This window comes from Elaeis guineensis, chromosome 1 (genome assembly GCF_000442705.2).
Source record: "Elaeis guineensis isolate ETL-2024a chromosome 1, EG11, whole genome shotgun sequence".
NCBI lineage: Eukaryota > Viridiplantae > Streptophyta > Magnoliopsida > Arecales > Arecaceae > Elaeis > Elaeis guineensis.
Genome location: NC_025993.2, coordinates 154,981,578 through 155,053,433, shown reverse-complemented (window position 1 = coordinate 155,053,433; position 71,856 = coordinate 154,981,578). Strand labels below are relative to the sequence as shown.

At 37.9% G+C, this 71,856-nt stretch overlaps 5 protein-coding genes across 9 annotated transcripts in view; 3 read left to right on the top strand and 2 right to left on the bottom strand.

The window, feature by feature from the left end:
* Positions 1-22,096: 22,096 nt before the first annotated feature.
* LOC105039161 (DEAD-box ATP-dependent RNA helicase 22) lies at positions 22,097-30,609 on the top strand. 2 transcript variants are annotated; one of them, XR_830851.3, is made up of 8 exons: positions 22,097-22,592; positions 24,922-25,209; positions 25,671-25,793; positions 26,035-26,480; positions 27,356-27,683; positions 28,807-28,921; positions 29,118-29,169; positions 30,417-30,504. XR_830851.3 is itself a non-coding variant. In XM_010915194.4 (8 exons), the coding sequence occupies exons 1-8, from the start codon at positions 22,233-22,235 to the stop codon at positions 30,455-30,457; spliced, it is 1,791 nt and encodes a 596-aa protein (XP_010913496.1). In that variant the 5' UTR covers positions 22,098-22,232; the 3' UTR covers positions 30,458-30,609. The 2 variants fall into 2 exon arrangements, 1 of the variants encoding a protein (XP_010913496.1); XM_010915194.4 differs by having other exon boundaries at positions 22,098-22,592; positions 28,769-28,921; positions 30,417-30,609.
* A 1,489-nt stretch (positions 30,610-32,098) lies between these two features.
* LOC105039160 (snakin-2) lies at positions 32,099-33,069 on the top strand. Its single transcript, XM_010915193.3, has 4 exons — positions 32,099-32,331; positions 32,421-32,453; positions 32,539-32,611; positions 32,706-33,069. Exons 1-4 carry the CDS (start codon positions 32,275-32,277, stop codon positions 32,888-32,890), a joined length of 348 nt encoding a protein of 115 aa, XP_010913495.1. The 5' UTR covers positions 32,099-32,274; the 3' UTR covers positions 32,891-33,069.
* A 1,306-nt stretch (positions 33,070-34,375) lies between these two features.
* LOC105039159 (cypmaclein) lies at positions 34,376-37,085 on the bottom strand. The gene is made up of 4 exons (XM_010915192.4): positions 36,937-37,085; positions 36,813-36,848; positions 36,679-36,715; positions 34,376-34,794 (listed from the first exon to the last, which is right to left on the bottom strand). The coding sequence occupies exons 1-4, from the start codon at positions 36,988-36,990 to the stop codon at positions 34,610-34,612; spliced, it is 312 nt and encodes a 103-aa protein (XP_010913494.1). The 5' UTR covers positions 36,991-37,085; the 3' UTR covers positions 34,376-34,609.
* A 5,822-nt stretch (positions 37,086-42,907) lies between these two features.
* LOC105039158 (putative xyloglucan endotransglucosylase/hydrolase protein 1) lies at positions 42,908-50,284 on the bottom strand. Its single transcript, XM_010915190.4, has 4 exons — positions 49,995-50,284; positions 44,035-44,135; positions 43,634-43,830; positions 42,908-43,514 (listed from the first exon to the last, which is right to left on the bottom strand). The coding sequence occupies exons 1-4, from the start codon at positions 50,230-50,232 to the stop codon at positions 43,139-43,141; spliced, it is 912 nt and encodes a 303-aa protein (XP_010913492.2). The 5' UTR covers positions 50,233-50,284; the 3' UTR covers positions 42,908-43,138.
* A 15,100-nt stretch (positions 50,285-65,384) lies between these two features.
* The window catches only part of LOC105039157 (uncharacterized), a 69,417-nt gene continuing 62,945 nt past the window's right edge, over positions 65,385-71,856 (top strand). For 2 of the 4 annotated variants that reach the window (XM_073244711.1, XM_073244707.1), the window contains exons 1-7: positions 65,385-65,806; positions 65,925-66,116; positions 66,446-66,601; positions 68,838-69,131; positions 70,079-70,296; positions 70,381-70,455; positions 70,673-70,739. In XM_073244711.1, coding sequence (XP_073100812.1) covers positions 65,539-65,806; positions 65,925-66,116; positions 66,446-66,601; positions 68,838-69,131; positions 70,079-70,296; positions 70,381-70,455; positions 70,673-70,739 — 1,270 coding nt within the window. In that variant the 5' untranslated portion in view covers positions 65,385-65,538. The remainder of the gene's footprint in view (positions 65,807-65,924; positions 66,117-66,445; positions 66,602-68,837; positions 69,132-70,078; positions 70,297-70,380; positions 70,456-70,672; positions 70,740-71,856) is intronic. The other 2 variants (XM_010915189.4, XM_073244710.1) reach the window with 2 other exon arrangements.

Sequence of the window (71,856 nt, the reverse complement as noted above, 5' to 3'; positions counted from 1 at the left end):
CCAAAAAATAAAATAAAAGTGCCATTGTGAATGGCGCTTTTAGAAGCGTCATTCCGAATGGAGGTCACTTTACAAGCGCCATGCACAATGATGCTTTAATTTTTTTTTTGTTTGGGTTCCACATAGGTTGCAAAGGGTTGGACTAATTGGACAGAAGTCACCATTTAGAATGGTATTTTCTTCCTACCATTCCAAATGGCACTTTTAGCTTTTGCATTAGTTTGGTAAATAAATTCGAACCTATATCATTTGGATAAAAAAATTTTATATTTATATCATTTGGGTAAAGTACTCAATGTTTTACTGTCCAAATAAAATATACAAGGTATATTAATTTATAAGGATATGTTTGATTTGCTCAAAAATTTTTCTTAGAAAATAATTTTTCAAAAAATAATTTTTTAAAAGAATTAATTTGTAAAAATATGATTTTAGCATGTTTAGTTGACAATAGAAAAATGACTTATTACAGAGTGCCTTATGTTTGGTTGAACATTCACTTTCCTCAAAAAAATTTATAAAATACCTATTATACCCTTAATAAATATAAGATCATATCCTTTTACTCCTAAATTTTATATAAATAATAATATTATATTTATTTTAATATAAATATATTATAATATAATATTAATTTATTATATTAATATAATATTAATATATATTAATATCATTTTAATATTTTAATATAATAAATTTATTAAAATAGATATAAATATAATATTTAATATTATATTATATTAATATAAATATTAACATATTAATATAAATATTTATATTAATATTAATAAAATATTATAATAATATTAATATATTATAAATATGATAATATTTATATTAATATAAATATAATATTATATCTATGAGAAGAATTTTTTTCATTCTCTTCTCTCTTAAAACTTCAATCAAACAAAAGGACTCCTCTCTACTTTTTAAAAATTATTTTTTCCACCTTCCACTTTCTACGAAACAAATGAGTCCTAAGTGGATATTGTTGTCCGTAGATGTCAAACTAAAGATTAGGGTTGATAAATTACTGAAGTAACTAGATCGATTGTACTCCAAACTACATTGTCAGGATAAGGGATGAAGTGCTTGTGATAATTTTGACTAAACTAGGGTTAAGATTCACTTGGTGATCTCTAACTAGCTTGAAATTAGAAAAAAAGGTTCTTTTATTGGAGTTTGTTAGGTGAAATCCTCCGAGGCTTAAATCAATCAGATTCTTTAAAAAAAATAGAAGAGAGAGAGATTCTTTAAGGAGTGAATTCTAAGGTTGTCCCTTTATATCAAATGGGGTGGATGTTCATTATCGAGATTTATGAGATATGCAATAACTACTGAATAATGGGTCTCATATTGCGTATATGGTGACAACCATTCCAATCATACAATAATGCTCGAGCTGGCGCAACCATATTGTCGAATGCTTTTAATGGGCATTGATACTTAAAGGACTTCAATAAAAGATATGTGGCTCTCCTTGTTGCTAAGTCGAACCAAAATGGCACTTTTGCTGGTACCAAGGTAAAATACTTCAGATAATATTGAGGTCAAGTATTTCAACCTATACCAAGATTGGGTGGACAAATATATGCCATATGAGGTATTGTAATCAAAGTTTGATCTATACTAAAGCATTTATCTTATAATACATTGTTGTTCTTTCTTTTTTTATTTTCATTTATCATTATTGTTATTAATGTTACAATCATAGTAAGAATTAAAAATATATTTATTTATATATTTATTATTAAAAGTAAATTTACAGGTAATGCACAAGAGGTCATGCATCTCCACACTATATATAGTATATGAGACAAGTTTTAATTGGTCTTGATCTCACATATTTTGAGCATCTTTTCTTCATGAAGCATTGAGATATATAATTAATCATTCATGTATTTAATAAAATAACATTCTATAAAGTAGATATAATTTATTTTATGTAAAATTCTGTATAATACAAAACCACAAGTGGTTCAACTTGCAAAACTTGTCTACTTATCAAGTCTCATAAACAATAAAAATGACTTTTAGCCAAATCCATTAATTGCAATCATTTATTATGTTTGTCGGATGTATTTTCACATGGCAAGCCATCATTCTATCTATAACAAAGATAGTAGAAAAAATGATAGCAAAAAAAAGAGTAAAAAATGAACCCCCAATATCCAAAGGAATGTTAGATGCTCAACCATGATAGAAACATTACTTGCCTCCTTAACAAATTTCATGAACAATAAAAATAAATTTTAACCAAATTCATGAATTATAATAATTTATTTATGTTTGTCGTATGCATTTTCACGTAACAAACCATCATTTTATCTGCGATGAATGAAGATGGCAAAAAAAATGATACCATAAGAAGGGTAGAAATGAACTCCCAATATCCAAAAGGATGTTGGATGCTCAACTATGCTCAACTACGATAATAAATTTATTTTTGGGTTATAGATCAGTCTCAAAGAAGAAGAGTTGATACAAGGGATGCAATTTGAAAGAGCACAAACGGATGCTTGACAAGCTACACCAAAATTGGGATTTGGGGTAGGCAGAGGCCAGGCAGGCATTTGTGGTTGAAGGAGTTAGATTGCTAAGTTAGCGAAGAGTACAATTTCTGCTTTGAGAAAAATAGGCACTCTCTTGCAGTTTGCTGCTGCCTTAATTTTCTCAAAGTATCATAGACATTCAGATGAAGTAATAACAAAAGGTATAATTTTAATAAATAAAAAATAGGAGGATGAATTTTTAGGCTTTATAGAGAAGCAATTGAAGTTGAATGAGAGAGAATATTTTATAAAGAAGATGGATTGGGCTGCTTCAAATTTGTAGATAGAATTTTGTGCAACTCTAATTCATACTCATATATGCCCTTTCATGACCTGAGAACTTATTTTATGTGAGATGATGTTTCTTATTATCCTCGCCAAGGTGAGATAGTCATTAAGGTGTTGGTAGGGGAGAGTAAAGGGTGTAAAAAGGGGGCAGGAGTTAGTTTGAGTGTAGAAGAGGATAGAGAAGGGAAAATGATGGAAGCCATTGGTTAAATCAGTAGAACAATTTATTGATTGTTTTACCCTTTTCAAATCTAGGGCAAATTTTTCGAAGAATCTTTAATCATCTATTTGCAAGTTCTGAAAAGATATTTGTTGGATCATTTTCAGTCCATCTACCAACGTGTTCGAATTTTAAGTACATGACAGACATCTGGCTTCGCGACGTAGCAATCCGAGACATGAGATCCGTGCCGCACTAATGTCATCGGCTAAAGGCCGATCATGAGAGGTCCGCAGTTTGACGAATCTAGCATCATCGATCCTCGATTGATGTCACCTCCTTCCCCCCAACTCCCTACGAGCCTTCATTCAGATCGGAAGGTTCTAGGGGCACTTGGCATGCTGATCCCGCTAGACTGGCACTCTACTGCGTAGGCCCACTACTCCTCTAGACATAGATAACTCTTTTGGGACAACCTACTAACATCCACTATCTTGACTCTGACAACCACTACTTCAACTCCAACGGCCACTAATCTGACTTTGACAGCCACTACTTTGACTCCGATGGGTACTAATCATTTGGCAAACTCTCTCCTATAAAAGGAGAAGTGAAGAGAAGAACAAGGGGGGATTTTTTTGATCCCTAAATGCTACTCTTTCCCCCATCTTTCTTGATTGTTCTCCCTCTTCAACTACTACTAACTTAAGTATCGGAGGGTCCCCAGTAGGAGAACCCCCACCTTCTTCTTCGATGCATGGACTTTTTTTACAGATGATTGGAGTTCCGACTCATCACCTGCCTACCCTAGCATGGCATTCATTCTATGCTGGCCGATCTAGCTACACCACATAACCCAATCGGAGAGGCACATCAATAGATTGGTGTTAAAAGAAGGGCTACCCTCACCCCATTTTCTCGAAGAAGATGGTGCGAACAAGATCTTATCGACAATTTTCTTTGCATAGCACACCTGATGCGTGAGACACCGAAGAGCAATCTTTCAAGCTACATCCCATCAATGTGCTGACAGAGTGAATCCAAGCACTCACAGCTACTATACAGTAGATGCAACAGAGTGCAACAAGGACCCAAGCTCCACTAGCGGCTCCATCTCAGCATAGCCGCTAGAACTGCATGGATGGGTTAGAACGAGGGCACTAGCACATGAATGCAGCTCAAGCCTCCCACTGATGGTTGTGATCGGCAGGACCGACTCTGTGCCGCTTGCCTCAACACCCTCGAAGCTTGAGAAGAGATGATCGACAGGATCGATCACCAGAGCTACTCAAGCCTACGTCGGCACCACTTTCGATGAGAAGATGAACTTGAGTGGAAGATTTGGGATCTGGAATGCCAAATTGATGAATTTCAGGAAGCTAACCATCAACAAAATGATGACTTCAGCTTCACAACCCAACCTCCACTCTCTCGATATATCTTGGGCGAACTGGTCTTAAATTGGTTTAAAATGCCACAAGTCGAGTAGTACGATGGCATGACCATCTGCTCGATCACTTAAAAGGTTACAAAGCCCTTATGATGCTACAGGACATATCCGATGCCCTCCTCTATCAAGCCTTCTCAATGACTCTCAAAAAAAATGCAAGAGTCTGGTTTTCCAGTCTCTCCTAAAGATCGATTTACTCCTTCAAGTAGCCGGAAGGATAGTTCGCTATGCACTTCGATAGCCAGAGGTCATAGTTGAAAAATAATGACAGCCTCTTCTCTATTGAGCAAAGAGAAGATGAGTTGTTAAGATATTATGAGGTGCATTTCAATGCAGCCACACCTAAAGTCCATGGCTTCAACAAGTCTGTCGCTATGTCGGCGATGAAACGGAGACTTAAGGATGAGCACCTAATTTTCTTCCTTAATAAGAACTTTCCAAAAGGCTATGCCAACCTCCTAGCCTAAGCCTAAAAATGCACTCGGGCCTGGGAAGGCGGGACCCATCATCAGGAAGAAGAAGGGAAGAAAAATGATGAAAAAAAGGGCTCTATGAAGCTCGAAAGGAGGGAGGAGAAAATCATCCTCGAAAGCAGAAGAGGACAAAGAGTCTCCAACAATGCTTCCACAACTACACCCCTCTATCTACCCCTCGCACTCAGATCCTGATAGATATCGAAGGCTAGGGTTACATACATCGGCCTGAAAAAATGAGAATGGGATCGGGCTAGTGAGATCAGAAGAAGTGCTACTACTTCTGTCGGGATCACAGCCATGACATCGAGGAGTGTCGCCAGCTGAAGAATGAAGTCAAGGACCTCATCTGCTAGGGATACCTTGGAAGATATATATGGAACAAGGGAAATGACCCAACGGGAGGGTCACATCAGGTGAACACTAATGTGGACAACGACCTTGACAATAATCCGATGGCTAGCCTCATAAACATGATCCTAGGACTTACTATCGGCAGGGGGGCAGAAGGCAAGGAGGATTAAGTGGCGAGCTTCGTGGTCATTGACGTTCGGTGCGAAAGGGTGTAAAAATTTTGTTCTATGAGCATGGACATCCTCGATGGCGTCAAGATGGAGATAGTTCCTAATCATGATGACCGACCACATCATCAAATTGATCGAAGCCGAACATCTGTCATGGATCATCGAGGCAAGAGCTCGAGATAGGATGGCATCGCATCGACAGCGGATGGCTAACCGCTACAACACCCATGCCAAAGCCAAGACCTCCCAACCTAAAAGCCCTATGCTTGGACGAACCGAAGTGCCTAAACCCACCTAACAAGATGGGCTAACTTCGAACCGAAAAGATCGAGTCGGCTAACGGAAGTAACCTGACTTGGAGCCTATGCATCGAAAACTTTTAATGATATCTGGTTTCCATGGACCTGAGACTCCAAAACCCTTTGGATGTGCTATCGGTACACAATATAACACCTTGTGCCTTTGTCATCAATAAAATGGAAAGTCCGATCGTAAGATTCGATCAAGCTCAGATTAGTCATCAAAACAATCTTAAAGACCACTAGAGACCTCATGCGATCATACATCACTTCTTGTCCACTAACGAGTCAAGTAGGGGTCCGAGTGTTGGGAAATGTGTCCCAAAAAGCCAATCATCAAGCTGTTGACGGTTGAGCAACCAAGTATTATAATTGATTTATTAATAAATAAAATATATTTAGCATCTTCATCATAAGCTTTCATCTTCTAATCAACTCCGTTGTTATGATGAAGTCCTTAGGACTATTTAAGTTCGATAAAGAGAGGATTTATCGATTAGTCCTTAAAACTGTTCACGACCAAATGATAAGCTGTTAATAAGGATGACAGCTTCTATCGAGCATAGATCGCTGTAGGCCATATGGGTTGGTTGTCCTCTTAACCAAGGAGTGTGGAGACACTGGTATGGCATACAGGTGAGATGTAAGGGTACATCATCATTGAACGTGACCAACTCCAGAGTATTCTGTTGTCGAGAATGTCTCTGATGGGATATAGATATAAGTGTCCCTTAGACTTGAGATCGCCTCAGTGACTTGCAAGCAACTCACTGTGCTTTGGTACTGGACTAACTGAATTTCTAATTCAGAGACGGAAGGCTTCTGGGCACAGTCAAGTACTTGCGAAGTCAGAGTGTGATCGAGATGGGATTGACCACTCCAAGAGTTGGAGAAGAATGAGTCGCTGTATTTCAATTTAGCAAAATCTTGGCCAGGGTAATCCATCAGATGGATTTGATATTTTGAAATACAATGTGGACAACCTGATCAGAGTTGACAGTTGAACTCTGGGGCGTCCTATGATCATTTTGGTCAAGGAGATGAATTATATGAAAACTATATCCGCATGGGTTCTAAGGATGTTGTTCTACACATTCGACCTATCCGATCGTCGGGTATCATTGCTAGATGGTCACTTCAATTGGTATAGAAATTTATTCCTGTGATACCGGCTTAGGTTCGGACCTATGAGGTCACACACATTAGAGTTCATGATCTGATCGGATGGTTGATCAACGATTAAGAATCATTCTAGGGTTAAATGATCAATACGATTGACATTTAACCCAGTGTAAGTGTTGCAGGAGGATCGATTAGCAATTCGATTGCTAATTGGCTTAATTTGATTAAGCCAATGGGCTGAGATTAAGTCTAATTAAATATGATTTAATTAGATTTAGTTTGAGCTTGATTGGATCAAGTCCAATTGGTTTATTGGATAAGCCAAGTGCAAGGAAAAACTAGTCCTAGTTCAACTAGGACTTGGGTCAATCTAATTTCTAATTTGATTAGAAAAATTAAATCAGATTTAAATCTAATTTAATTTTATTAAATTAGGTTCTTAATTGGGTTAAGACCTATTTTAATTAGGTTGATCTAATTTTGGTTTGATTTGGTTTGGGAAATCAAATTAAAACAAGTCATAAGATAGAATCCTAGTAAGACTAGGATTCCACCTTGCGCCACATAAGCCTTCCCCACGCCCTCTCTCTTATTCAACCCCAATCTCCACTTATTTTGTGCGACAAAAGTCCTCTCCCAGGTCTCTCCCACGTTCACAAAAGGTTTCCTCTCTTCTTTCTTACATGGAAGGTGGTTTGGATCAAATCAAAAAGGAATAAGTTTGGATTTCGAATTCTATGAGATAGAGTTTTAGAAATCCAAAACTCTTTCAATTTTGCACCGAATTTATTCAATTTTTTTTTAGAATTTTTATGGATTTTAGGGTACATATTGTGCATCCTTTTCTGGTGATCCATGCACGAAAATATGGAGGAGGTGCTCAAGAGTTGGGTGCCCCTTAACTTGCCATGTTTGGATAAGCCTGGACTAGGTATTTGACCTAGACAAGGACTCTATCATATCTCTCTGTATAAAATGAGTTTCTTCATGAAATTTTAGGAAAAGATAGAAATTTGAGAGACCTTTGTGCCATCCAAAAATCAGAGAGAAAGACCTTTGGGTCATGGAGATATAAAAGACACAAGTTAGGGTGTCTAGAGAGAAAAACGTGAAGAAGAAGAGGGTCTTCTTCTAGGTTTTTTGTTTTCATATCTTTCCTCCCTTCATCTTGAGTTTCCTGAGAGCGTCTCAGATCTGAAACTCCTTCTTTTACTTTCTATCTTTGGAAGAGTCCAAATCAAGAAGAAGGAGGCACCTGATCAACCATTAAAGAAGGATCAGCGCAGTACTAGCATACTGTGCTGATTTCCTGAAGCAGGACTTCTGATCGAGATTTGTGGGCTCGTGTGGACGACTCCTAGAGGTCGAACACGTGTGCGGCTTGCAACATCATCCTTAAGTCCGGATCAACGAGGTTAGAGCATCTAACTTGCAAGGTAATACATCTGATCTATTGTTTAATACATACATTAGATGTGGTATAGAAACATGTTAATATGATCAACATGTAGTTCATGCTATATTTATATATTTTAATTTCTGATTTAATGCTATGTAAAATCATGTAATAGGATCTTAGATCTAGAGATTCTCTGATTTTAGAAAATAAATTTTGATTTATTTTAGTCTTCCGCTGTATGATCTTGAAAAAGTTTCAAGATCTAACCCTGAAATTCTAGTTCTGGTTCCTTCACCGAGATGACTTCAGATCGGTCCTAGATGACACCTCGGAAGAGCCCTTCACAACAACATCGAGACGACCATGTAAGGCACAAATAGGAAATGAAGAAACATTTTATTGAGGAGAAAAATTTTGTTATGAGATGGCTCAACCGAATGAAGTCCATTACAATGAAAGAAGAAAACGTACAAGCTCGATCATAATCAAGGCCCTATATCGGGTTGATTTGACAAAAGTGGTAAGACTCGATGATGCCAGTCTCACGGCTCATGGAGATGCATTCCCTTCATGATAAATCTTTAAAAAGGATCAGAAGGCTACACCCATTGGAGAGGGTCGGGCCACTCTTGGAAAGATCCAAGACCCTTCCGTGGAGTGGCATCCCAGAGCAGCTCCAATGGCCGCCACTACAGCTCAGTGAGCAAAGCGATGAAAATTTTCAACACCTCCTATGCCAAATGAAGATGCTACCTGGCATGCCCTCTGAGGCAGACTTTGCTCATGTGGAGATGTAAGAAGGCTACACCGAGCGGAAGCGAGTGACGACGATGCTCTGGCACCCAAAAAGATGACATCCTCAAAAGACAACTGGGTGGTTTCGGCTTCAAGTAGCAAGAGGCTCCATTTAAAGAGGAGTCACACCCTAGTGCCTCCAACTATCCCACTAGCTACGAGACACGTGCCATCGGGGGAGAGGCCTCAAAGACCACACCATCACGAATCGGGATGCCAATTGTCCTTTTCAATGAGCCATTATTATCAGAAAGATGCCTGGCATTAAATACCCGAGGAGTAGGACCCCCAGCAAAAGATGTTCGACGTGACCCTAGATATGACAAGGAATATTTGAACACTTTTGTGAACTCCAACAATCAGATCGGTGGATCGATCCTTCGAAAACATCCTAGCTTAGGCACTGTGACTTTCAAATACGGTCAACGAAGCACCAAAGATAGGAGGTTATCCTAACCCAAGATAGGACCCTTATGATGGGAAGCTTCGGAAATAATCCAACGACAAATGGTCGAGGTCGAAATAACCAACTAAAATGGCTTGGTGGCGATATAGCCGAAAGGCTGGCTTAGGAATCGCCTTGAAAAATTTTGTTGAGTAAATTATGACTTCTGAGAAAGATCTAACTACTCTGAAGGTCTATTCAATGATGGAGGTCAGATATCTCCCGAAGCCCACAACTTGATGATTATACAATTCTATGGCACGAAAGATTCCGATGAAGACTTGAGCTCACAAAAAAAAAGGAAGAAAGAGGAAAAGGGAAGAGAAGTCGAAATGCAACCATGGAAGATGTACATGTGACAAAAGTTTATCTTTCATTTATAATTTAATTACATAAATGGTACCAAAAGGCATCGAACAAACAGCAGCAAAAAGTATAAAGGATGAAGGCCTAATTTTCATCTGAGGAGAATGCCCCCACTTCTTTGTTGCTATTCCCTAGGTGAAGGCGATGGAGGTCCAACTGCAGCATCATGTATCCTAAGCAAATCTTGCAATTCTTAAAGCTCTAAATAAAAACAGTGATGAAGGTGTCGAGGAGCTCCCTATGAAGGCCTCCAAAGTCTTGTACTATGTAATATAGCAGAGATTGACTTCGACGAAGGTCTTCATAGAGGTTCCCTGATGGATCGCTCCTCCGAAGAGGGAGGAACCCTCGCCAACTCGCCTAGACTCGCCCTTTGCCCTGGGGGAAAATAGGGCCCGGCCAACATTGGGAGGCTCAGGTGAGGCGGTCATTGCCCTCTCAGACAGAGGCTTGGTTTTTAAAAGGGCCATCTTCTTCTTCACCATCTCCTTCACCAACCACGGTGATGGCTCCATCATGGCAATGTTTGATGAGTGCATCCACCAAGAGAGGGACGATCTATCTATACAGGTCTCAAACGATGCACACCCAGCCCACCGATAATCGAATCACACCACTTGGCCAAACAATGCAGCCATTAACTGCTCCCATCTGTTCTAAATCCTGAGTAGCAATCCATGAAATGCTTCGAGACCCACTTCAATCTACCATACGGCAAGACGGGGTAGGCCTAGAATGACTCCTTAGTTTGTTTTCTTGAGAGATTCCCATGCATTGATGGCGGATGGAGTTACAAAGCATCCTATGGATGAGTACCTTAGGGGTTCGATGAATAGATCGATAAACCAATCTCCTTCAAGATCCTAATCGGGATAGCATCAATCACTTGGGTCCTCCGAATGCATCCGAAGAAAACCTCGAGTTTCCTCCAAAGATCAAGCCGAAGTTTTCGGATAGGTTAGACCCTGACTGATGCCGTGGATCCTAAAAAGCCTACGATAGTGATCCATACCAGAAGATCCTCTAGAGCCAATGACTCGAGGAGGACATTGGGATTCCAAAGAGATCCCATAGAATAATACTGACGTCCACCCAACTGCTTCTTCAGACCATCGACAGCTTAGAACTCAGAAGGACATCCACCAACCTCAGAGTCACAATCCAAAGATGAGAAAATCAAAACTCATCAAATCACACCTTGACATCAGTGAATGCCCAAGCGGTCTGAACTCCTCCTGTTGTTGATTTGACAGCAAGATCCCTTACAACGATTGGCTCGCCAGATGCCAGCTCGATATTGAGGGAGACCTAGCTGTGACAACTGACAAGCTTCACGATCGTCATCAAAACCATGATCAAGGTCTACCGAAGAAACCATCTGACCTCGTGTTGAGCTGCATCAGGCTTCGACTGCATTGACGAAGGCTCATAATGATAGAGAAGCCCACTACGGCATACGACCTCGAAATCTATTTGACAATCTACTTTTCAGTATGAAATACTTCGAACTGAAACATGGGAGGCAAGTATTTGACCACATTCAGTCCGCCTGCTAATATGTTCGAATTTCAAGTATATGGCAGACAAATGGTTTCGTGGCACAGTAGTCTGGTTGATAGGCTCACAATGTTATCATTAGGACATCGTGATTATCAAATTAATTTTGATTTCAATAAAAAAAATTAAAAATATATAAAGAGTAGCGAGTCAGATCGAATCTACAGAAAAAATAGTACTTTAATATGAAATCTTTGATTTTATAAAAAAAATAAAATTTTGAGAAAAGTAATTTAAATCAAAAAATAAAAATTAAAAGTACAAAAAATAAATTCAATATGAAAAATAAATTTGATATTTAAATCCTAGCTTCTATTTGCAATAAAAATAAAAAATAAAAATTTAAAGAGTATAAAAATAAATTAGTACTAAGATTTACTAACTAGATCTTAGCATCTACTTGTAATAAAAATAAATAATAAAAATTTAAAAATATAATAAAATAAATTTTATATTAATTAAAATTAAAATTTAATTACAAAAAAAATAAAATAAAACTATAATAAAGATCTAAGGTTGATTGGCACAGCCTCGTCGGAAAGATGGTTGACGATCTCTCCTTCTTCTTTAATACTTCATGAAGCGAACTGACTTCTTTCCTTCTTTTTCTTGGATCTCTAAATTTTTTTATTTTTTTTTATTTTTTTCTTATTTTTTCATTATTTTTCTCTATTTTTTCTCTTGTTTCTAGACTACCTTATTTATAGATGAATTTTTTACTTTTTTTTTGTAACAAACGGAGTCCCAAAAGCCCTCAAAACATGTCCACCCTGTGTATAATTTCTTTGGCCGTCGGATCTTATTTGGATGCACGAGATCGCATCAAAAAAATCAAAGATCAAGCCTTATCTCAATCGAGATCGATGTCAGCCGTCGAATCACATGATGGATTAACTTTCAGCTATTGATCAGTGAACCAGATCTTCTATTCACAATCAGATTCAATGTCAGCTGTTGGATCAGTCATCGAATTTATTTTGGACCATCGGATGGTGCAAAGAAGTCTCTTCTGGTTTAGTTCTCAGCCGACAACCAACCACAGCCATTGGATCTTGCTTCAAACTGATTTAGAAAATTGGATCGTGCAGCTGCTGTGGGCCACCATCGAAGCATATGGGAAAGCGTGTTCTGGACCGTCCGATCATGTGTTTCAGTCGATCTTAACCGTCTGATCACACATAATTCAACTATCCATCATGAGCCACGACAAAGACCGCGATCTATTGTGTTGTGGACTGCATCTCAAATTTTGTGGATCGAGCGACCGATCCACCATGCACCAAAGGCTATTTAAAATTAATTTTTGGATATTTTTACGTGATTTTGCCCAAATTTTATCTGAAAAATAAAAAAAATATATGAATTAAATTATTCATTAATTCTTCAATTATTTTAGTACTTAAATTGCTCAATTAGTTTGATATCTATTTTTCATAAATATACTCTAATTTTTTTTTTAATTATTTATTTTTATAAAAAAATTTAATTTATTTATAAAATTAGATTTTTTAGAAGATGTTAGCACCATTAATTATCAAAAATATCTAAAATAAATATAAAAATATACGACTTATCATACCCCCTAACTTGAACTTTGCTCGTCCTCAAGTAAAGAAAAAATCTAGAGTTAAGTACCGTTTAACTTAGAGTTTCAAATTTTACTAGGCAATTTTCAAAAAGACCACTGATGTCCAGTAAAACGTAAGTAAGGTATGTCATTGAAGTATTAATACTAATCAATATGAAAGTTAAGCTAAGAATATTAAATTTTTTCTGAACTTTTTCTAAATTATCCCTACCTTTATCTTCAAATTATTAACCTTCATATAGACAAATATATTGTTACTTTCATCTTTTATTTATTAATTTTTTTAGTATTGTACCGTTATTGAGTGTCTTAACCCCTTAAGCTTTCTGTTTGACCCATGTAGAGAGTTTTCAGCTAATGACTCTTGAACCGGATGGTTTTAAGGCACCAAGTATAGAATATCCTTGAAACTTACTTGCTCGAATCAAATAGACTATGAGTTAAAACTAGCTTTACAATAAAACTTCTTTGCCTTTCATACTTTTTGATATGAAACTTAATGCTTGCATAGGCAAAGAGGCCCAATTACTCAGCATGAAGTACCTGAAATTTTTTTTTATATATATGAAGAAACGTATAGTTATCCTACACAAGTCCATAAGAAGTAAACTCTTCTTTGATACTGATAAAAAAATTTAAAAAAATTTTAAAAAAATTATTTAAATTCTAAACTTAACTCTTTATTGGATTTTTTTAATACTTGATCTCTCAATATCTCACAAACTCTTTGGTCTGTGCACCAATTTCTTTTTTTTTTAAAAAATTTTATTTAACTCGATTTTTAAGTGTAATCAAGTGCTTAAATGCTAAATACTAACTTATTTGAGAAGTTAAAAATTTAAAAAATTTTATTATTCTCTCCTCCAACTTAATCGATATTGTCCTCAATAGAGTAAAGAAAATAAAGGGTGCATACAAAGAGAAAGAAAATGAGAGATGTCACATGATCTAGAAGTCTTTTCAAAAATCGCTTCTCCTCCCAATTTAGCCAATATTATCTTCAAATTTCTACAAAAGACACTAAGCAAGACTCAATTAACCTAAAAATATAAAAGATATTAAAAAGTAGAAGTTGGGTTGCCTTCCAAAAAGTGCTAAGTTTACCGTCTTCAGCCAGACCAATGCAGATTCTCTCACCTATCCCATGTCGAATATTGGATTGATAAATTCTAGTAGGTAAGGTGAGTGAGGTGAATCAAACGGAGTATTCATCTCCTGGACTTGAGTTTCTTTATTGGGCTCATCCAAAAAATCATCTTTTATAAAATTTTAAAAAAGAATCGGATTTAACTATTTCATCTATTAATTCAACTATCGAATAGTTTTTCTCCTTTTGTGTGTACTTTGAGGTATTAAAAATATTAATTCTCACTTTTTGATCCTCAAAAAAAATATCCATGGCTCCTGTTTTACAATTGATATTAGCATTGGCATTGGCATTGGCTAGGAATGGACGTCCTAACATTATGGGATTCTGATTTAGCTTCTGGGATGGTTCCATATCAAGTATAAAGAAATCTATTGAAAAATAACATTGATTTACTCTAACTAAGACATCCTCAATCAGATCACGTGGTATTTTTATAGATCTATCAGCTAATTGCAGAATAGCCAACGTGGGTTTCAGTTTTTCAATCTCAAATTTTTCATAAACCGATGTTGGAAGTAGATTCATACTAGCTCCTAAATTTAATAGAGCTCAGTCAAAGGTGATGCCTCCTATAACACATGAATCAAAGGAGCACCAAGATCTTTTATTTTTTGAGGCAATGGGTTCAACAGGACTACACTTACATCCTCAGATAGCATAATTTTCTCTATTGTTCGTGGCTTACGCTTTTGTGTGCAGAGTTCCTTAAGAAATTTACACAAGTCAGAATATGTTGAATCGCATCGAGGAGGGGTAGATTAATGTGAACTTGCTTAAATAATTTTATTAGTTTCTCGTTGGGTGCTCCTTACTTTTTATGGAAAGAATCGACTTCTAGGATTGAAGGAAACGGGACTCTTGGTTTATATGTCTTGGATAACTCATCCGCTCTCTTCTTTTTTTTTGTCTTTTTCACTCAGATTAGAACCAGCATCAGTATCAGTTTCGAGATCAAATTCTTCTATATGATTAATCTCAATACTAATCTCTTCTTTTTAATTCACATTTTGGCTAGCATCAGTACTAGCCTCACTCACCTGATCTTGGTATAGGTCTTTAAGAATTCTATCATTTTTAAGCTCAAAGATTACTTTATCATTTTCAAATTCAGAATTCTTAGATGGGACATTAAATTGGTGACTAAGTTCAGGTGGTTGGTAGATGGGTGGGTTGTTCTTAAAATTCGATATTAGTGGGCTAGACAATTGACCTAGTTTTTTTTCTCATGAAAGACTCAGCTAACTGGCCTATTTGTGCTTCTAGTCTGATGATAGATTGCTATTAGGTCATAATTATTTATTGAAGTTGGCTAAACCTATCATCGGCTAGAGAGATCTGTTGATGAGGTGGGTATGAAGGCTGATTATAATAGGATAGTTGGATAGGCTGACTAAGCTGACCTCTAATATAGGCATAATTTTGGTATTGGGATCTATTTTAAAAGTTATGTATAGATGGCATTTGGGTCTGAGCTTAAGTCTGTTGAAATCTTCAAAAAAAATTAAGGTGGTTCCTCTAATCTTGGTTATATGTTTTAAGAATGGGTCATTGACAGACTTGAAAAAATCTTGAGCAACTTGAACTTATTCTTGGATAAAAAGTGAAAACTGTGTAGCCATGGGATATTCACTCACATGATGGGTTGGACTAGCACAGATAGAATAGATCTTCTGATAATTGGGAGGTGGTATGTATTGCGCAGGATATTGTTGACCTAGGGCTCGAAATTTATCTATAAGAAGGTCGACTTTATCTAATTTTTGGACTATCAAGTTCAAATCGACCTTAGGACTAGAGTCTGAATATTTGATCTCATATAATAATGGAAACATTGATGGGTTATAGATGGAAGGAATAAAGTATTCCTTCATCTGCCTAGATGGTTCTTCAGGATTTTCAGCTATTTAATTATCAAGTTTAACATAGATCAGCCATTCAATTTCAGAATTTGATTCAACTAGGTCAGAAAAAAAATCTTCTACCATGCATGAACCAGTGCAAATCCTAATACGTGTAGTTTAGATTTTTTTTAATTTTTTAAGAAAGAGAGATGGAGGAAGAAGAAGAGAAGAGAAAAAAAGAGAGAAGTTCTAAAGATGAGAACCCTAAAAGAGTCCTAGACCTAGAGACGATAGATGAAAAGAATTAGTTGTGATTAGATGTTAATTACAATCAAATTCGTAAGCAATTAAACCTAAGACACCTACGGATTTTTTAGACCTAATAGTTCGATGTAGAGTGGCTCGGCTTAGATGCAAGTTGGGTCTGTTCTCACTTCCTTCAACTAACCAGGTAAGAGGTGGGGTCATGGGGGTCCCCCGGTTGCTTATCTTAGACACCAATTGGATTGACAAGATAAGCTAAAAGAATCAATTAAATAACCATGAGTCCACTTAGGCTTAGTCTTTGTAACCTCTTATCTTAAACATCAGTTTCAAGAGTGAGTCTAAACTTACTTTACACTTGACTTCACCACAATACTTTAACTGAACTCAATTGATCCTAGGGGTCAACATCTACTGAATTTTAATTGGGCTTGGGTGAATGATGGATGTTGGTTGGTTATTTTTAGGCTAAGAAAGGATGATGAAATCTCCACCTTATCTTGTTAATGGGTATTGCCCTTAAGTTAATTTGAGATGAATATGCACAATTAATTTAAACAAGAAGTTTTATGCAACAAAATTATATGCATGAAATTAATCAAACTTGAAAGCTTACTTTGTCTCCAGCGATCACCAAAAGTAAATCAAAGATGATAAATACTTCTAAATAATTAAATTTTTACTCTTATCATGTGATTTCTATTATATTTATGTGGGTAAATTTTATATTAATTAAAAAAATAGTAATTAATACTAAAAAAAAGTAGTTTAGGATTAGGGTTAGGATTGATCTCACCAACTTAAAGCATTTCACCTTTTTTTTATTTTTTTATAAAAAATAAAAAAAATTAAAAAAATTAGTAAGTTATATTCACAAAAAAATCAAAGAAATTAAATGTTAAAATTAGTGCCTTTCCTGACAATGATGTCAAAATTTTGATAGACTCACGATATTATTGTTAGGATACCGTGATTATCAAATTAATTTTGACTTCAATAAAAAAATTAAAAATATATAAAGAGTAGTAAGTCGGATCGAATCCACAGAGAAAACAGTACTTTGATTTAAAATATTTAATTTTATAAAATAAAATAAAATTTTAAAGAAAGTACTTTAAGTTGAAAAGTAAAAATTAAAAGTATAAAAAATAAATTTGGTACTAAGATCTACTATTTAGATCCTAACTTCTATTTATAATAAAATTAAATAATAAAAATTTAAAGAGTATAAAAATAAATTGATACTAAGATCTACTAACTAAATCTTAATATCTACTTGTAATAAAAATAAATAATAAAAATTTAAAAAATATAATAAAATAAATTTTATATTAATTAAAATTAAAATTTAATTATAAAAAAATTTAAAAAAATAATAAAATAAAATAAAATAAAACTGTAAGAAAGATCTAAAGTTGATAGGCACAGCCTTATCGAAAAGATGGTTGACGATCTTTCCTTCTTCTTTTGTACTCCGTCGAGCGAACTGGCTTCTCTCTTTCTTTTCTTTGGATCTCTAAATTTTTTTATATTTATTTTTAATTTTTTTATTATTTTTTTCTATTTTTTCTCTTGTTCTCAGATTTTTTTATTTATAAGTAAATTTTTTACTTTTTTCTGATAGCAAATGGATTCCCAAAAGCTCTCAAAATATATCCACCCCATGTATAATTTTTCTGACCGTCAGATCTTATTTGGACGTACAAGATGGCATCTAAAAAAATTAAAGATCAGGCCTTATCTTAATCGGAATCACTGTCAGCCATTGGATCACGTGATGGATTAACTTTCAACCATTGATCAGTGCACCAGATCTTCTATTCACAGTCAGTTTCAACGTCAGCCGTCGGATCAGCCACTGGATTTGTTTTGGACCATCGGATGGTGCAAAGAAGTCTCTTCTGGTTTAGTTCTCAGTCGGCAACCAATCACAACCATTGGATCTTGCTTCAAACAGATTTAGGCTGTTGGATCACGCAGCTGCTGTAGGCCACCACCGAAGCATATGGGAAAGCAAGTTCTAGACCGTCCAATCGCGTGTTTTAGCCGATCTCAGCCATCCGATCATGCATAATTCAGCCACCCGCCATGAGCCATGATAAAGACCATGATCCACTATGCTATGGACTGCATCGCAAATTATGTGGATCGAGCGGTCGATCCATCGTGCACCAAAGGCTATTTAAAATTGATTTTTGGATATTTTTGCTTGATTTTGCTCGAATTTTGTATCTGAAAAATAGAAAAAAATATAAATTAAATTATTTATTAATTTTTTAATTATTTTAGTACTTAAATTGCTCAATTAGCTTGACATATATTTTTCATAAATATGCTCTAACTTTATATTTTTCAAAATTATTTATTTTTATAAAAAATTTTATTTATGAAATTAGATTTTTTAGAAGATGTTAGCACCATTAATTACCAAAAATACCTAAAATAAATGTAAAAATATATGACTTATCATCGGTGTCGAAAATTATGTCTCAAAGTCAATCATCAGCCTGTTGACGGTTAAGTTAATTGATGTAAATATATATAAATTAATCATTAATAAAATATTATTTCATAGTTTTCATCATAAGCTTGTGTATTTTCTATATCGAACTTCTGTGTTATGATAAAGTTTTTAGAACTATTTTGATCGATAAAGAAAGATTTATTATTTAGTCCTTAAACCTATTCATGATCAAATGATATATTTATTATAAGGATAATAATTATATCAAGTATAGATCGTTGTGTGCCATATGAGTTGGTTGTCCTCTTAACCAAGAAGCTTGGAGACGTTGGCATAGTATGTAGGTGAAATGTAGGAGTATATTTTACTGAACGTGATCAACTCTGAAGCACTCTGCTGTCAAGAGTTACTTTGAAGGGATATGGATATAAGGATCCCTCCGATCTGAGATCATCATGGTGATTTGCAAGCAACTCACTGTGCTTTGACGCCAAACTATCTAAATTCTTAATTCAAGATCAGAAGGTTTCTAAGCACCATCAAGTACTTGTAAAGTCGGTGCGTGAGTCAAGATGGGATTGACTACTCCAAGGAATTAGAAAGAATGCTTTATGTTTCAATTTAGTAAGACCTCGACCAGACAATCCTTGTGAGGAGTCACAGGATTTATTAGGTTGAGACACATAATAGATGTACTATTAAAAATTGATAGTTTAAACTCTAAGTCATCATGAGCATCAAGAATCAAAGGGATGAATTCTGCGATAACCATATACCAGTAAGTTCTAAGTGTTGCTTTGCATACATTCGGTCTATCTGAACATCGAGTATCATTGCTAAATGATTATTTCGGTTGGTATAAAAATCTATTTCTATACTACTGACTTAAATTTGAACTTATGGGGTAACACATATTAGAAATTCCTCTCTAATCAATTGATAGATCGACGATTGAGAATCATCCGAGGAAAAAATCATCAATACGATTGATGATTAACCCTATGCAATAGTTGCAATAACATTATTCGCTAAGTGTTAATGAAATTCAAGAGAATTAGTCAGTAATTAGATTGCTGATTAGCTCAATTTGATGGAGCATTAAAGTCTGGATCAAGTCTAATTGAATTGGATTCAATTAGATCAAGCCTGATTAGATTATGAGATGACCTAATCACTAAGAAAGAATTAATCCTAATTTGATCAGGACTATGGCTCAGTTAATTCTCTGATTCAATCAGATTTAATTGAGGCCATAAGAACCTAATTAGATTAGGTTCATCATGGTCTATTTAGATCTAATTAAATTAGATTTGGATGAAACCTGATTAAGAACTTAATTGACTAAACCCTAGAGTCCAATGTGATTGGACTTCCTCCCTTGTGCCTTCCCTTCTCTCCATGCATTATTTCATCGCACAAATTGGTTTGTGCACTGAATATTCCATGTCAAAACCCTCTAGTTGTCACCCATTAGGGATAGATAGGGTTGGTTTTGTTTGAAGTTTTGAATTTGATTCAAACTCAGAGTCCTTATCCCTATCAAACTCCCACCCATCGATTCCTTATGAAGGACTTGTGATTTGTGCGACAAAAAGAGAGTTGCTTCTATTTTTTTTCCACACTATTTACCTCTGGTCGGCCTCTCTTTTATCTGATATAGGATGGGGATAAGCAGCGATTAGATTGAATTCAAAACAAGTTTGAATTTAAACTTAAACGTAACCTTATCTCATCCTACATGCTTGGTTCGGCAATCCTTAAAAAGAGATGTTTTTTATGCACCTCCTTAAAGAGGAATTCTACCATAAGAAATCAGATAAAGAGAGGGGCCGAACATACCTTGGGGCATGAGGTTTGGGGTGGGCTTCTATTTCCTTGGCGTGAGCATTGAAGGAGATCAAATTCCTCTTTGGGTGAAAGATCTAGAATTTTCGGGTGAGGGAAAATACAAGAGAGAAAAAAGTTTTTTTCTAATTTTTTCTCTACTATCCAGCACCTCCTCTGATCCGTCTTTGACATCAAAAGGGTCTGAGACAATCGAAGAAGAGGATCAAATCAGATCTGCCATTAAAAGCCGTCTATGCGAGCTAGCACTCCCGTAGAAGGCTGATAGGTTCGAGAGCTTCATGTGGACAATTTGTAGAGGCCAAATACTCTGTGTGGCTATGAGCGATCAGTAGAGCCTTAGATCAGTGAGTTTCAATTGCGATGTTCATCTATCCGTGCTCAGGTATAGAATTCGGAACCCTAGTGGCTGTAAATATGATCTATTGCTTATGTAGATTTTTTTTACATGCTTGCTAATTTTAAATTCAGATTTTTTCATACATACTATATCATGTCATAGATCCTTCTGTAGGTGTTTTAAGATCTGATCTTATGCATATATTTGTAGATTAAAATATTTAATCTAGCTTTATTCCGCTGCGAAAATTTTTGAAATGCATGCATGAAACTCCTATGCTTCTCAACACTTGGGACATGAGATCCATGCGGCACTAATGTCATTGGCTGAAGACAGATCATAAGAGGTCGGCAATTCGACGAACCCAGCATCATCAATCCCCGACCGATGTCACCTCTTTCCACCCCAACTCCTTATGAGTCTTCCTTTAGATCGAATGGTTCCAAGGGCACTTGGTGTGCAGATCCTGCGGACCGGCACTTTGCTGCGCAGACCCACTACTCCTCCAAATATGGAGGACTGCCCTAGGATAGCTTGCTGACATCCGCTACCTTAACTCTGACAGCCACTACTCTAACACCGATGGATACTAACTTGACTTCGACAGCCACTACTTTTACTCGGACGGATGCTAACCGCTGGCAAACTCTCTTATGTAAAAGGGGAAGCGAAGGGAAGAATAAGGAGAGATTCTTTTGATCTCTAAATGCTACCTTTTTACTTTATTTTGCTTGATTGTTCTCTCTCTTCGACTGCTATTAACTTAAGTATCAGAAGGTCTCCCATCGAAAAACTCATACTTTCTTCTCCGACATGCAGACTTTCTTTGCAGATGACCAGAGTTCCGACTCGTCGCTTGCCTACCCCAGCGTAGTGTTTGTTTTGTGCTAACTGGTCTAGCTACTCCACCACATCATTCAGTCGAAGAGACGTAGCAACAATATTTATCTAGAAATATTATTTTTATTTATATTTCAGATCATAAAATCAGAGAGATTAAATTTTATAATAAATATCATCTTTGTGGGTGCAATAGATATTGGTCAAAAAAAATTTATTAAGAAAAAAGAAATTCTCCTTGATTTTTTTTTTTTTTATGTGATATTAAAACCGTACAGGAGCCTAATGACCGAAAAATCCAGGCAAACTGCAACACCCCGGGCAAACATAAAATATCATACGGCTCATGCGTTTATCACACAGGAGCTCAAAAATGGAATAACAGAGCAGGCGCCGTTAGACCCCGAAATCCTCCTTTCTCCGCAGCCGAAATCCCATCCGCTATATACCACGAGGGCCGCCGGTGAATGAGAGGCAACATGATGCACTCGCTCCGCCACGCTCCTCTCCTCCACCACCTCCGCGCCAAACTCTGTGTCCCCTCCTCTTCCTCGGAACTCCACCTTTTTCTTCTCCCAAAACGCTCGCTTTCCCCACGGAGCAGCGCGCTCCGCTATGGCTCCGTGCCGAAGCCTTTCTCGGGACTCCGCGCGAGGGTGAGGGCTAGGGCGTTTGGCACGGCTGCGGAGACTCTGGAAGAAGGCGCGGAGAAGAACGGCAGCTACTTCTTCGCGGAGGAGGGGGTCTCCTGGAAGTCCCTGGGGATTTCTGACCGCCTCTGTCGAGCTCTCTCCAATGCCTCCCTTCACAAGCCCTCCCTTGTTCAGGTGCGTTTACCTTCTTGTCTTGCCTCTTTTGCTTCTGTTTATAGCATGGACTTGCCTTTCAACTGTTCTACGGAACGCCCACTAGAGAAGATTGATTTCTTTTTGAGCTTGGATGGTTATCCTTGGGATGTCTAACCCAGTTTGTACTTCGTCCTGTTCCCCAAATTTAGAGCCTTTGGTCTGGTTAAGTGCTCAGTGCCCAAACCTAGAGCTCGTTTCCTGACACAGTTGCCATGAGATGGTCTAACTGGACCGACGCTCCTGCTGTTGTGGCTTGGCCCTGGCACGGCAGCATATGAAGCACTGGCACGGAGACGGTGCAGTGGGAGTGTCATGTGCTGGCAACCTACTGGGCATAACGGTGTGGTATGTATTTTGCGTATCAATGTGCTGACCGGCACCTTGGTTCATGAATGACATCATTCAAGACTACATGAAAGGTGTATTGACAATATGGTTACCATCTCTTTGAGGACTTTTATCACAAATTAAATTTTTTAAAGGGTCATTAACTGTCACCAACGTTGCACTGGTTGAAATGTCGACAGCGTCATCATTGATGTGCAAGGGGCATGAGTTACTTGTACTAGGTGGCAGATGAAATGGACAAATGCAAACAGTGTACGTTTGTGGAATTAAGATTGCCATCCTCCATGTTGATATGAATATGATGATGAAGATAAACTAACTTTACCTTAAAAATGAACATTTTCTGCAATATTTATGCCTATACTAAATGACTCATGGTCCTTCTAATAGCTTCTAAGCTCAGAGGATTTGCTTTGTGCCATGATATCTATATAGAATGGGAGGAGGAAAGTAAGAGTATGACGAGGAGAAAGCAGGACCACCCTATATTAGCTGATTAAGAGGTCAAGTGTTTGACCACTTAATAAGATGGAAAAGTTATAAGCCACCATACCTAGTAACTGGCCTAGTGTATATATGCTCAACTTAATACAGTTCATGATCTCAATTCCTATTTAGTTTTCATTAGTTGTTACTTAATCACTCCATGTAAGTATAGACACTCAAAATTATTCATAAAGTCCTAGCCTTTCCATCAAGATTCTCAACATGTCAACTGTGCTCAGCTGAAACAAAAATTACTTCTATTTAATTTTATTGAAATGCTTTATTAGCATAACTACCGGCTGTTTAAGAAACTGAACAAATAACATGGATCTCATTGTTGATAACTTTTCCCATAAATAATGAAGATCAACCTTACTGTGTTTGGCTCAATTGCAAAACATGATATTGCTAACAAAACATCTCTTGCTGCTTAGTTTCAGAAAAGTAGCAGAATTAGTTCTGCATTGTAAGAAACAAGGAATATTCCTAAAGTAAAGTGTGCGACCATTTTTGCTTGCATGTAGTGAGAGCCACAGCTCTAGAATTAGCCTCCATGATGGAACAGGCAACCATAAATTGTCTCTTTCTTTCCCAAGCGGCCACCCTTTTGTGCTCTTCCTCCTAGATGCACAGTATCCTTAGGTTGATGAACAAGCAGATTATTGTCTCACCTTGTATCAATATGACTCTAGACAACATGGTGTCCTATTTGCATTTTACAGAAAACCTTGTCTTGTAGCATGTCTGCTGGACTTTAAGCATGGCATGGAAGTTTCAGATTTGGGGAACAGGAGTCATGCATACCTAACTGCAAATGCAGTCAGCTGTTGAACTTGTGTATAATGTATCTTTGGATAGCTTAGAGGTTTACCTTGCTCTGTGTACAACTTTTAATTGGTTTTTCTGGGGTATTCTGCAGTTTTCATGCTAGGGGTGCTATCCCATAATGTTTAATTTCAGCCAGAAAAGCAGCATAGTCATTCTACACCACTCAATTCAATTATGTAGACCCACTTTCTGAAAGTTGTATACCTCTCCTTAGTTACTATTGCCGAATGTTTACTAGCTCAGTAAAGACACGGACTTCTGCATTTGGTTTAGTGCCCTTGAACTCACATGAGGATGCAGAATGTTACAGGCCTTGAATATTAATAGTTGCCTTTTCTCATGTCAATGAACCGATGCATTCAAAGAGACAAAAATGTTCAAGGGTTTTCCCTTTGTTTTCCTTTCTTATGAGAGCACAAAGTTGCTATTTTTTATTTAGATATATGATTGGTATTCTTTTTTATCATCTTTCTGTGTGGTCTCATCTCTTGAAAGCATCTCAGTTCAGTGGTGATTCTGTAGCCAAGTATTACAGACTGCTTTGCATTGCATGATCACCATCATGTTCTACTGCTATCCATTTTATTAGCTGTAGTTAATCAAGGACTGAGTACATATTATTAAAAAGCATATGTTTGCATTGCAGGCTGCTTGTGTACCACATGTTCTTACAGGAAATGATGTGATTATTGCAGCAGAAACAGGCAGTGGCAAAACACATGGCTATCTGGTTCCATTGATTGACAGACTATGTTCCACATCTGATCCTTGTGAAGAAGCTAGTGCTTCTAATAAACTTACTGAAGCACATAAAATGGTTCTGGTTCTTTGCCCTAATGTGATGCTTTGTGAGCAAGTGGTTCACATGGCCAAATCTCTGCTGAATGATTCAGGTGAACCACTTCTGCGAGTTGCTGCTGTCTGTGGACGAAGGGTAAACATTGCTCTTCCATTGTATTAATGTTTTGATCGATATATAGTGCATGACAAAGTATGATTTATTCTGTTATTGATCATATACAATGAACATGAACTAGTAAATTAAGTATTATGAATTTCTTTCCAGAGTGGTTGCTCCCGCAGAGCTTAAATTGTAACTCATAGGGTAGGCCTCTAGACCTGCTAGCTGTTTTTCTAGGTTCAATAAAAGGGATACAATGCTCTCTTGCTTAAAGTTTCCTTGACTGGAAACTTTTAGAGGGTTGATGTCAGCTTGATAGTTTAAAAATCTCCTTAATGCTGCTTCGGAGCTGTAACAACTTATGGTTGTGCTCCATATTTGATCCCATTATAATGGCAAAAGATTTGAATTTTTGTTATTATTGTTGTTATTGGTGTAGTTGTTGTTATCTCTCTATTATTCTAGTTCTTTTAATTCTGAATCATTTTTGGCAGGGATGGCCAGTTGCTCAGCCTGATATTCTTGTCTCCACTCCAGCTGCCCTTCTTAATTACCTCTTTGAATTTGACCCAGAAAAAAAGCGCCGTGATAAGTTCTTACAGGATGCAAGATTTGTGGTAATTTCCCTCTCAAAGTGTATAAACTGATAAGAATGGAAGTGATGTGTTTCTTTGGTCTTTCTCTTGCTGGGAATATGCTACAATTTAATACTAGATTTTTCTATTGTTTCCATGTGATATGTGGTTAAATAAAATCATAATATATACTAGTAACTTTTCTGCTCAACTCTTCTTATTCTCAAGAGTTAGATATTTCAATTCTTCATGTTTAAACACAACGTTTTGATTTTCAAAACAGGTCTTTGATGAAGCAGATATGCTTCTCTGTGGGAGTTTCCAAAACCAAATTATTCGTCTCATACATATGTTACGTTTTGGGGAAAAGCAATTGTCTGAGATGGAAGATTCCTCAAAAGATGATTCAGTGGATTTGACCAAAGAATCTCATGTGGAATTGGGTTATGAAGACAACAAGGTTCAGCAGCTTGCCCGTGATCTTGAGGAGGAAGAAGCTGATGTTGGTGATGACCTTGAATTTTTTAAAACTGAGGACACCAGACATGAGACTAGCAGCGTAAGGGACTGGAGGAGGGTGAGAAAAGTTTATAGACGCAGTAAGCAGTATATTTTTGTTGCTGCTACCCTTCCTGCAAGTGGCAAGAAAACCGCTGGTGGGGTGCTTAAGCGAATGTTTCCTGATGCAACTTGGGTCAGTGGCAATTATCTTCATCGTCATAATCCTAGGTATGCATCTTATTTCTTGCCACACTTTTATCTCCTGCAGTATCATGCTGTTCCAGTTTCTAAGCAAGTTTCTTCTTGCTATGTGAGAGGAAAAAAAAAAAGAAACCTTGAAAAATTAATGTGATGGCATCATTTCTTCTGGAAGAAATCTTTGATTAAGAACAACACAAATTATTTGGTCTTCGAATATATTTTGGTGATAATCTCTTTGTTTTCCATTAAGAACTGCTTTATGCTGCATATGATGTGGTGTCATATATCCAAGTACATTTTTCTTATTATGTGTTAGGTTATCTATGTGTTTGCATAAATTACTTTACAAATGTTCAGATAATAATGCTAGGACCGTACAAGCATTGTTCTGTACATTTTAATATATATTATGTACAGTAATATCCATCAGGAACTATACTTTTGACATTCATTTTGTTCTTTTGGCAATGGCATGTGCCTATTCTATTCTTCAAAAAAAAGGGAAAAAGAAGCACTGTTATCATATTTAAGGGGCAAAATGGAGACAAAAGATGAACATAGTGATTCATGGACATAAATAATGATGGATGAAGAGCAAAACGTGAACTGACACATAGCAATGTAGGAGAAATGATTTAACTGAAAAATTGAAAGCTGCCACTTAATAAGAAGGAATGCGTACAGCTTATCGATTTTTCTTTTAATCATAAAACATTGTCTCGGTATTTATTCTTCTAATGCATTTGGGCTAATTTACTCCAGTGGCAGATTCTATCTTTTCTGGTTGGTCCTCAATGATTTTTGATGATTTACTTGATATGGCATTACATTATTTATGATGCTTTCTCATTTTTAAAACTTCTGTTATGTACTTGATGCTATATTGTGGATATCTTTCTCAGATTGGAGCAGAGATGGATAGAAGTTACAGCTGATACACAGGTAGATGCTCTTCTAGATGCTGTGAAATGTAATTATGACATTAAACTCCGAGATTCTGATGCTGGTACAAGTCGAACGATGGTGTTTACAAATACAGTTGATTCTGCTGAATCAGTTGCTGAAATATTGCAAAGAGTTGGTATTGAGTGCATATTGTACCATAGTGAAAGCTCACTAGAGGAAAGAACAAAAAATTTGAATCTTTTTCGGGAAAATGGTGGGGTGCTTGTCTGCACAGATGCTGCTGCTCGTGGTCTTGACATACCCAATGTTTCACATGTAATTCAGGTAAAAGACATCTTTATGGATAGGTCAAATCTCACCGATCATGCTATAATTAGTTGGCTTCTGACTGTTTAATGGTTTCATTCAGTCCGTCATGCTTTATCAGCATGCAACTTTAGATAGGTACTTTTTTATGAAGCAGAAATTTAGATTTCCGCTTAAGCTTCATAAGAATATTATTAATTGCACACGTTTCAGAAGACAATGATCTCATATACACTTGCCCTGAGTTATTGAAAAACTCAATATTGTGGGATGAAACTATCCCACTAACCCAAATTGAGAGGGGTTAAAACTCTCCAAAAATTGTAATCACTTGCAAACTTGGCTGAACTATGGTTGTTGAATTATTGATTGCTAGGGCTTCAATGGGCTGGATTGGCCTGATTGGCTAAATATTAAACATGAGAAAACCAGTCTCGGACTCATAGATTAGGTGCATGATGTCAACCCTGGGCTAAGAAGTTGAAACCCAAGTGGACTGGGGCCAGGTTTGGTTTTGGTTGAATAAAGGCCCACTACTGAACCCAGTGCAATTTGATGCAGATCACGTACTTTGTCCATGGTCTGCTCTGGTGTATTCATGCAAGTTTCAAGCTGGCTTGGGACGGGTAAATTTTTCATTTTTCGTATCATTGACTGTGATGCTTAAAGATGAAGGTTTGGGTCATTGGGAGATTTACGGGGCATCCTTATCATTAAGATTGAAAAGATTTCTTTAGTTTGTGAGCCCTTGTAGAAAGGTGTTAGGACTAGGAGGATGAGTACACTGGGGATAATTGTGAAGAAAAAAGGTGTCCTCCATGTTTACTTAATATGCATTGTGACATGACTGTTACATTTTGTGTATTCTATTTCTGCTAAAAATAAAATAAAATATGGTGTTTGTTTCTGGAGTCTGATCCCATGTCAAGCAGAGATTTGTGACCTTTTGATTTTGGCCTTATATTGTCCTTCATTGTGCCTTGAGACATTTAACTCAGATGTTATCTTCTATAAAACCATAGTTAGCAAAAAAAATTTCCTTGGCCCTTATCATCTAAAGTACTAACTTCTTGTTTTTCCTTTTCCTTCTCCTGATATTGAAGGCGGAGTTTGCAACCTCTGCTGTTGATTTTTTGCATAGGGTTGGTCGGACAGCCAGAGCTGGTCAGTCTGGAATTGTTACAAGCTTGTATACTGAATCAAATCGAGATCTTGTATCTGCTGTGCAACGGGCAGAGAGGATGGGTGAGCCTGTGGTAAGTTTGGACTCAAATTTCATTTCATCATGGCAAAAGTCAAGTCTTAATTACAGAGAAGTTCTTGTTCTGATACTTGCAGAAATAATTTTCATGAAAAATATTAACTAGATGTTGACTCAAATGATTATTCATCTATACTTTTTGAGTTTGTAATGCATCTTGGCATGTTTGACTAATTTTTCTATTACTTCAGGAGAAAGCATTTAGCAGGAAAAGGAGCTTCCGTAATAAGCTTAAGAAAAAAGGTATCTTAATAGCATATATATGTTCCACAGATTGGTTGGTAATGCATATTCTTTCTTGTTGAAGCTTGGGATCTCTCCTTTGTGATGCTGCAGTTGTTTTTAAGATACCACATAGTACGTTAGTACATAATATACACACATATATACATACATAATGTATCTATATATAGGGTCAGGTTCAAGTTAAACCCTTTTTTTTTTTTTTGAACTGGACAATGGGGGTTGAGCCATTTGATATAATCTACTATTTCTAAACTGCTTGCACATCCAAAATCATGTGATTTAGAACCTTTAGCCTATTCATCATATAGTCAAACTATATATATATATATATAGTGGATTTCCACTCAGATTTGCCGGTTCTTGATTGGAGGATGGGGGTCACGCATTAGTGATCCAAGCTATTGGATCTAATCTACCATCTCTAAACCACTTGCACATCAAAACTTATATGATCCCAAGTATGCTTCAAGTGGTCAACAATTTTGATAGTTTAAATAATACGAAATAATACCAGTTTTTTATCACTTGATGTATGGCTAGAGGTCTTCAAGTCACACAGCATTTGGTGCATAAGCAACTTAGAGGTAGTAATCACATTCAATGGCTCAGATACATTTATGCATACATACACACAAAACACACACATATGTATACATACATGCATGCATGCATGCATATATTTGTTCCAATATGTTTGATTTTCCCGATTCTTGTTAAATGTGCAGTTCGAATTTCTGATTTTGTTAAATAGAAGCAAAATTTGGTTATTCTAAAATTAAGTAGGAGAACACATGGCAAAATTAGGCAAGTAACCAAATAACAAAATTTGTTTATTTGCCTGATTGTTTAGGAAAAGTTGCGTACTTTTAGTGTGGAAAAATAATAACAATGGAATGATCTAAGTAGTCATTCTGACCACAGAACCATTAGTTTTAGGAGATCCATTGCCTGAAATTCTTAAAGCCATCTGAAGCCGTGAAGTGTAAAACTGAAATGTTTCTTTGAAAGTTTGAATTTCAACAATTGGACATATATTTCATTTCATACTTTATTATGGAATCCATATCAGAGTATTATTATATAAAGGGCTATCAGTTTGTCTCTAGGCTAGCTAACGAGCTTGTTTTTCAGAATCTTATATTATTCTCAAAGCTGGGATTTTCAATTAATTTCATTGATCTTTCTAGGTTGTGATTGTGGTTGTTTCAGAAGTATGAACTGTCAATTTATCTTGTTTTCCACAGGTCGAAGTGAAAAATGCGCCTTGAGTCCTTGCGATATTTGAATCAAAACCGAGACAGGGCAAACACTTGTTGTATAGGTTGTAGTGGTAGAACCTGAGATATTTATATAGAGTAGTCTATGGCCTTGTGATCTGAAAATTTTGACCATGTAAAGTTCTCATAAAATAAATTATGTGAGTTTTGTTGTGTACAATCTGTACAACAGAGCATGATTATTGGTTCCTATTTGGTGGAAACCGCAAAACTAATGCTTTCGCAAATATGAATGTTCCACTTAGGTAGACTTTGTTTAGGAATCCAAACGCAAATGATACAAAAATAAGAAAAATTCATTCTGAATTTTCTTATACACTTAGATATTTGGATCCAAGTACATATGAATCCATACTATATGTTTTGAATACTCTTTTTGGTTTCTAGACAAAACCCTTGCTGAACTTCCTGTATTGGAAGATGGTGAAAGATATGAACCAGTTCATCCTGCTTGTCTATGAACATGAAACAAAAATAATTCTGTATTTCTGCTCACATCCAGCAGGCATGGCACACCGTTATAGGCTGTTGCATGCGCTACTGATGTGCTGGCTAATAGAGTTGGTAATGCTCAATTAGATTAAATAGTCTCTTGTATTGCCATTTATTGCATTAATCACACATGGAAAGGGGATGGATTCGAGTGTGTATGATAACGGACTCCCTGAAGCATTTTCCAACCTCTGTTCCAACTTGAACCTAGTTCTATTTTTCAAGCTTAGACCAGCATCAGATGTAAATTTATCATAGCAGGATATGGAGTGATTATTGCTTCGTCAGAGGCCTCTCCATCGGAACTAAATTATCACACAAGGGGTTTGTGCAGATGGGGCCTATAAAAAACCCATGGCCCATGATACAGCACTGGACAAGGGTGCAGCTGAAAAAATTTCTCCGGATAAGAGGTAGTACTGCCTATTGTGAGAAACCTACATCAAGCCAGGGCCCATGGTTTATGTGGCTCTGGATAGAGTTGCACCATATGCATTGATATGGTTGACCTGCTGCTGGCTGTTGAGTGGAACAAAACTTGATGCTCCTCGCAGCTAAAAGGGGGAAAAATAAAAATCATGTCAAAGTTAACCATAAAAAAATAAAAGAAAAATGAAGAGGAAAAAAAAAAGAGTGTCTGAGTCAACTTGGATTCATTTTTTCTAACAATAGACTTTGAAATCTAAGTTAGGGGTTTCCAAGCTTGCGAGTCCAGAACCTTCCCCACAACCAATCTAGCAGCCATTCCGAGGGTTTTAATGGTTCGATCCAGTCTTCCAGACATCGAAATTAACATTGATGAAGTCCAGAGATATCTTTTACCAAGGATCGTCTATTCTGTACCCCATTCATCTGACAAGATGTCGGTTTGTGTAATATTTCACTCGCACATACACATGCCTTGCACATGCCTCCAGCTACTCTTGGTGGGATGCAGCTCAGCACCAGAAACCATCCTCTGTGGTGCCTATCTGCATTTTGGTTAAAGTGTTCGACGACGAGCATCATGTGTTTTTTATTGCATAAATAAGGGAACAACTACCACCTACCCGGGTCCAAAAACGAATTATCATATAATTAATCGTATTTAACTACATAGTAAAAATCTCTGGCATGGCAGAATTGGAAACGGTAGTGAGATAAATCGCAGCTTCACGTCACATGTCCATGTGCCGCCTGGCCAGTCTTCACCAGTGTTAGCTCTCTTGTGGGATCCTCTCTTCTCTTCTCTTCTCCTTCCTCTCCCGCTATATAAACGCCAGGGTGCTCCACAACTCTTACCACTACTAAACCAAGTGTTCGGCTCCCCCTCTCCAACTCACTTTTCTCCACTATGGCTCTTAAGGTGTCAGTCTTTCTGTTAGCATCTTTTCTCTTGATCAGTACTCGAGTAAGACATACTGCCTTCGCTCTTTGCCCACTAATATTTAATTTACTCAGCTCCTTTGTTTGATCTAATAATGCTGTGAGTTCTTGCAGGTGTCATCAAATGCTGAGGAACCTTTTATGGAGGTAATAGTTTTTCATGTTTAGAATGATGCCTTGTCTCTTAAAGCTAAGTTCAGCCTAATGTTACACATTGTTTGTTCTTACTTAGGTTGCAACAGCCAGCTCTCCTCACCTAGCTCCTGCCCCAGCTCTGGCACCTCGTGTGATCGGGGACATCAAAGGTACGTAATTCGTCCGAATTTGTGGGTTGCTTGGATGTTTCGATGAGATGAGTTGATTTGAGGTTATTCTCACCATGATGTGGTTTTGGTGCAGAGTGTGGCGGGGCGTGCAAAGACAGGTGCAAGCTTCACTCGCGGCAGAACGTGTGCAACCGAGCATGCATCACGTGCTGCAGTGTCTGCAAGTGCGTCCCACCGGGGACGTACGGCCACGCCGAATTGTGCGGCAAGTGCTATACCGATTGGAAGACCCATGGAAACCGAACCAAGTGCCCTTAGATTTTTAGGTGGTCTAAACTTTCTTCCCTTCTGACATCGTACCTAATGTTTCATTTCTAGCTAGTGTGTGAAAGAGATTTCTAGCTCGTATGTGGGTGAGCGAGTTGCTCATTTCCTTGATGTAATCCAGTTAGGTCTGAAGAAGAGTAAATTGTTCTTGGTGTTCTAGTTTCAAATTATGACTACTGATTACTTTATAATCCAGTTCAAATAATACTTCCTACTGAGCTCGAAATGGAGAACCTGGCGGTGCTTGAGTGGGATATCATGTGGGATGCTTCCTGAAGCTAGCCTTAAAACTTCCTGGCCACCCATTGCCTGCAACCCTTAATGACAATCCTCCTAGCTATGAAGCCGGATCTTCCATAGCGTGGGGAAAGGAACCCAGGCTTAAACTAGAAGCCCTCCGGTCCGGGCTCCTGAAGACTACAGAGCACTAGAGCCCTTTGGAACTTGTAGCTAGTTTAGGTAAAGCTTTTTGGGAATTTATTTTCCAGCCTTGTACCTAGTTGTGCTTGTCCTTGCTGGTCCATCCAGGATATTAATTTATGAACCCAAACCAATGTCCGAGTGCCAACAACCGAAATTAAAGATCTGGCCCAGCCAGGTAAGCTTAAACAATGTTTCAGTACTCTTTTGAACTAAAAGACCAGCCTTCTTGTTTCAGGAATAGTCTTAGGCACCTAAGCTGTAATCCTGTAAATTTTACCAGCTAGAGTCGTTTAGCCTTGTCCTAATAGCTTACAGCCTACACCCTTTCGCTGGTTTCTCATAGGTGTAAACGTAAAAATAAGATGTACTCGAAGACCACAGAGAACCTGGTGCTCTCGAGAATCATGTATGATGGCCAAGATCTACGCAATACATCTTAACAACTCGCCCGGTAACCGGCGAGAAGAGGGGAAATTAAAGAGTTATCTATGTTCTATCAAAGTAGATGAGCGAGATGGAACTGATGACAAAAAGGAACATTATATCTATGGTGGCGCGAAGGTGCAGTATTACTGCAGGCTGACACATGGTGGCGCACGTGGCTTGGCATCGGACCGTACACTTGGTCATGTAATGGTCGGGCCTACAAGCCTTGCTTCCTGGTCCAGTGTTGGAATTCCGAGGTTGGTCCAGCGAGGAATACTGAGACGGGTAAATAAAATCCACCGCTGTCTGGATTTTAGACCTTGACCTTGGTCTCGTGGTTGTAAACATACAAAAGTCCTGACGTTTGTCCAAAATCCAAACACCAAAGGACGTAACATGATGTCGAGCATGGATCATCTACAGTAAATGGTTTGCACCAGAGGATATTATGTGGCACTCAGTGACCGCCGTCAAAAAATAAAAGCTATCAAATAAAGCAGTTTTATGTATCATATATATAATCTATCACTGTCGAAAGCCATTCATATTTTGCCACAGAAGATCTTAGATATATGATTTTACCCTTCAGCATAGGAGCGTCATCACTCAAGGAAGAAATGCATGATAGAAGACTAACAGAGTAAAGAAAGCTTCATTGCCCTCTCTAGTGTCACTACAAAAGATGAAACCAAACCCACCACGATATACTACAATCAGCAACAAAGTACCGTTCCAAGACGTAACAAGATAGCATATTATATATATATATATATGGTACATAAACGTCACAAGCAAGGAGGCACCGCATCCACACGTCGTCATCACTATCATCAAGAGAGCACGAAGACAAGCAGTCCTGATTCAAGGACACTTGGTTCTGTTGTTATGGGTGGTCATGTTGGTGTAGCAAGTCCCACACATCTCCCGGTTGCCAGAAGTGCCCGGTGGCACGCACTTGCACCTGAAGCAGCATGTCCCGCACGCTCGGAGGCACACGTTCGGCCGGGAGTGCCGACCGCACCGCACCCCACACAGCCCCGTGCAGTCTACCTCACAGATCACACGGAAAACAGCAAAGAAATCACCACCATTCCAATCAACTCATGGACACACGTAACTAAATTTAAACTTCGTGTTGTGGATGTATCCGCTCACATTGTTCATTAGGTAACCATTTGTTCTTTTCTGGGTTAAGGGACGCCAAAGGGTCTATCCTCAGGCCTAGTTTTTTATATTGTTTTAGATTGGAATTTGAAGCCATTTCCATTCAAGAATTTTGGATATGCCCTGTCCCAACCCGGCCTATTTACTTCTGACAAAAGGTCACGCATGCAATGTGGTGAAGGTAGAAGTGAAAACGAAGCAAACTGAGCTAACTCTCAAGATTTTAGATTTACCCAGCCTCCAACTTAGCAAGTTGTACCCAAGCTTCTGGTTAGGAAGCGGATAGGGTCCACAGCTCCTGATGAAAGCGGAATCCAAGGACTGGCACAACAGGGAGGACAGAGTGTCTGGTATATGGGGCTGCTGGATTCTGCTTTGAACCACTAAGGTTGGGCCCGATTCACAAGGCCATTTGATTCCTCTTGGCAGCCAGCTGTGTTGCAAGGTCGACAGGCAATCCGGAAACAGCTGGGCTCCCACCATTTAAAAAAGCATGCCGCCCATAAATATTTAGCTACAGTAGAAGAACCCGTACTGAGGTTGGTGTGGTGAAACAGTGGGTAGGCCCGACCGAAGTCCCTTCCGTGGGGCTCCTCATGGTACCAACCACCCACGGTCCTTGGGACTCTTGCCATCATGGTTATCCTTAGCGTAATTAGGACGATCCAGTACTTCCACCAACCTATCACCGGGTGAAAGAGAGGTAGGGAGGGACGGAGACAGCTGTTCGTATTCAATGGCGGATCCAATACTACACTTTGATCGTATCCTCCATCGGACCTTTTTTTTTTTTTTAAATGAGAATACACTGAAGACGTAATTACGTTACTCCTAAATCATATAAAAAGAGCTAGCTAGCAATAACATTAGACACGTAATTATACAAGAACGGTGCATTAAAAATGCTTTAGTAACTCAAAAGTATAGCTCAAAAAGTCCCTCAGCTGGTGCGGTGTATTATCGTTCATTGCTTCCCTTCAATTGGAATCTTGAAGAGTGCCACATAATAAAGCATAGTGGCTGTTGCAAGGCAGCCGAGGGACTTTTTGGAGTGATTTTTCCAAGTTACCGTAGGATTGCTTATTACCCAAACTCTGTTGCGCAGTTTATAAGGCTTGCCATGATGTGATCATATATCTCCAAGTTCGATTTCATTTTAAATCAGTATGATTTAGTTGGTTCAAATTGTTATCTTGGAATGAACATCTCAGAGTTGGATGTGCATTTATATATTTAATATGAATAATAAACTAGCTGGACTGAAGGATCAAAAACAAACATCACAACTCATATATATTGTACACCCCAAAATTTAATCATATATGGTAGAAAAGCTAAAAATCGATAGTATTTAATATCAACATTGGCTAGGGGGTTATTTGTGATAACCCAAATGGTAGGTCTGAGCTAGTCCCGGCAAGCCAATTGCCGGAACTAAGCTTAAATTTCTTTTGCGACTTCGTGCGAGGTGGCTGCATTTTTATATGTAACTTCCAATATAAATTTTATTCTATAGAAAAGTGCGATGAACAGAGGGTCCTAAGGTTCAACGAGTGCCGGCATTCCCATTGCCGGGACTCGTTTAAATAAATATTGGTCCACTGAGGCTCACGTTCTTGGAGCTCTCACTTACCAGATCAGTTAATTTGGTTCATATATGAGTGTATGCGCATATTAAAACACCAAATGAGTGAAGTGACCACAGCCCAGAATCCACATTAGATATATTTGAGATTAAAATGAAGAAAAAGGAGGAAGATGCCCACCTAGAACTGCCTTCCCGTTCCCACCTCTTGGGATCATCTGCAACGTTAAAAGACACCACCGGGAAAGATGAGCAAAAGAACGAATGGGTCAAAAAGAAAGGCGCAATCCCATACAAACTCTGAGAAGTATTTACCGGATCAGCCTCCACCACTGCCCTATCAAAAGGAGCCTGCCATGCATTTTAGGGACATAAGGAATAAAATAAAGTAAAGCTAATCTTGCTCGCGGAAATGAAAAGAGGAACGCCTCCTTGGTACCTCAGGAAGGATGCAAAGTAGAACCACGGTGAAAAGCAGCGCTCTCAAAGCCATGGCCACCACCTCACGTGAAGCAGGCCAGGAATGGAGAAAAATGTGAGTGGGGATGGTGGCATTGCGTGGGTGGGCTGCTTTAATAGCGATTAATCTCGTGGCAGTTGGATAAAACACCCATGAACTTGTCGAGAATTGCGTAAGAACCTACGCTTGTCCTCTTCCTTCTAATTCTTTCTCCTCGGCGCCAACTTTTGAGACCGGGAGGCCCGTCAGGCGTCAGCAGGTGTAAACTCTCGTCTCCGTTTTTTGCGACCGTGTCACGCCCTGATATACAGTATACATTCCAACACCGTATCCAAAAAGACAAATTAGTTAGAATACATTATTTAAAATTTTTCTAACCGCAAGAATATTCAAGATCCACCGAACATAATCTATATAGGATTAAAAATATATCGGATCCTTATCTACTCATTCTATTTAAGCGCTAGCACTCTACTTGAACTAAAAGTATAAATTCATTCAAATTTAATGACAATTTATTTTAATATTATTTTATAATAATTTAGATCATCTCTTGAAAAGATTAGTCAAAAAAACTATAGTTTGGATTTTTGATTTTGTATTTAAATATCTAAGATCTACTTATATATCTGCACAAATCCTCGTATAAGCTCTGACCATTCTTCATGATAATTATAAAGAACATGATATTATTATTATATTTCAATTCGAAGATAAAATTACCAAACCATAACCAAATCATGACAGAAGAAGCCCTCTCATCACACATGTTTTAAACTTTGGACACGATCAAGTGGATCTCTATACTTTTGTGTTTATACGATGCCTTTCATGGCTTATCGACTCTTTGAATCTCCATTGGCTGGTGGAAGAAGCTAATTATGCATTTGAAACCTGCTGTAAATATTTTGGGTTGAGGCCTTTATGACACTAGCATGGAACGCATTCGAATAAAGGTGACAGGTTGCTAATTTGAGCGTGAGTCTGTTTGCCCGTCCATTGGTTATACGTACAGCCAAGCCATATTTGCCGGCAAACAATACGCGTACCTGACAGTCGGGCCCAAGATTTTTGAAATCTGCATTCTGCTTCCATTCAATTGGCACCTGCTTTCGCGTCACAACAAAGTAATTGAAAACTATTCTCCAGACAAACGTACCCTAAGACCATTGGATAAAGCGGTGGATGCTCATCGACTCAAAGAGTTGACTATTAGCCGTCCAAATAGACCAGAAACATCTCCACCCAATTTTCCGGAATGAATAACAACATGCGCCGTTCATGTCATTGGAACCATATGAAAATAATAATAATTCTAGACACGTATGAGGACGCATGGAGTCACGTTATAATCACAAGAGGAGTCATAAATATTTGCAAATTTCTATCTAATTAATTTTTTTTTAATCTACCTATGTAGTTTGGAAACAAATTTTCATTTTTGACTGGCCCAAAAGAAGAAAATAATAATCTGTATATCAATCAAAACTTAAAGTCATGGTCTTAAAAATATAAAAATAATAGGATGATACCATAGTTTCAAAATTGAAGTGACTGTTCCAGCTTGGGTCTAGATCACTCATCATTCAATACTTCAAATCTTGGACTAATAACTTATCATACGTGTTCGTTGAATTTTCTATGTCTGCATGATGCATACATGAGGTTTGAGGTTAATTAATTTGGTACGCCGATTGCATGTGCGAGTCTTGGTAGGGTTACAAAGGGGTGTTTGGATCCCACAAGATTTTATTATTGAAGAATGTCTTCTCGATAAGGGTTTTGTAAGGGTCATCTGCATTATTTAGCAAGGACTTAGAGGGGTGGGAGAACTACCGATCATAATTCCTTTTTTTTTTTTTTTCGGAATAACATACATCATGTTTCAAGTAGATCATGCTATCCATTGATACGAAGAATAGTGAATTTCTCCAACTAGCAGCCCAATACGGGAGTTCTTATAAAGTTTTTTCTCTTCTCGTTTCATTCCTAATTTCCACCAATTGATAAGGATTTAGTAGAATTAACAATTTTTGACACGATGGACACAATACGATACGTACGGATCATAAATGGATTGATCTATTTATGACAGGATAAATTCGTGTCTTAAGCGAGTTGACCTGTATAATCTGTTTTGACCCATTTTGATCTATTTAAATAAATAGATTAAAACAGATTAATAGCTTATATGACATGTTTAAATATATTTAATATGTTTATTTTAAAATTATTTGAACGTAAATGAGAAAAATTAAAAAATTATAATCCTAACATAAAATAAACAATGATGAAATTCAGAATTGTGAATTAGCAGAGCAAGTAACTAAATTATTTTTATATTATTTCAATTTTTTGATTAAATTTTTTATTATTTTAATTAAATTTTATAAATAAATTAAATAGTTAAACAGATTATTAAGCGGATCATATATCTATTTGATCCGTCAACACAATTATCGATCGTATGGATCATGTCATGTCAATCTATATATGTTCGTATTGTGTTCATATTTCACAGATCAATCCGTTTAATTAAATAGATCGTATTCGAATTGAGTTAATATATATTATACCTTCAAATCGGCACGATTCATTTATCATCCATGAACATAAATTATCTGCCCTAGCACTTAGTCACCAAAAATGGATGCAAAGCATCTAAAAATATTTTAAGTGTCACTGTAATCATGTGATGGGATCTTGCAAGACATTATTGAATGCGTCACTACATGTGATGTTCTGGTTAGTTTGGGCTCCCACAAAGTTCAGGATCGCCCCTCACCATGCACCAACACGGACAGGACCAAGGCAAGGTCCCATAGAAGATGGGAAATTTAAAGTTTTAAGTAAGGTTTGCTACGTGTACATACGCTACATGAACATCACGATATATGAATCATATTTGAATGTAGAAGCATGCCTCTTATCTTCTGGTCTTCCACTATACCTTGTTGGGCACCAACCGATTCAAGAGCCCAACAGATGGCCACAACTTCAAGCATAGAGGGTTTCAATCATTCAAGTTGGAATCATTTAACTGGTGATCAACCATGACGAGAAATAGAATTGTAGTACAACAAGAGCCTGTTTGAAAGTTTCTATAGGATTGAGCGGAAATCTTATAGAATTCATTGATGGAGCAATTCATTCAAGCATTGTTCTGTATCAATCGAACATCATCTCTGCGGGTGTTTGTTTTATGTGTTAGTGCAAAAGTTAAATTTTGAATAAGATTCGGTAGATTCTTTAAAAAAAAAAAAGAAAGAAAAAGTTTGTTGGGCCAATCGATCTGATTCGTACATGGTCCTCTAGAAATATCCAACAAACACTACATTTTTCAAGTGACGTATACCAAACATGACAACATCAAAACCAAAACGGTTATTATAAACATGTGCTACGGTTAATCCCCCGCCCTACTTGGCTACTTCGCAATCAATTCCAACACCATGGCTCCATCTCCCAAGCCTGGTTCGCGTGTCACTCTCACGTGACGAAGGACCAACGGATGGCAGAAGCCCGAGCCGGGGGTGATCGGACAGCTATGAGATACGTTACCTGGGGAAAAGTTACCCGCCAAACTTTCCAGCTGGCAACAGACTTTCCATCGCAACTCACGCCAATCTTTACGTACAACAATGCGCCACCTTTACTTGTTTCGCCCATCTTCCGACCATCAACTTGAACGAAAAATTATTGCATGCAACAGGCGCAAATGCATCAGGATAAATCCCGACGCATATGGACGGTGGATAGTGCGCAATCGAAAATTGGTGAAATACGAGGAGCAGCGTGGCGTGTTATTCACCGTGGGATTTGACGCGGTCCAAGGGAGGCCGAACGCCCTTTGACAACACTCCTGTAAGATGTGTTTTTTTTAATGTTTTTAAGTACGGACGCTGCAGTCTGCGGCCTCACCGGGGCCTCGTCATCAAAGAGTGGGACTTGCTGGCATTTTGCTCTGGTCTGCATCGTGGGGCGCAACTCGTTTGATGAGCCATATGTATAAATTATAAAGCTGAGGCAGAGACGGGTCCGGGAGCAGGAGCGTCGGCGGACGGGTCGTGACTCATGAGTGGCTACAGCTGGACTTTTTTTCATGGAGTCCAGCTTCGCACGTCCACGTGCATAGTTTCGGGCCCCACGCTCCTGACAAGCGTCGAGAAGCTATTTATCATGCTACTACGGATTTGTTTGGTTCAGAAAATTTTTAAAAAAAAAAAATAATTTTTTAAAAAATAATTTTTTAAAAATAAAATTTTGATATATTTAATTGATTATAGAAGGATGATTTATTATAAATAAAATAATTTATATTTGGATGAATATTTATTTTTTTAAAAAAATTATGTAAAATCATATATTTTTACTCATAAATTTTATATAAATATAAATATTATATTTATATTAATATAAATATAATATTAATATATTATAATATAATATTATATCATAATAATTTATTGAGTTAATATAATACTAATATATTAATATTATATTAATATAATATAAATAATTTAATACAATAAATTTATTAATATAAATATAAATATTATATTATATTAATATTAATATTAAAATAATATTAAAATATAATAAATATTAATATTATATTTATATAAATATTAAGATAATATTAATATAATATTATATTATTATTCAGTATTTCATTCTAACCATCTATTGATATTTTATTAAATTTTAGTTATGAATTTTAAAAAAATATTTTAGGAAAGAAAAAAATATCATCACTTTTCAACGTCACGTAAGGCTACAAACGGATCGGATTGATCCGTGATCCAACCCGACCCGACCCGGTTAGACCCGATCCGAATCTATTTAAAAGACCTATGGAGCCGAGTCGGGTTCAAAAATTAGACCGTTCATCTTTTCGGGTCGGATCTGAATTTTCTGAATTTGAATCTGATCCGACCTGTGGAGACTTTTGGGTTAATTTGGATCTCAAGATATATGACCCGATCTGATCCGAACTAGATCCAAATATAAGATCCGAACTCAGTTAGAATAACTTATCCAAATAAAAATTTGAGCTTGGACCAAAAGAATGACTCACCCAAATTCTTTCTTAAATCTCTTACTAAAATTTTTAATACTGTCACACTGTCATGAGATCATTAATGCACTGCACAAGAAATGCTATTTTTACAACTAATCTCAAAATTTTTCTAAAAATCCTTCCACAAACACAAAATAAACTGAGGACATACCAACAGTTATTCATAATTAAAATATCCAGTTACTTGTTTACTGTTGTACGTTACTATTGCCTTAGGGATGATATACTATCAATGGTGAAGTGAGAAGACATGAGAAGAGAGGAAAGGAAAGAATATCTATATGAAAAGATAGATATGGTCATACTATTTTGCTGTCGATTTGACCTCTAATTTCACTTTATGTAGATTTTTAAACCCATGACCCGATTCGATCCGAACCGGATCCGCATTTCATAGATTGGGACTGAGTTATATATGGACCCGATCCGATCCGAATAATCAAATGGGTCAATAAATTCGGCCATAGATCCGACCCGATTCGATCGGATTTTTTATTGGGATGGGTATGGGTCCAATATCAAGACCCGATCAAACAACCGGATTGGATCGGAATCACTCAAGACCCGATCCGATCCGATTCATTTGCAGGCCTAATGTCACGAAAAGTGTCAAAACCCATCTTTCTCATGAATTTTTACTTTTTATAAAATATAAAAAATAATTTTATATAAAAAATATTTTTTTTATTTTTTTTTCTCTTAAAATTTTAATCAAATAAAAGACTATTTTTTGACTTCTCATGAGTATCATTTCCCTCCTCCACTTTCCATCAACCAAACGGGTCCTATATTTTTTTTTAGTAAGAATTTAATCCATCACGTCAACGGGACTCCTTTAGTTCCACACTTATTTAATAAGGGAATAAACAATTTGTAGTTCAAAAATATTTTGGATTTTCATGCACTTGATAAATAAAAATAATAATAACGTTAGGTTTCTTCAATCTTCTCTCCCCTTATCTCGCACATAATTGATATGTAATAACGTGTACCAGGAGATTACAGCTAGTTACATAATGCTTTGGAATAGACGCGAATTCTTATTCCCATATTATTATCATGGAATAATTATATGACAACCTCTTTGCATCACTTAAAACTTTATTGGTAGCATTCAGGTGGTGGCGTAGGGTACCTTGTTTTATCGTAACAGTAATCATACGTCATGTATTTCTCCTTCACATGTTGATATGCTGCCTTTTGAGCAGGATTTAATTCTCTATAACTCCCAGCATTCCACCATAGATTTGGTGACGAGCAGGTGATGCTATCTGAGCTGCACCCGTCGATGTTGAAGCCTTGAAACTGCGCATAGAAAGGAGAATGGGTCCAATTAATCTTGGTCCGTCCCCCATCTGTGGCCCAACTATCACCATCCCATATACTTGCTAGTATCTGCATTGGCTGTGAAGGATATTCCACTCCTATGGAAGCTAGATTTTTATAAACCCGGATGGGGGTGTCATCTACAAAAAACCTGCATCAAGAATCACGTATAAGTAATAAGGATTGGCGAGTGTTTACAATTTCCAGATCATAGGTTTTTTTCCTCCACGAGTGGAATTCTATTGTAATTTTTAGAGGAGCTATACTTACACAATTTGATAAGCGTTCCACAATATTTTGTAATCATGGAAATCCGCAGTGGGGTCAAACCAGAGGTGTATCCTTTGCTCTCTATTTCCATGTCCATTAGCAAAGATGTTGGTTTGAAGCGTGATCGGTTTTCCTTCTCTGTTTCCTAAGAACTCGTAGTCTAGCTCGTCATGGCGGGCATTTGTACGAGAAGATAGCTGTCAAAATTATCAAATTAATATTGATAAAAAGAATAATAAGAGAGCTATAGGTTGAAAACTTTCTTTTGCGTCGACCATGCATAGCCTACTGGAATAGAAGATTCTCGGGGATCTGTAAATTAAATCTTTTTGGAGAACCTTAATATAGAAGAGGCTAAAATATTGCAGCTTGTATAACAGGTAAAAAAAAAAAAAACTTACATAGAAGGTTGCCACAACTCCAGCAGAATCCTTGTTAGGTAGCTTTATCTTCAAATGAAAGAATCCTGATCTATAATCCAGCTTTGAACCAAATCCAGAACCTACATTACAAAATAATAGGTATTATATATTACTAAAATGGTCATTGCAATGCCCTGGACCTATCAATAATGTACTGTTGTAAGAAGGTTAAGTAGACCAAGAACAAACTCTTTTCAGTTAGACCCAAAAAAAAAAAAATGGAGTAGATATATATGTTTCATTCCTGCACCACTTACATACCTGCCACCTATAGCATGCGAGAATGCCAGCATATTTGATCTCAATTCACGATAATAGAACCAAAAGAGTTCCACACATTACTTCAAGAGAGATATTGCCAGCAATCAATTAGTTAATTGGTAACATGATACCCTTGAAATATAACATAAATGTGAGGTGGATGAAACAAGAGAACTAAAACAAATTTATTGTGACTGCTTGGCAACAAGAAGATTACACTTCTGCTGGAGTGAAAATGAGGAGAATAAAGATGGGCAATAAGTTCATAATCATAGAACGATAGCTTTTCATAATTTTGCCAGATCTAACAATCTTCGTGTTGCTTAGCTGAATTTTGCTGACAATTCAAGTTATTTTGTGCTCCTCATAAATTTTGATGTCATTCAGATCAATTAAGATCCATCAATGGACATCATAGGTCATTGCTTGATTACATTGAGTATCATCTATGGATGGAGTGGTTTCTCGTTAATGTCCTGATAAATGAAGTAATGATCCATATTTATTAATTTGACATCAGGTGCGGCATAATACATATCGGATCACTAATTCATCCAATAACTTGTACAGGCTTCCTTTCTCAAATAAAACGTCCATAGGCCATGGAAGTGTTTCATATATATTATACCAAATTAGGTTGATATTTTTGCCTAATAACATCAATTTTTTTTTTATGACATGCAAAGTTTTAGGATCACCTGAATCATAACTGCTGAAAATTTACAAGATCAAGAAGAATAAAATATTACGGGAGAGAAATAAATAGAATATGGAGAATTTATGTGGTTTGGCAAATTATCTACATCCACGGACAATAAAAATAAAGTTTTACTTCTTCATTAGATTTAGAAAAAAAAAATTATAAGTTCAAATCTCAATACCCTCTCAATCTCAAATGATAGCATAACGACTGCTTTTTTTGCTTTCTGCGCCCTCAAACCCTGATAAACTAACAAGAACGAATTTGTTGTAATAATTATCTCTACATATAAGATGTGTTATAGACATTGCTTAACTTGGAATGTTTTGTTAATAATTTTTTTTTTTTGTCTATCACGTGAAGATAGAATACAGTCATTTATGCTAAGAAATTGTACATAAAGAATAACAAAGAGCCATTGTCTCTTTGTTGTTCTAGGCCCCATTGTTTTCTTCATGGTACAAGAAGATCACATTCCACAAAAGCCCAGTGTACCTCGATAATTTGCATGATCTCCTAGGATAGACGCTTCTTCATATCATCCTTTACCAAGAATGACATAAGATTCTTCATGTGATCTTTCTAAAAATGACGGTCCCAAGACCTTTTCCTCCAAATAAATTAATTGAAGATATATAAAATGATGGATCACATCTTGAAGCCACAAAATGTAGGACTCAATGATGGACAAAAAGAGAGGAAGAGATGGAAGAAGCTCCTTGTACAAGGATTTGAAAGAAATAATCCTTTGGTGCAAATTTGACTCTTTGAACTTATGAGGATTCGTGCGGATCAATGGATATGTGTTTAGTGCCACATCAGCTATATATAAGATCGATCTTAGACATTTATATTGGATCAAAAAATTTAAATAATATTTTTTGATTAAATTTTATTAGATAAATTTTTAAATTATTACAAATAGTATCAAAGTAAATCCAATCTGTGATCTATGTAAACTAAAAGATATGATAGTATGAGCTTGTTAGAGGATACTTATATTGGATCAAAAAATTCAAATAATATCTTTCCGATATATACGGCTTGATGGGCTTAGTTAAATATCATATTAATTAAGTAATATCTTTGTTGGAGAAAAATGTTATATTTTTTAAAGTTTCGAGTTTCAACTAGTTCTGGCTCTTTAATTATTGAAATTAATTAATATTTTACCAAAACCCTGTTATGGCAAGATTCAACCAGACCTGGCGTGTCAGGTGCTGAGACAAGAAAATAATGTTTTTAATCTCTTGCAATGAGTTTTGAACTACTTCGGCCAGCTACTCGTTGGCCGTCAATAGATCATATTTGACTTGTTTATATTATTTCAAGAAAAATTCTCCTATGTTGAGTTTGGCCTCTGGACATGTGACTTAGTAGGACCAAGTTCATATTTGACCAAAACTTTCGTCAAAAAAAAAAAAAGGAATAACCAAAACTTGGATTTTGATATAGATCAAAATATACCAGTCAGACGCCAGAATGCTTAATTAGGTGATGCACCAGAAAAATTGAACAAATTCCTTGCTCCTTAGCCAGCGAAAGAAATGGTATGCGCTGTAGTATACTTCACAGGATTCTGTAAGGCGGCCTCCTTAAAGTACAGCTCCATCACCTTTGGAACAAGGCTGGATTTATTGCCTATGGCCTTGCGCTCTGCATCTCATGCCCTTTTTCTTGGGTTTTTTGGTGCATTCCCATCACAATTTATGCTCTCTTCCCACAGTTGCTCTGATCCATCTAAACCAATTGTTCGTACAGAAGCATGCAAGCTTGCAGGTAGACCTCACCCAGCTAATACCTATTGGGTTTAATTTAACTCCACATATAGATCTGATCAACTAGATACAATGCAGAATATAGGTAAGTCCTGCCAGCTAGGATTCTTCGAAACTCATTATATATGTTTTTTGTCTCAGAATCAGCCTCAGCAGGTGGAGTACAGGGATTAGTTGGAACTCTCCATGACAAATTTCGTGAAAGTATGAACTGTCTCGGCAAGTGAGGTGCAGAAACTAGAAGTCGGGATTCACAAGAAATTTTTATTTTAATTTTATTATATTTTTAATTCTAATCAAACGGACACTTGTCAAGACTCTAGAAAACATAATCGTAAGTGTTTTTGTTTTAGACAAATATGAAATAGTCTTGGCAATTAAGCGCTGCACTTCTGGACCCATCCTAAGTTTTTGTCAAAAATAAGATGCCGCGACAAGTTAGAATTTTGGTATAAAGATTAAGAGAAATGCTACGGAGACTCCCATTGTGAGCCCGAGGAATTTTTCCGGACATCAAATTAATAAATCTCGGCATGCGGGGTGCAGAGACTGGTTGAAAACTCTGAAATAGGCAAGAAGAGGAATTTTGTGACAGTTTCGACAGAACTATTCATGGCATTGCTGGATTAGTTGAAGCTTAGTATATGTAAGAGATGTTTTTGTAAAATATGAATTAGTCATGCAAGCGATGCAAAAGGACTAGTTCAAAATCGGCATAAAACTTTTGGTTAAATATCCCGTGCCAAGACTAGTTCCAAACTCATCAGATAAGAACTTTTTGCGAAATTAATGGGAATAAGTTCGGACGAAAAATATATGGGGACCAGATAAGACTCATCATAACGTAATAGTGTTGCCGAGTCCCGGCACTTAGCATGTCCGGATTAGTTGAATCACGTCATATTGCAATCAAAAAAAAAAAAAAAAAAAAAACAAGAAGAAGAAGAAGAAACAATCCGGAATAAATAGTCTCGACAAGCACTAGTTGAAATTTCAAACTTGCAATAACAGGACTTGTAAGAACTAGTCTGGACAAGTAAGATCTCAGACCAGACTACTTGCAACTTGCCATCATGAACTTGTCTCGGAAAGTGACTTGCCGAAAATAGTTAAAAACTAGGCATGGCATACGAGCTAATTATAAGAGAATTTTTTGGTCATGGCACGTGATGCGCCACGAATAGCTGAAACTTGCTATATTAAAATTTTGTAATGATCCTAATCATGGGTTCGGAGAACTTCCATTGGTACAAAAGGAGGAGATAACCTAAAAGGTAAAAGGAAAAGACAGCAGCCAATCAAACTTACAGCTTTATAGTGCGCAGATGATTAGTCCTCGATCCATATTTATATGTATATTTTTTGTCCATTTGTGTTTTGGAGATCATATTTTCTTTGGGGCTTTTGAGAGGTATCCGAATCAAGAAATTTGCATTGTATGTCTCCTCATTCTTGTATGCCAAATCTCCAACCTCTATTTCACCAACGTAGCAAAGAGGGGCGCAAATATTTGATAATTAAAGTATATTTGTAATAAATAAATATAAAATTTAAAGTTTTTGTGAAAGATGGTTGTGTATTTTCTCTCACTAAATTATCATTTAATTTCAAATTTATCACAAGTTATATTCATCAAAATCCGCATGTTTTAGAATTGTTGTACGGTTTTCTCCTAATCCTATTTATTTTTCTCAAGATATTAATATTTTTTAAGATCTAAAGCTCTGAAATAAGGGAATTTATATCTAGAGCTCTAAAACTATTCTTTATGGATCCTCATACCAAAGATGAGAAAACAAAAGCAAGAAACATGAAAAGTATGACTACAATTTTCCCCCAAACAGTGCATCAATCTCCAGAAAAAAAGCCTCCAGTGTCAATAGTCAATGTTCTGTTTGTAACATAGAATCAATATAATCCCAAATTTATGAACTAATTTTTTGCTAACTAGTGAATTAATTCTTTTGCTAATTTTTATCTGTTATATATCTCTCACCCCTTTTTCACATTTGCATGGATTCAAATCCTCATCAATCCAAAATCTCCTAAAAAATGCCTCTTTATACATCAATTCAGATTTCACATAACTCAAGAAATTTTTGTATTCAAACAGATACAAGGATTGAAGAAAAGAAGAAACAAAATAGGGGGAACAAAAAGGAAATCAAAGAAATTACCTTGGACTACATGGTCGAGAGAAATTGGGCAGGGGTTGCATTGAAATTATCTTAGGTTGCTGCGTCTGCATGCTGATATAAAATCAAAGGCTAGAGATGACTGGGACATGGAAAACAGAAGATCAAGATGATGTGAGTTTTTCTTAAAGAGGGAGGTACACAAGGTAGCACTTATCCAGGGGTGCAATTACATGGTAATACTCCAAGAGGACGTGCCCCCCAAGCCAACGTAGGTTTTAAACGCCGAACCATGTAAATAGTTTTCCCTTTTTTGTTGTTCTCTGTGTTTTGCTAGTTACATCTCTCTCTCTCTCTCTGTATGTATATAGCTATATATGTTACGCTACTGAAAAGGAAGTGAAATAAATATCAGAACATCAATTCATGCTCTTCTCGTGATAATACCAAGACATATTTTTGATCCTAGAAGTCGTATTAATCAAATACATAAAGTGCTCCTTGGCTTGAAAGGCAGTCGTATTAATCAAATACATGAAGTGCTTCTTGGCTTGAAAGGTATGTCTTTATCGAGTAATTTGGGGTTGTGGAAAGATAAGACATATATAATGTCTTCTTCACTCCTTGCAAATCACTAACAATTAGCTGATTTCATACAGATTCTTGGATTGAATCGATATATTATTGACCAACTGATATGCTGACCATGATATTTATGTATGTTCAGTATTACTCCCTTGGCCTATCTATGATCTCTAGATGGAAACATCATAGCTTGTATTAGATGCAGCACATCACTACCACGACCATGACAGCATGCATCTTGGAGCTGTCCAAGAATGGAAGACTGGTTATTGACTATTATCTATGAATCCTTAAATTTGAGCCAACATGTAACCAAGAAAATCGCGTCGTGCACAGCAACAAATTAGTCAAACATGTCATCTTCTATACACCAACCCTTGTAAGCAGGAAGCAGGGAAGAAAGAAGATGAGATAATTCTAAAGCCAAAAGCCGAAGGCCCCATATCATCCTGGGAAAAGAGAGAGGAATGAGTTAATTACCAGAAGACCTATCCAAGGAGAGCTGCACCACTCTTCCTTGGTCTAGATAAGAAACATGGTTTGCACCCCAAGTGATGGCATAGTTCTGATTGAAACCATCTAGGCCGTACAACCTCCTTGCAAACGGGCAATCGAGATGAGCCATTAGAAGAAGAGCCAATAATAGAGCGGACGCCATTTGTTCATACTTCCCAAACGCAAAGCTACACCTCCATTTATAGCCATCTAGAGAGGTCATGGTCACCAACTGGGGCAAGGAAGCAAGGAGGGCGTGAAGGACTAAACCATCAACCTACCTCTCCCCAACGCAACTTGCTCCCATCCTTTTCAACGCAAGGGGATGGATATAGGAACGACCGGGGCGCGGCAAAGAGGGGGTTGGATTGGATCGCCAAGTGGTAGAAATCTAGGCGTCTATCGTTGTCGTAGGAACCAAACTTGCCATGACGCCATGCAAACACGGCACTGGCTGCTTGTCGTGGAAATCTCATCCGACTTGCTTAGAGCAACCGACCGTAGGCTTCTCGGGCAGAAAGAGTGCTCATAGAAACCGGACCGAGACTAGTTGTGATATGATGACGAAAATACACACCAAATAGCTCTCAAATTAGAGTTGCTCCCTCCTTACTCTTAATACATGTCCCACTTATGTGTAAGCAAGTTTAGCTTGAGCAAGTCGAGTGGTACTTGATCTTGACGACAAACTTGAGCTTGGCAAATCCTAATTCCAAATTATTAAATCTCTGGTTTGCTCATGTAGGGCGGTCGTCGTTGTTAATGAGAAAGCTGATGTTGGGTGGATGTCTGGTCAGGACATCACCTCTCAAGATCTTTTCAGTACCACGCGATACAGCAGGAAGAAAGAAGAAACAAAATAAAAGAAAAACAATCAAAATACGTGGATCAGCCACAAAAGGGCTCGCCTCCACGGGACATGCAAACTTCACTATAAAAAAAAATTTTACAAGAGGAGACCTCACCCTCAACCCTTGTACATCCAATTCTCTCTCACCTGAAGTTCTCCTCACAAAAGCTCTCTCTCTCTTGGAGACCCCTCTGAACCCCTGAAGAGCCTGGCGACCGCTGTCCAGGAGCCCTGCTCCTTCTCTCACAGCAACGCTTCCGCCTCGCTCTCTCTTCTCGGGTTCGTAGGCGTTGTACGGCGAGAAACCCGAACCACTTACCTCTTTGTTTCAAGCACAGGGCTTTTATAGACCTTAATCACGACTTAGATCATGATTAGGACTCCTTAATCAACCCAAATCACGTCCCAGACCGTCCGATCAAGATCGGGAGCCACCCATACCGTCGGATCATGCTCCGGTCCATGGAATAGTGCCGTGGACCGCGAGAAACGCGTGGGAAACGCCCACGCGGTCCATAGGCCCGGCCGTGGACCGCCCGGTCCACGGTGGACCGGGGCAAAGGGACCGCGGGCCTGGGTCGCGCGTCCCGCGTGGGCCTGGGTCGCACGTCCCGCGCGCCGCCGCCTGCAGCCGCTGCCGCCCGCCGGTCGCCGGCGGTCCTTCGCCGCCTCGATTCTCGTGCCAACTTCAAAAGCTCGTATCTCCTCCATCCGAGCTTCGTTTCAGGTGATCTTAGTCTCGTTGGACTTCATTTTTGGCCGCGACCCTCGCTGTGGGCTCAACGTGGGCTGAATCTTGAGGTATCAAATCTTAAAAATCTCCACCTCGACTCGATATTCGGCCTCCTCCAAACTCCGAGAGCTTCTGGATCTCCTCGCCCCCATGCCCTGGGGCAATCGCCTGCTGATCATGGATGGACAAACATGAGAGTCGAGCCAGGCTGCTCGATCCCATCTCCGTCGTATGCTGTGCTCCTCCTGACCTGAGACCTACTCGGGGCATCATCCTGCGGCAATAGGCATCTCACCTTGCAACGTCGCCTCTCGTCCTCCCGAGTCTCCTGTCTCGTGCCCGATCCACCTCCTGGAGCTCCACCTCGCTCTGGACTCCACCTCGCACTGGGCTCCCTGCCAGGTAATAATGTCCTCTGCTCTCCTTCTTCCCCTCCAGCACAATCCTATCGCCGCGTAGCACCCTCAGGATTCCTCCACCAGTTACCGTCCTATAGCCTCTCGAATCCAGTCTGCTAAGTGAGATAAGATTCCGCCTGAAATCGGGTATGTATCGGATCTCCCCCAATCTCCTCACTGCACCATCATGTGTCCTCCAGCTGACCGTCCCAATGCCTCTGATCGTATAGCTCGATCCATCCGGCAGATATACAGTGCCCTCACTGTTCTCCAGGGAGTCAAACTGCTCCTCTCTGCAACACACATGATAGGGGCATGCAGAATCTAATATCCACTGCTGGGAAGAAGTAGATACCTCGTCAGATATCTCCAGGACATCTCCATCTGAATCGCTGCCGGCCGTCGCTACAGCAGCCACCGTCCGATTTTTTAGTTAAGGGCAATCTCTAGCTAGATGCCCCAACTCTTCACACCGGTAACATCTGGTTTTGCTCAAGTCCCTCCTGGACTTGGATCGCCCTCGTTGCGATCTCCTGTCGTTCCGTCTACCGCCTCCTGCTCCTCTAGAAGCCACCAAAGCTGAGCTACCGCCACCTGAGCTCGAAGCTGGGTTCTCCCTCCTGAGAACCTCGTTCTGGAGTATCACCGCGGTGACCTCGCCCATCTTGATAGTACTCTTCCCTACTGGAAGAGCAGTCACCAAGGACTCGTACGAAGGGAGAAGCGACGTCAGTAAAACCAGCACCCTGGTCTTCTCCTCAACGTTCTCGCCAACGCTGAGAAGGTCGGTGAGGATCTTCTGGAAGTGGCTCAGATGCTCCTGCACGCTCTGTCCCTCAGTCATCCGTAGTTGGTAAAACTGCCTCCAGAGGAAAAGAGTGTTGGTGAGAGACTTCGCCATGTACAACTCCTCGAGCTTCGACCACAGCACCGTCGGGGAAGTCTTGCTCTGCACATGGATCACCACCTCATCCGTCAGGTACATGCGGATGGTACTCACCGCCTGCATCTGTAGCCGTTTCCAATCCTGCACCTCCATGGTGGTCGGCTTCTCATCGCACAAGAGAGCATCGATCAACCCCTGTTGGATGAGCACGTCCTTCATCCTTGCCTGCCACAAGGAGAAATTGCTCTTACCATCGAACTTGTTGATCTCCATCTTGATTGTTCCTGTTTTCTCCATCTTCAGTCTTGCTCACCACCGCTGCAATCTACGTCCTTGTACCGCCTTGTTCTGATACCACTTGTTGGGTGGATGTCTGGCCAGGACACCACCTCCCAAGATCCTTTCAGTACCACGCGATGCAGCAGGAAGAAAGAAGAAACAAAATAAAAGAAAAACAATCAAAATACGTGTATCAGCCACAAAAGGGCTCGCCTCTACGGGGCATGCAAACTTCACTATGAAAAAGAAATTTTACAAAAGGAGACCTCACCCTCAATCCTTGTACATCAAATTCTCTCTCACCTGAAGTTCCCCTCACAAAAGCTCTCTCTCTTGGAGAACCCCCTGAACCCCTGAAGAGTCTGGCGACCGCTGTCCAAGAAACCTGCTCCTTTTCTCACAGCAACGCTTCTGCCTCTCTCTCTCTTCTCGGGTTCGTATGACGCGAGAAAACCAACGCCCCGCCTTCACTGTTCGTCACAGGGCCTTTTATAGACCTTAATCACGACTTAGATCATGATTAGGACTCCTTAATAAACCCAAATCACGTCCCAGACCGTCCGATCAAGATCGGGAGCCACCCATACCGTCGGATCGCGCTTCGGTCCATGGAATAGTACCGTGGACCTCGAGAAACGCGTGGGAAACGCCCACGCGGTCCACAGGCCCCGTCGTGGACCACTTGGTCCACGGTGGACCGGGGCAAAGGGGCCGCGGGCCTGGGTCGCGCGTCCCGCGCGCCACCGCCTGCGGCCGTGCCGCTGCCGCTCGCCGCCGGTCGCCGGCGGTCCTCCGCCGTCTCGATTCTCGTGCCAACTTCAAAAGCTCGTATCTCCTCCATCCGAGCTCCGTTTCAGATGATCTTGATCTCGTTGGACTCCATTTTTCACCGCGAACCTCGCTGTGGGCTCAACATGGGCTGAATCTCGAGGCGTCAAATCCTAACAGCTGGAAAGTGGATTAAGAGGTCTCACACAAGCAGACCCCTCTCTCCCTTCTTGGTTACCTCAGCACCAGTGGATGTGCTAAGTAGGATTCTCAGCTTAGCTGCAGAAGGAGGTCTTATTCAGGGATAAGAAATGGTGTTGGAAACTTTGTTCACCAGCGAAAACTCCCTAGACATCTCGTCTTGAAGAATTATTACTCCAAAAATAGATTTGGGCCATTTGGCACAAGATCTAGGAGAAGGAAAGCTTCTATCCCTGTTTGGAAGGGCATCTGCTCTGTTCTTGATCCCTTCTGTTATGGGTTTGGGTTTTGTTCTGGGAGAAGGTTCTTTTATTAGATTATGGGAAGATATCTGGATTTAGAAGCATTCTTTTGCTCCTCTATTGCATTCCCCCAAGAAGAGTATCACCACTCTTTCACAGATGCCCCAGAAAAAGTCAGGATCTATAAGTGGCTTGCAGATAGAAAGAGACTCCATACGAAGGAGCAGTCAAAGAATGGTTGGTCTTTCAGTAATGGATGCTTGCTCTGCAATTGTCCCCAAGAAAGAGCGACTCCTATTACTTCATTGTCCATTCCCTATAAAACTTGGGGCTGGATAAAATCTTTTCTTCATACCAATGGTCATCCTGCTAACTTATCCTCTCTTTGGACCAAGTTGTCACATCGAAGGGTAAGAAGGTGCTTGAAACCCAGCCTGGGACAAACTGGTTTTCGCTGCCACTTGACTTGAAGCATATGGAAGGAGTGCAATCCTGACTTTTCTTGAAGGAAAATTTTCCAGTCTCTGTGTTCTCAAACATGATCTTTTCCTTTTTCAAAGACTGGTCGGTGCTCGCAACGTTAAACACAAGAAAGGCTTCGAGTTAGTTGGGACTTGGAAGGAGGCTCGGTTCTACTTCACCACCATTTGTGATCTTTTGCTGGTTTTGGTGTCATTTTTTGAACCCCCTCTTTTTTGTGAGTCTCTCTGCCTTTTTCCCCGTTCCTCTCCTTGCCTTATTCTTCCCTTTTTCTATCTTTCGATAAAACCATGTCTTATTCTGCCCTTTTTCTTCTTTCTTTCCGGTTGTACTAGTTTCAATCTTTTAATCAAAGGAGGGACTTTAATCCCTCCTATTATATCAACCAAAAAAAAAAAAAAGGGGATTAGATTGTTCCAGTCAATTGGACTAGGTTGATGTAGCTGGCATCTCTCTGCTTTCCTCTTGCTTGCAAAGGCAAAATTCTAATTTTGAACCCATAAGGTGACACTTTCATTATATTTTCTCAAAAATGATTATTTATTACTAATAATTTTGTTTAACATAAAGTTAGATAATGAACAGGGGAATTTGTTCTTAAGCCAAATCCAACTTCGTGTCCAATAAGTACAATGGATGTTCGTCAAGGTGTCGGGTCCTTTTTTTTATCACATTGTAGGCTCCAGCCGTACTGGTATGAGGATGCGTCTCCAAAATCAAAGGGCGACTACGGAACACTTGACAGTAACGGGGCGAGACGGGCCGCCAGCCTGCATCTGAATCCTAACATACAATTTCTACCAAAAAAAAAAAAAAAAAATCTAATGCACAAATAGTGGTGGGCGAATTGAAGACTCATGGCCCCCTACCAGCTAATGATTGTTCCCTTGATGCCTAGGCTTCCTATAGCTTGGCTGAACGTGCAACTTGTTGCGTTTTCCATTAATGGCTGGCAAACGACTTGTTACTCGTAAGGGCACGTTCGGTTGGAGAAGAGTTAGACTCCCATATAGAAATGAGAATGAATACCTCCTCATAAGTAAGAGGTCCCTGTGAAGGCTCCTGCACGAAGAGCCGATGCTTGGAGGAATGGGAGACGGGAGTGGAGGGTTCTATGGAAGAGAGAATGATTTTTTGAATGGCAATGACTAATAACAGGGGAAAACATGATGGCTCTTTGTAATATGACTTTCCTTGGGTCAATTTTCAACCGCAGAAAAAAAAAATATATATATATATATAATAATCTGGCATACCTACAAGTAAGGATAAAAATTTATGATCCGATCTACTAATCTGATATGTATGTGAATGATCTATTTTAAACAAATTTAGATTTAACATAAATAAGTTTGATTCATGAAGTGATTAATCCAATTAAACTTATGTATTAAATGCATTGGGATTAAGTTTAGACCTTTGACCTTTGACTTATTTAATTTTTTTAAAATTTATTTAATCTGTTTAAAATATATTTAATATTAACCTATTTAACCCACATGATGTATTTAATTTATTCAATCTGACTGTTTAATAAATATGTTATGTAGATTGAATCGAGTTACCTATTTATTAAATATATTTGATTTAGATAAAATTTTTGATTTATTTATTAAATAAATTAAATTAAATTGATAAATTTTTAACTCGATCTGATTTATATTTGACCGGCCTAAATCTGATTGCCATCCCTGTCCACGGGTGGAGCATGCCGAAGAGGAGAAAGAGAGAGGATCCACAGTGGGCCACGTGAAGGAAGAGGACGGTCGTGTGCTAGTGGGGAATGTGGTAGGAAAGACCCAGGCCCAGTCTTGGGATCCTATACAGTCGGATCAACTAACATGGAGTTTTGGTGCCAGTCCAATTGATTTAAACCAACAAACCTATCCGATGCATATAAATATTTGAGTTGGTTTGCAACCGAACTCGAGAGAGTTACTTTGTCGATAATATCCATTCAACTATAGTGCAACGATGGTGATTAAGAAGGCCTTGCACTTGGTCTGGTCTCAAACTAGAAAGGATCTGACCTCTGAACCTTTTCCATTTGATTATGAATCAGTTACATGTAGCATTAGTAGTTAGACATCTTCATTTTCTACAATCTTTTGGTTTGTGAACATGAATATATCCAGTTAAGTTTCATCCAATATTATGATTGTTGTTGTTAAACTCCAAGATTGAGCTAAGGTTGGTAAGCCCGAGATGATCGTGAGATCAATAATCTTTCAATATGTTTTGTGGACCGGAGGATGTGGCTGCAGCTCCTTAGTGGACAATTGGATTTGAAATAAAGTTCACTTGTTGTGATTTTTCGATGGGAGATCATCTGATGCTTAAGTCAGTTGAAATTCAAAGAATAGTCACTACAAAAAAATTGACTATTAGCGACGACTAATTACCATCGCTAATAGCCAGTTTGCCATTATCAAAAATCTGACAAAAATATTCTAGTCACTAATTAACATTATTAGCGACGACAAAATTACCGTCACTAATAATGATAATTAGTACCGTCATTAATAATTTTTTAATTATAATTTTAAAAAAACTATTAACGACGGCTTGGCCATTACTAATGCCGCCGCTAATAGTTTTTTATTTTTTTAATTAAAATTAAAAAAAACTATTAGCGATAGCAATGATTTTTATTTTTTTAAAAATTCATAATTAAATATTTTAAAACTTATTTTATAATTATTTTTTAAAATTTATTATAAATAAAATAATATTTATTTAACATAATTATAAATAAAAAATTAATTATATTACATTAAAAATATAAATTATATAATTTTATAAATATGTTTTATAAGTTTAAAAATTACATACATATAAAAAAAATAAGTAGCATATGGATGTAACATCTCTATTAGTGAGTATCTTAATAAATTAAAATCTAAAAAATAGGTACAAAAAAAAATATATTAAAAAAATTATGTATAGGTATGCAATCAAGATAATAAAATGGCATTGAGTGACATAAACCAATTAGGATGATTATAAAAACTATAATATGGTTTCAACATGTAAAAAAAAAAAAAAGTAAATCATTAGATGCTAATATTAACAGAGATAGAGAATTTAATAACTTGTTAGCTCATGCATATTTTTGATGTAATAAATAAAAAATTAAAAAATAAAAAATAACATATATATAAATTGATGCTTAACACATCATAACTAATTGTTCCACATCATCCAATATTAATACCTAAAATTAATAAAATATGAAGTTAACATAAATATTTGAGGAATAAAGTTTACCCTTTTTGAGGTCATTAGGATCAGTATGGATAACAACAGTCTTTCCAATAATGGAATTTCGTCCGCTAAACAAAAGAGAATGAACATGAAAGATTTTAAAAGATAGCAAGAATAATATCTCATTAAAAATATATTAAATATTAAAAAAAAATAAATAACCTACTTGTCAATAATGCTAAAATTAACAGTTCCTGAAATATCAAACCAAAACCACATAAACATTTAGTATTCCAGTGACTAGCTGTACATAATGCTTCAGTAAACCTACTCAAGTATAAGTTAAACACCACTCCTAATATCAAATTATCATTTTTAAATATTATAAAACAACAATATAGCATCATAAGATGGCCATGATAAATAGGTCATACCATCTTTACTAGCGGTCACATTTTCAAGATCACCAGCATGGCAGTTCTCATCTTCAGGTGCCCCATATTCTTTCTCAATAGGATTAAAATGCGGCCCTGCATTTGAAAAGAACATTAGAATAACCCATAAATCAAGTACTTCAATCACGGACAATGTTGAATCTCAAAACAAGAATTCGCTACCAGTAAATATGTAATTATTGGTGGTATTACCAAGAGCATGAACATGGAATCTATGAAGCTCTTGAGCCTAGAGATGTTTGCAATTACCTTAGTAGGATCGCGGTTGGGGCTCGGGGAGGTGGAAAGCGGCTGGTGCTCGCGACCGGGGGCTTGGGGAGGCGGTCGGGTGCTCGCCGTTGGGGGCTCGGAGAGACGGGAGGTGGTCGAGGTCTCATGACCGGAGGCTAGCGACTGGGGGTTGAGGGAGGCGGAAGACGGCCGAGGGCTCGGAGAGGCGGCCGAGGGCTCGAAAAGGTAGGAGGTGGCCAGAGGCTCGAGAAGGCGGGAGGCAGCTGGGGGCTTGGGGCTTGGGGAGGCGACCGGGGGCTCGCGGTCGGAGGCTTGGGGAGGCGGGAGGCAACCGGAGGCTTGGGGAGGCAGGAGGCGATCGGGGGGCCGATCCGGCAAGGGGAGGTGGCGGGGGGCCCGATCCGATAAGAGAAGAGATGGGAGGCCGATCTGGCAAGGGGGGTGGCGGGGGGCCGATCCGACAAGGAAAGTGACGGGGGGCCTGATCTGATAAGGGGGAGGTGGCGGGAGGGCTGATCCGACAAGGGGAGGGGGGCCGATCTGGCAAGGGGAGGCGACGGGGGCCTGATCCGACAAAGGGAGCAATGGGAGGAGAAGGGGGAGGTGATCGACGGCCCGATCCGATAAGGGGAGGCGGTAGGGGGCCAATCTGGTAAGAGGAGAAAGTAGGGGGCCGATTCGGTAAGGAGAGCAATAGGGGGAGAAGGAGGAGGCAGTCGACGGCAAGGAAAGAGCTCGAGGAAGATGATACGCGCACGAAAAAGGGGGGTGGGGGAAAACCAGGGCGCATGGGGAAGGGGGCGGGGGAAAATGAGGGTGCGTGAGGAAGCTAATAGGCGGAAAGGGGAAAAGTTACTAGCGACGGTGTTTGCTAATAACAAAAAAATCCGTCGCTAATAATCATAGGCCAAATTAATAAAAAATTTATTGCTATTTTTCTCTGAATATGATATAATTTTGAAATTTAAAGTCCATTTTCACTGTTCATTATTTAAATAATTATCATTAGAGTATCGTCATAAAAGACCACCTCAATCCAGTAGCCCTAGCTATGTCGATCAATAAAATTTAATTTCGATGGTCACGAACGATCGCATGATGATCTGATAGATAGAGACCACCAATGGGTCTAAAAATTTGCAACGATGATATTGATGATATTTATAGCATACTATCAAAATTTTATTTCAATCGGATATCATTATTATAGTCAATTTAGTACAAAATGATTTCGGCCGTTAAATGAAAAATAAGTAATCAAAAGATCAAACGACGTCCGATTAAGATGACTGTTTAAGTAAATGATTTTTGCTACTATTTTAATCATTTGTACGGTGATAATCATAATATCCAAATCACGTATGTATGAACCATCTATGTTAAGCAGATCTTACAAAAGTATAAGTATATTTACTTAAGGACTTTAAAAATGAGTATCAAGAGACATATTTTTGATCGTTCATACATGCGTGGTTTGAATTTTATGATCACCACTGTACAAATGATCAAAATAGTAGTTAAGATCATTTATCTAAAAAATCATCTTATAATCGGATGCCGTTTGACCTTTTGATCACTCATTTTTCATTTAACGTTTCAAAACATTTCATACTAAATTGACCATGATAATGATCTCTGATTGAAGTAAAATTTTGATAATGTACTATAAATATCATCAAAATTATCGTTGCAAGTTTTTGGATCCATCAGTAGTCTCTATCTATCAGATCATCATGAGGTCATTCGTGACCGTCGAAACCAAATTTTATTGATCGACATAGATAGGGCTATCAGATTGAGACAGTCTTTTGTGACGATACTCTAACGATAATTATTTAGATATTGAATGATGAAGATGGATTTTAAATTTTAAAATTATATTATATTCAGAAAATAATAGAAAAAAATTGTAGATTATTAGTGACGACAAATGCTATCGCTAATACGCTTTTTGCCATCGCTAATAAGTTTAATAAGTAAAAAAAATAATCTTATTAGAGACAGCGAGAACCGTCGCTAATACTCTTTTTACGGTCACTGATAAGTTTAATAATTTTTTTTTTCTATTTTGCGATGGCTAAATCCGTCACTAATAGTGCCATCGCTAATGATTATTAGCGACGGTAATTCCGTCACTAATAATCTTTCCGCTGTCGTTAATAAATTTAATAAATAATTTAATAAATTTAATAAATTATTACCGACGAAAGTATCGCCGTCGGTAATGCTATCGCTAATATCTCCATTAGCGATGGCAAATATGTTGTTGCTAATAGTCGTCATTAATATTTTAATTTTTTTATAGTGAACAGGAGAGAGAAAGAAAATGGGGGTCGTCGAATTGACCTACCTAACGGCCTCCCGCTACTCTTATTTATAGATGGAGTTCAAAAGCCTTTATCAAGAAGAGCAGGATGTGCAGTAACTGCTCGGCAACAACTATTATAGTGCTCACTTGCATCAGTAATGACTATTCACGTAATCTTGTAATTGTAGTCATTTTAAACATGCAAAAGAAAGGCTGAGTGGGCATAACTACTGCCAATATTCTCAGGCTAGGATGATCGTGCTTTCAGTTTGGTCATATGCAAGGTGAATGAGATCAGACATATCAAGATGGCTCTACTTCGCTTATTACTAAGCTCACGCAAAATATTTACTATATCAATGATAGACTCTAATATACCTGTATATTCATTCTTGATAGCACGCGTCAGTTTTTTTTGGTAACGTTTTTCTTTGGTAACAGATAGCGCACATCATATTACAACCATCATTAATCTACTTACATGGTGCAATCATACCAAATTTAAAGCATTGGAAATTATTAGGATGGACTTAATCGACAATCGTGTTTGCTTTTAATGTCCATTATTTTGGTGTATGACCAACCGCAACCTCCTCCTCTCTCTATGTGCGTACACATGCTTGCAGACGTAGAATGCTCGTTAATTCATTGATGAGCTCTTTGTTGATCTTGAAATATGCTAGTCTTGAATTTATGATCTCTAGATCCATCAACAAGCATTTAAAGTTGCCAAGGCTTGTTTCTAGCAAACGTAATTACTGCAGTGGGATCTCCTTTATCCAGAATGGAGTAATTCCGGCGAGGGGCACATGAGAGAAGCTATAGACTATATGACTAGTAGGTCAGATGTTCTTAATTAGATACCTCATTTTCTCTCCCTTGTTAAGCGACAAAACAATCAAATTCAACTTCAATATTCCAAATTGCAAAGAAAACCAACAAAAAGGGTGAGTTCAGTGGTGGAACGATTGAGATTTTATTCAGCAATGAAGATAAAAGTCAAAACTCTAGTTTCACATGCCATGCAACATGGAACTCCTTCAAGAAAATGTTGCACGACAGATCACAATCAAAGAAGAATTGGTCTTCCTGGATACCTCCTCCTTTGGGATGTGCTCTTTGAATTTCGATGGAGTAGCCACTGACGAATGAGCTGCTGATGGTTTTATCATACGAGATCATGAAGGTTCTATGTTAGTGATTGGTGGTAAGCTCCTCCTTTATTCCTCAGTACCTTTTGCTGGACTTATAGATGTCTGGTTAAGGATCAAATATCTTGTATCCCACTTTCATACTCAGTGAATATGGATTTAGGATGACTCTTTAGTTGTTGTCTCTTGGCTTATAAATATTCGACATAACAAAATGAATCTATCTCCCTAGATACGAGACATGAAACTCTAGTTAACTTCTTTTCATTCCATTAAGATTTCATATATATGTCAGGAAGGAAATCAAGCAGCTGATTGGGCTGCCTCTCATGCTTTGTCAGGAGATCTGTCTTTTAATTCTAACCTCTTGCACCAATATCCGGATCTGATTCGTATCTTGAAGGTTGATGTCTATCCTATTGCTTTTCTAAGACATGGATTGTAGGTCTAAATCTCATGCCTCACTTGCGGTTGGTTGGGCTGCTTTCAACAGGTTTATTGGCGCCAGAAACTCTGAATTGATCTTGCTAATAGTTGGGTCGATTTCACATTAGTTTTATGACCATTCAGCAGTTTGTGAGATTTTAGCTTTGCTAGAGTTAATGATTTTAATCTTTCTATTCTTTCATAGCTGCTATGGATATTTTCTGCTCTGGTTGCTAAGCAGTGTTATAGGAATGATGATGATGCTGACTAGTTACCATTGTGCCAGTAATTCTTATACTTGTTATGTTACAAAGAGGTGTGCAATCTTTTACTGTTTTTCATCGGGGACATACAGTCTCATGGGAATATTTGCTTGTGCCACTATTATACTGTTAGCTCTGAGTTCCTGTATTGCCTTTTATCTTTTTCTCTTTATCTTAGTTTTTTGTCTTTTGATATGGTTTCAATATAAATGCAGAGGGGGTTTCACAGGGCTGCAATATCATCAGCCATTTTTTTGCTCAATCATCCAAACTATCACACACTGCCGTTTGTTGCAGCAGGATCTTCTCTATAATCCATCTTTCGCTGTCATCTTCAGGTGGGAGCTGAGAAGGCCAAAGCTGTACATGGTGGATTTATTTTGGATGTTAATGTATCGGATCCTCATGACATTCGGTTCCTCCCCCAACTGGGGGCTTAATGACAGCACATTTTGTTTGAAGATAATCACTGGTGGGTGGCTCCCCAAGGTTTGGTTTGTCTTTCTGATGTTCCAATGGCATCCTTATATATTCGCTTTCTTTTTGCTGGATTCTCAATGCACTCCCAATTTCTACTTATTTGCTGCAAGCATTTTAGAACCTTGGTTCTATTATGCTGTGCTTATACTTGAGATCGTTCAACTCATTATGGTTGATGGGATAAAGGCCAAAGCTGGACTTTACCTTCAATCACCCTATACTTCATGTCTGATTGCTCAATTATAGTATCCATACTGCCACAGATTTATTTGCAACAGGGAGGTACATCAGATTTTATGTGGTATATATGTTTGTTCATTTGGGTAGCCAGGTGGAAAGGGTTTCTGCTATCTTCTAAGCCTGTCTTTCTTTTATTTCCTAAATAGCAGAGATTCAAATCAATATCTGATGGAGGGTGCCAATCATCAACTATTTATTCCGCATCTGTTTGGTTCTATCCAGAATCAGGGGCGCTGGAATAAAAATGCCCGTCTTGTACTACTTCCTTTGTATTTGTGTGGTGGCTTCTACTTTAACATTTTACTGTCGCTTCTATATAACGAGGGTGTTGTCTCCTTAGTTCCTACTTTTAAACTTACATTCAGATGTATGTACTGTAGTCATCTTGCACTGTTGGCCTGATTTTAGGATCACTGTACGCAGGCCTTTTGGGTGCTCTTTTTTGTACAGTTCACGTAGTAATCAATGATTACAAAAAAAAAAAAAAAAAAAAAAAAAAAAAAAAAAAAAAAAGGTCTTTCCATCAGATGGAATAATCACTAGCTCACCAGACCACGAAACTATTTTATGCAATAATAATATATTTAAGACTCTTTTAATAGTTATATGCATGATCTATAAAATTCAATTTTAATATGGTATATTAAGTAATTTTTTTATGAGCTAATATCTAGAATCATGCATTCCCACATAACTCCTTCATTTTTTTTTCGATTACAAACGGATGGTCACACGACTCTGATACGAAAGCAGTCCAAAAAATCAAGATACACGACCAGCGGACAATCTTCGTCCTGTCTCCAAATCCAATCATTAGAGTGCTCCGCAACATATGCCGCCATCCAATCTGCTGCAGTATTTGCTTCCTGATAAACATGCCGAATTTTGACTTCAACAGCTTGACGGAAGAAGGTCCAGACATTCCGAATAAACGGATAGGCCTCGAACTGTATTGCATCTCCCTGGATTCAAGCAACGATGGTAGCAGAGTCATCTTCAAGATAGATCCTCTCCACGTGAAGCTACTATCTAGCGAAGATGACACTTGTCCAGATGGCACGAAGCTCCACACTTAAGACAGAAGGTTCAAAGAGGTGCGAACTACTAGTTGCCAAGAATCTAGCATCAGAACTATGAATGATGAAGTCCGCACCATCTCTTCTATCCTTGATACAATCCAATGGTTCTTTCAACGTAGAGATTGAACATATGAAATGCACGTGGGGTATGCAGGTGAGCTTGATCAATCAACCTGATTATTTTTATTATTTAGATAATTAATAAATATATCATTAGTTTTGAAATACAAATATGGATTTGAGAATCAAATAGAGCTGGTACCTACAATAGAATGTAAGAAGTTGCTAAACGTTCATTAGATGGGGCTTTGGTGGGCTAGTGGCAAAGAGACTGGTTAAGGGCTACGATAGGTTTTCTAGACTTCGGAGGAAGGAGAATATTCGGTAAAAAATTTCATTAATAAAATTTATTGAGAATAAATTATGAATGTTTTATTCATTTAATTATTTAAGTATAGGAAGATATCTTTTTGAAAATATATTTAAAAAAAAAAAAATCAACTAAAGATGATTTGAAAATAATCATACAAAATATTAAAAATATTGCTGGGGCACGGTTCAAGCCAAAACCCTCTCCTTGATGGTGCGCGGGAGTGCAGAACCAGAGATGGAATCAAGCACGGTGGAGACGCGTGGAGAAGATCGCGTCCCGATAGTCGACAAATCCAACCACTTGCCCCCAGTTTCAGACTGCAGTGCAAGAAACAGTCCCCGCCAACGACGGGCACTCGAACTCCAACGCCTCCATTTCGGGCCCAGCCCACTCCTCGAATATATAGTTCGCACGTCTCTCGTGCCTCATTCTGGCGTCACTGAGGCGAATCAGCGAGCAGCCTGCACGAGAGAGAGAGAGCAATGCGCGGTGGCGGGATCTTCGGAGGCGCGGAGGCGGCGGCGGCTTCCCGCTCGCGGCCGCAGCAGCGGCGAGGCGGCTGGTGGACGCAGCAGCGGCAGCAGGTGGTGAAGCGGCGGGAGCGGTGGCTGGTGGCGCTGGGGATCGCCCTTCACGCCGTCTACATGCTCAGCATCTTCGACATCTACTTCAAGACCCCCATCGTCCACGGCATGGACCCCGTCCCCCAGCGCATCTCTCCCCCCGCCAAGCGCCTTGTCCTCTTCGTCGGTTCGTTCCCTTCTCCTCCCTTTTTTGATTCCTCTATGCGCTTGAATCGATTTCTTCTTATTTTATTTTATTTTATTTTTTTACGGTAATGTGGGTTTGGATCTGAAACTGGTTGCAGCCGACGGCCTGCGAGCGGATAAATTCTTCGAGCAAGAATCCGAGGGGAAGTTTAGAGCGCCGTTCTTGAGGAGCGTGATAAAGGATTGGGGGAGATGGGGGGTCTCTCATGCCCGTCCGCCTACGGAATCGAGGCCCGGCCATGTTTCCATCATTGCGGGTTTCTATGAGGACCCTAGTGCAGTCACAAAAGGTGAGGCCTTCTTTTGATAGCCCGTGATAATTTACTCTTTGCTTCTTGAATTATTTTTTAGTAGGTTTTCACTCTCAAAGCTTCACCCTTGATTGATCCTTTCTTTCTTTCCTTCTGATAGTTCTTAAAAGAAAATTACTGACCCCTTCTTCAGTCTTTCTTCAAATCACGAGACCACCTGCATTCACATCGATGAATGTCTACTCTTAATTCTTTTGGAACTTAGCCTTAGTCACGCATAATTTCTCTTACTTATTTGTTGATTTGTATCAGTTTGTTAACATATTTAGTCCACCTCAGATGCTAAATCTATGTCATGTCACTTGCAGGGTGGAAAGCTAATCCAGTTGAATTTGATTCCGTTTTCAACCAGAGTAGACACACAATTGCTTTTGGAAGTCCTGATATTGTTCCTATATTCTGCAGTAATTTACCTCACAGCACCTGGAGTTCTTACCACCCTGATTTTCAAGACTTCGCAACAGGTTAGGTCCACTTGCATACATTGAAAACAGATTACTATTATAGATGTCTAGATTGGGATTTGGAATTGGCATATGTCATGTGCTAATTTCTCTATATGACAGTATACTTGTATAGAAAACCTTTCCTTCATTACCGCCTTGTAGTATAGGCACCGAATGTCAGTATGCTTGGAAAGCTGGTTCTCATATTTTGATTTGGGAGTTTGCGACCTTCTTGTCTTCCATGTATGACCTTCCACCCCCAAAATAGTCGAAAATTCTTGTCTGTCTTAAATTTGCTTACAAGGTTAGTTGACTTGCTATGAGCAAATCGAGTTAGATCCACATAATTTATTTACTGAGCAATAATAGTTGACCTCTGTCATAAGAGTCACGAGGGAAACTCTTTTATGATGCTTTTGTACTGGTTCTTGTAAAGTATTCATTTTCAACATTTTATCTAGGTGAGAAGGTGTGGTAGATACCAATGACCTTAAGGCTGATTGATCTCATGTTCTGTCATACTGCCTTTAAGGATTAGTTTCTTTCTTTCCCCTTTTGTAGCCAGGGAAGCTACACTGATTGAAAGTTATTTGTGTCACCAACAAAATCGGAAGAAGATTTATGATGCTATATTATTATGTCACAATTTTCGTATACAATCAAAAGCAGAGATTGGAGTAATGCTTAGGAAGATTTGCATCTTAAAATTGATAGCCAAAGTATAAGAAATAGGTTTCTTTCGTTGGAATTGTTTTATGAACCCATATAGCCATGTCTCTACAATGCATGGAATGTGTATTTCTGTTCGTTTGTGTGTGCCGTAGCATGTCAAGTAAGAGATGAAACTGATATGTTGACTGATATGGTGCTTCAGCTGTCTAGTGGAGTAAGTGATCTGCTGGTAGTAGAAGGTTTTGAAGTAAAAAGGTCAATTTGAAGAAGAAAAGAGGAATAAATAGGGAGAAAGGAAATAACAAGCAAAAACAACCAAATTAATTTGTTGGAGAAGAACAAGAGTACGAAAGAGTGGAAGGATAACAGGGAACAAGATGAACAAGAAGAAATGGAAAAGAGAAATGAGAAAGACCAATTTAATCTGATATAATCTGGTATGGTATAATATGAACTACAGCACTAGAATGCTCTTCTTGGAAAACTGGATGGTATAATATGTATTACTAATTTAATCTGATTTAAAACTTTGTTTTGAGGCAACCCAATTTATCAACAATAACCCTGATGATGGATTGGTAGGACTCAGGTAGAGTGACTCAAATATCCATTTATTTAAATAATGATTGGGTACATAATCATCCAACTTATTATTTATGAAGGTTGATATCCAATTTATAGCGATTATTGATTAGTTGTTCATGGCATGCACACCCTAAGTTCTGCCATGATAATGCAATAATTTGTACTTTATATCATTTTTTGTAGGCTCTTTAGGTTGGTTCTCATTTATAGAATTATTGTTATTTTGGCATTGAAATGGATTGTAGTTTATATTGGGCTGGATCCTTGTTTGCCAGGATAATATGATCTTGTTAAAGGGTCTATGGTGATGTAATGGCATTGATGAGGAAAAAGCATGCTTGACAATTAAGTGTTGAAATGGTGTATCTTGGCATCTTGTGTGGGATATATGTATACATATATTGTGGAGTTAGCCATTCAAGATCTATATATAGCATTAAAATGGCTATGATAATAGAGCTGGTGTCAGCATTATCAACCAGAGAAGTTTTTTGCCCCTTTTTTTTTCTGTCTTATGCATTGAAGGCCTCCCGTCCCGCCCCCTCATGATCTCGATAGTTTTCTTGTGAGTTTTTCTGATTCCTTGAACTGCATGCCTGCTTTAACATTTATTGGTTAAAGTATATCAACAAAGTATGGTCATTTCCCCAAAATTTAGAATAATACAAACTTTTTCATATTGTTCTTGCTTCTTACCACATTTTTATTTGTATACTGGATGATATACAGTTATGATTAGTTATTAAATATATTTTGCATTTTAACAACATTTTTTGATTGATTAGAAACACTAGTTTCTATCCTCAACTATGAAATGAATTTTCTGGATCTGAAACCTAGTTGAAAAAAATATGGTGGTCTATATTTTCTTTTTTATTATTATTTTTTTTAATTTTTAGATGAGAACTGGGAAAATCCCAATTCAAATATTTTCTTAGTTCTTACATGGATATAGTTTTGGATATGCTTTTTACTGGTCTAAGGAATTTTACTGCAGATGCATCGTTCCTGGATCACTGGTCATTTGATCAATTTCGCAGCCTTGTGAATAGATCTTATGATGATCCTAAACTAAGGAAGTTACTCCTACAGGATAAATTGGTCATATTTTTGCATTTACTCGGTTGTGACACAAATGGTCATGCTCACCGGCCCTATTCATCCATCTATCTGAACAACGTTAAGGTTGTCGATCAAATTGCGGAAGGTGTCTATAACCTCATGGAAAGCTACTTCAAGGACAACCAAACAGCTTATATTTTTACAGCAGACCATGGAATGAGCGATAAAGGTTTGAACAAAATAGATGCATCTTTTACACTTCTCCTTTTCTTTTACTCTCTTTCTGTTTTCTCTTGTTACATTGTTTTTAAACTTATGTTATTAGATACAGATTAACTTTAGTGCACTAAAAGTTGCTTAATTGGACATATTCTATTTTAATGAAATTTTTAAGTTGCTGAAGACGAAGCTTTTGTTGGGTCAATATTCAGTGTGAACCTTCTACCTTTGCTAACCTGCAATGTTATACGACCAGCTGGGAATCTCTGTACATTTCTATCTATGTTAAGTTTGAGAATTTTTGAAATTGATGCAGTTAATGCAACAATATACCTGTTGGGTCAATAGCTTAAGAATTGACTCATCCTAATTATGTGATACACTATGTAGTATCTTACCAGTCTCTGCAAATTCATGGTAATCATAGATTGCGAGTACTCAAAAAATAGGGAAAGAATGGAAGCACATGCATTTTTTCTTTCTCTTTTTTTTTTTTGGTGTAGAAGCTTGAAACTAGATAAAGAGGGCAACGGAAGGAAGTGAATAAATCTTAATAGTCAATGCAGACTGAAGTTTAAATGCAGTTTGTAGAAAGCTATAGACCTTAGCTACTGATATTAGAGAATTGTTGTTGGATGTCACTGGCATAAGAAAGCAAGCACATTGTGCTGAACGATGATCTAAATTTTTTAAATACTCTGATGGGAAATCCATTAAAATTCCATTTCTTGCGGAGTAAAGTCATCACACTATAACTGTATGGAACTTGAACAATGTGATGATCCATATTTTCTTGTTTGAGTGTTATTTGTGCGATGCTTTAAAAGGTCACATAATATAGCATGTCCTTCTTTATGATCGCATCCATTGTGTAAGTAACAATTTGTTTACCTTGGAGTGTGCAATACCATTGTTCTTCCTCCTGACGTCCTGACATAGTATTGGTTTTCCTGATAGGAAGTCATGGGGATGGGCATCCCTCCAATACAGACACTCCGTTGGTCGCATGGGGAGCTGGCATTAAGTATCCCAGACGGTTGATCCCAAGTAGCCAATCTGACGATGGTTTTCGTTTTGTTGATGATCATAAACATGATATGCCCACTCCTATTGAGTGGGGCCTTACAGGCATTGAAAGAATAGATGTCAATCAGGCTGATATAGCACCCCTAATGGTAATATAGTGGTTTCCAAGTGTTCATCTATTCATTAGCAGATATCTCTACCTTTTTCCCATTGTTGATTTTTAAAATTGACAGGCTACTCTTGTTGGTTTGCCATGCCCAGTTAATTCAGTTGGGAATTTGCCGCTGAGTTACCTTAGGTTGAGCGAGGTTAGTTTCCCAAATATTTTAAAATGGATAAAATGTTATTGGAAAAAATCATTGCTATTGCATTATAATAGGATCATTAATTTATTTTTGGTTAACTTTCATGTTTGTTATGTTCATTAAGGTGCTTTATCTACCTGCAAGAAACACAATTCACTTTTATTTGTAACCTGCCAATATATTAGTGCATATTTACACATGTTTGGTTCACTTCAAATAGGCAGAAGAAGTTGAAGCTGCTCTGGCAAATGCAAAGCAGATTCTCAATCAGTTCCTTTGCAAGTCACGTATCCTCTGTCCGGAATAGTATTTTGTTTATTACCTTTTCTATTTTTTTGTTACTGTATATTTGAGACATATTTCAAAATGCTTTAGTTGTTTTCTAGGATATATCATGAAGTGATGAATTAGAAATATTTCTGCAGTCTGCTCTACTATATGGTTTGATGATATCGATACGATTTTCTTTCTGATAGTCAAATGTGAATTCATATATCTAATCCATTTCATCTGCAATTGTCTATGAATGATACTTAAGTTACTGTGAACTACTTTTTCATAAGACACACATCCTCCCCATGATCAAAATATAGGCAGCTAATTTTGACAAGAAAAATGAAGAACCTTAAGGACTGTGAATTTACAATTCATATGGTGTTTCTTAAATTAAAAAAAAATATATATGTGGCAAATATCTAAGAATAATCATTGTTAGAATCTTTTCCAAGTTTATCTCCAATCTTAATCAAATGGGGATTGATTTTGATAAGTGCATTGGATTTGTATCAATTTGATGTAAAGCTAGTTGGCGTGAAGATGTATGGACTTTGGAAGTTGCTGTACTTTTTGTGCATCATTTTCCGTATTCTTTGAACACCGATGTTTATGCTATTGATTATATGGGCTATCTAAATCTGTTTTAGGCAACATGATTATTATGCTATATCCAGTGGCTGCTCCTATCCTCCGTGCAGGAGGAGGTTCTGGTTTTCGAATGTTGGCATTATTGTTTCCAAAATATTTGACCTTGATCATTCTAATTGGTTATGCTCCCATCAATATTCTCAGACGCAAAAGAATTTATCAGTAAGTGGCACACTGGTTGGATAATTACAGACTGATGATTTTGCTGCATTGTTGTGGCTTTCATGACCAACCAACGAACAATTTCCTACGTTTTTTTTTTTCGAGGGTTGGCTTGATGATTATTTTGCCATTTGGCTATCTCTTTGTCACTGACATCCATGGTATTGGAGGTCTTCTCATCTGTACTTCTACCTAGATTCGAGTTGTCTTCTTTTGTTTTTGTTTTTTCTCCACTTTCCCGGTTGCCTCAAATCATTTCTGTGCATATCCTATACCAAGCCAGTTGGTTCTTTCCGTCCTATTCTTAATTTTTGTTTC

Coding starts and splice junctions, on each gene's coding strand:
- LOC105039161 (XM_010915194.4), top strand. CDS start 22,233: ATGAGAGGCAACATGATGCACTCGCTCCGCCACGCTCCTCTCCTCCAC. Junction 22,593..24,921: donor ACAAGCCCTCCCTTGTTCAG/GTGCGTTTACCT, acceptor TTTGCATTGCAG/GCTGCTTGTGTACCACATGT. Junction 26,481..27,355: donor CTTCATCGTCATAATCCTAG/GTATGCATCTTA, acceptor TATCTTTCTCAG/ATTGGAGCAGAGATGGATAG.
- LOC105039160 (XM_010915193.3), top strand. CDS start 32,275: ATGGCTCTTAAGGTGTCAGTCTTTCTGTTAGCATCTTTTCTCTTGATC. Junction 32,332..32,420: donor TTCTCTTGATCAGTACTCGA/GTAAGACATACT, acceptor GAGTTCTTGCAG/GTGTCATCAAATGCTGAGGA. Junction 32,612..32,705: donor TGTGATCGGGGACATCAAAG/GTACGTAATTCG, acceptor GTTTTGGTGCAG/AGTGTGGCGGGGCGTGCAAA.
- LOC105039159 (XM_010915192.4), bottom strand. CDS start 36,990: ATGGCTTTGAGAGCGCTGCTTTTCACCGTGGTTCTACTTTGCATCCTT. Junction 36,716..36,812: donor CAGTGGTGGAGGCTGATCCG/GTAAATACTTCT, acceptor TTAACGTTGCAG/ATGATCCCAAGAGGTGGGAA. Junction 34,795..36,678: donor GAACGGGAAGGCAGTTCTAG/GTGGGCATCTTC, acceptor TCTGTGAGGTAG/ACTGCACGGGGCTGTGTGGG.
- LOC105039158 (XM_010915190.4), bottom strand. CDS start 50,232: ATGACCTCTCTAGATGGCTATAAATGGAGGTGTAGCTTTGCGTTTGGG. Junction 44,136..49,994: donor CTCCTTGGATAGGTCTTCTG/GTAATTAACTCA, acceptor TTTGTAATGTAG/GTTCTGGATTTGGTTCAAAG. Junction 43,515..43,633: donor TGGAACGCTTATCAAATTGT/GTAAGTATAGCT, acceptor TTCTTGATGCAG/GTTTTTTGTAGATGACACCC.